This window comes from Nesoenas mayeri (assembly GCF_963082525.1).
Source record: "Nesoenas mayeri genome assembly, chromosome: 21".
Classification (NCBI taxonomy): Eukaryota; Metazoa; Chordata; class Aves; order Columbiformes; family Columbidae; genus Nesoenas; species Nesoenas mayeri.
Genome location: NC_137571.1, coordinates 4,271,369 through 4,340,971, shown reverse-complemented (window position 1 = coordinate 4,340,971; position 69,603 = coordinate 4,271,369). Strand labels below are relative to the sequence as shown.

The following is a 69,603-nucleotide window of genomic DNA, read 5'->3' as shown; positions in this document are numbered from 1 at the left end:
AGTTCTGCACTTCTGAATTCTCCTGCTCGGGGCAACCCGCTCTGCCTCAGGCACCTTCTGCTCCAGCAGAAATGGCCAGGGATTAAGTTATCTTCAAGGCAGGGGATGAATGCTGAGCAGGGACCAAGCTTTGACTCACAACTCCCCTGTAGCAGAACCCCGCACAAAGCAACAGGCATTAACAACACTTGTTCGCTCGACACGAACCAAATGTGGCCAAACTCCCAGAAGAAGCTGCTGGAGCCAAGAAATTAGCAACACTCCAAGAAGAAGCATATGTTTATATGCATAACAGTGAATCATCTTCCAGCAGTTAACTGCACACAGGAAAACAAAGGGAAAAATACCCTCATCACTCCTGCTTTGGATGCATCTTTATCAGGGATGAGGCTGAAACACTAATAGCGGGGTCTGTGTAGTGTAGGGTCACTTCTGCTGGAGTTCTTGGAGTGAATGGTTGGAGACCAGACACACCATGGACAAGTTCTTCCCGTCCTACCACATGGATCTTTCGAAGAGGGAAAAACATCATGGGTTAAAACAACCAAGGACCATGGAGATCTGCATTTTAACCATCACTGAGGGAACCTCTTCCACCTCCAGCGTGGGGACAGGGCAGCTAAAATGAAGTCGAAGGGGCTGCCGGGTGGCCCCTTCCCCATGTCCTCAGTGCAACGGTGCCTTTCCAGCCTCATTCTTTCACTGGCAAAAACAGGTCACCATCTGCTTTCTCTCCTGACTCTGGCTAAATGACAGCGCCTGCCTCTGCAGGAGATAAAACAACAACTCTGCAAAGTGCTTTCCCTGCCGCACGCTGGGGAGCACAAAGATTCGCTCTCCGAAGCAGATGACCAACAAGGACACCGCTGTCACAAGGAGGCCCGCAGGCTATGAAATAATGACCAGGAAACGTCTGCCACATTCATCAACGCGCCCCCAGGAGACAGGAGATCTACAACTTCCACCTGCGAGGCAGATATTCAACCTGCAGCTTTTATTCTCCATCCTGATGTCTGCAGTCACCCGCGCTCTGCTCGGTGACCGACACGAAGCGCTGGAGCGGGCAGGTGACAGGCATAGGTGATACCTCCAGCTCTATGATCTGCGGGAGGAACTGGGAGGTTTTAACGTGCAGAATGTTGCAAAAACAAGGACCAGGGAAAAGCTGCGTCCGCCCCCAGGGACACCAAGGGCTGGCTCAGTCCTGCTGCCCTCCCCGGTCCCTGGCAGGGCAGGCAGGTCCAGGCTGGCATCCTTCCACCTCCAGGGAATACCCGCACAAGAAAGCTGTTCCTAAAGCCTTTCCCCGCTTTACAAGGCAAAGCTCTCCCCCACCTCGTGACTGTTTGTTGTGGGCACAGAGGGTCCCCAGCAGCGGTGCTGCCCTGCCAAGCATGTTTGGGTCTCATTCCCCGCAGGGACTTGGATCCACATCCCAGACAAGTGCTCAGCGTGACTTGGAGTCAAATTGCTCTTGTTCACGGGGATAAGGCTTTAAAGTGCTGGGTTTTACCTCAAAGCACCGCTGCCTGCTCTTACCGAGGGTGGAGAAAAAGGCCAGCAAGCAACAAAACCGAACGTCACACGCGGGTTGCACAAGGTGTGACTGATGAACCAAAGAACCCTTTCTCTCGCTGGACAGAAAAGGAACAGAGATTATAAATAACCTCACCAGTTTGCTCACAGGTGCCTCGTCCTCTGCTCGATCCTGCACGGGTTTCAGCTGTGAACCATAGCAGACAGCAGCCCGCAGCCCTGCAAGTGCTGCACCGGGGCAGTAATTGGCCGAGTTGTGCAGCAAACAAAGGTCTCTCCCTCTCGTGGGGTGGGACACGCACAGCGACAGCCACCACGGAGGGAAACGGCCGCTCTGCCATTGCCAGGCTGCTGCAAATCGAACTCCCCAAACCTTGTCCAGCTGCACTTCGCTGCCTTAAGCCAAAAATCAATATCCCCCAGACCTGCCCCCACCTTCCTCGGGCTGACTCGAAGCTCTGCTGGTGGGAGCAAACTGCGGCTGGAGGGAACCTGGACACACACCCCACTGCTGCCCCACTCCCTCCTCGCCTTAACGAAGGCACCAATTAACGCTGCCACACTGAAGGCATCAGCCCTCCTCACGGTGACACTTTGCATCCATCCCTGCATCCTGGCATGTCACGCTGGTTGCCATGGCGATGGACCGCTTGGAGGAAGGGAAGGTTTATTATCACTTTCTCTATTGAATAAAACCTCAGATGAAATGTTGTTTTCTCCCCGCTGATGCGAAATGTCACGGATTTGTTTCTGACCCCTCTGTATTTATAGATTATCCAAGCCAACTTTCAAAGCGTATTTTCTGCCTCTGCTGGGGGAGTTCAACACACACATCCAGCCCGGGCAGCGTCTGAATCCTCATCAACAACTCGCCCGAGCGCTGGGGTGAACCAGAGAGAGCAGCATCCCAGAACACGGCTCCTCTGGACACAGCCCAAGCGCTCAAACACACTAACTGCTGTTAATTAAACGGCAATCAGCCGTCTCCAAACCAAAAAGAACTTTCCTACAGACCGGGGTCTCTAAGATTAATCCTGTGAGGTGCAGAGCACTCTGTGCTGAGCTCCTCCATGTGCACTGGGACAGCACAGACGGCTACGAGACACCCAGTACTGCATGAATCCGGCCCTTGGGCTCAGCATCAGAAATGCAGAGCAGCAGGTTTATGAGTCAGTTCTAGGAATGTGAGAAAACTGGGTAGGAAACAGCTAAACAAATTGCAGATTTTTTCTTTATATTAAAGGCTCTCTGTGTTTCGGTGCCAAGGACCCTTCCTACGCAGGCCAGTTCCCCTCCTTCCCCTTCACATCAAAAGCTCTTCAGGATTTGCTCCCATCGCACTTGCAGGCTGACGCACTCTCCCGCGTGTTCTCTGAAGTACAATGATGCGACTTGAGAAACGCTTCAGTGCTTTTTAACAGGTTTATATCAAAGTTAGCTGGGAGGAAGGAACGCAGAGGAACCGGAGAGCTGCAGCGTGGCCACGCGGGCGAGCTGGGCTCCTCTCTCCCAGGACAGGAGATTCGGAGAAAAACAGCTGTTATCTGGAAAATGCCATTTCAGCGCAGCGCAGCGAGGCTTGCCTCGGCAAAGACCTTCCTGGAAAAGCGGGGAGTCATAAAACCCGCAAGTTTCATCCCCGAGGGGTTGTGCAAGGTATTTGCACATCAGCAGTCTGCTCGAGCACGTGGAAAAGCAGCTCAGCCTCCCTCGGTTGGGGTTTGGGAAGCGCAACCCGTGCTTTAGGAATCACAGGATGGTTTGGGGTGAAGGGACCTTCCCAGCACCCCCAGTGCCCCCCTGCCATGACAGGGACATCTTCACCAGCTCAGGTTGCTCAGACCCCGTCCAGCCTGGCCTGGGATGTCTCCAGGGATGGCTCATCCACCACCTCTCTGGCCAACCTGGGCCATCACTCATGATCCCCCTCCATCCCTTGGGGACACCACAGTCCCCACATCCCCCAGCACCGTGGCTATAAATCCCAGGGTACCACACTGCAGGAATCTGCTCTTCACTCCTTGGCAAAGGAAACGCAGGTGCTCTATGAGATGGCAACAACTCAGCTGAACATTAAGGATGTATCTAGCATCAAAAACCAAGAAGCGTGGGCACACAAGGCTCTCTGTTTGATATACATCATTTTGGACCGCAACCACGATGGGAAGTTATTTACGGACACGCATCTTTCGGCCAGGAACTCACCCGCGCTGCGCTCTGCCACCCCTGCGTCCACCTCACTTCTCTTATTTAGCAAGGACACTTGGCTAAGGGACATCTAGAGACCTTGGTAGGCTGGACCTGTCATGTTCAGCCAGGTGACAAACACGTCCCGTCTCCTTCTGGGGCTGCATTCAGCTTGCACGAGGCAGATCGCAGATGGGAAAGTCAGGCTGCCGCTGAACCGGGAATAGCATCGGCATCACCAGTAATCACAAAATATAGCTGCAGAGCTCCGGCGGGCTGGGATGGCACCTGGCGTACGGGGGATGGATTATATTTTTAATTACACTCTAAGTCTAAGGGCGGCAGAGGCAGCCAAGTTCAAATACCTTTTGATTTGCAACACGTCTCCCGTGGCTCGTAAGGGAGGTTTGAAAGATGAAGGCATGGAGGAGCCAGCACCCTGCTGAACAGAGAAGGCGGCCCCCAAATCTCTCCTCTAGCAGCAATGACATTGGCTCTGTGGCCACTCTTGCAGCACAGGAAGGAGCTGATGCCATTTTAATGGTGAAAGTTGGGATTTTGCAAGGGGTGGTCTGCAGCACAGGGTCCCGCTGCCTCGACTGCTGGGGATTAGATCGTTTCACCTCTCCCCAGCGCTCGCTGCCATACGAGGTGACCAGAGAGCCCAACGCCGCAGAGCATCCACATTCTCAATACAGCATCACAAGCGATGGGATAGGGAGATGCTCGGCCATGGAGCCCATTGCTGCAGTGCCAGCAGCCAGAGCTCCTCCTGAGCGTAACTTGTGGGGAACCGCACATACCCAAGATGTTACAGCGCACAGTGAGAAGGTCACTGTGCTCAGCACCACCGTTTGCCCTTGAAACATCCTTATCAAGGGAACAAGAATCATCTCCCGCCTGAATTCTGCCATGGCATCCATCTACAAAATCCCTTCTTTGTCTCGCAGCACACGCAAAACACTCATTAAATCAACACCCCTGGTGTTTTATGACCCTTTTCTCACTGAAGAGGCAGCGCTGGATTCCAGGCGAGCACCAAACATTCCCCAGCATTTTGCTCCCAGAGCTGTTCTCACCCGTTTTCTGCCTCAGCTACGCGGCAAACAGGAGGGAGACTCGAGTTTATAATGCAAGTTTTATGAAGCATGGAGATAAAGCAGAGCAATGGGAGCACCGGCAGAGCAATGGGAGCGCCAGCAGAGCAATGGGAGCGTGCGACGGGTGGGATTCGGAAGCCAGCGCTGCAGAGCTCCATCTCCAGCTGGGAAATCACTTTACCAGCCTGCAACTATATTCTTTCCACTTCTCATGGGAGGTCCTGAGAAGGCACAGATTTAACACTGCTCCATTTCTACAACGTATCGATCAGATATTGGCGACCCGGAGCTCTCATCAATTAGGAAGACGCTCCCTGCTGCATTAAGCCCGGCAGACAGCGGTCAGAAGCCCTCAAAGCCTGACTCAAAGAGCAATCGCTTTCTGTGTTATTGCATTTTCAATAGGAGAGTGATCTCTAAGAGGTTACATTTATTCTCATCATCAAAAAATTGCTAACGGGATGAAAGACGGCCCCAGCGGTCAGCCAGCAAGGGCACCGTGGGGAGATCTGCAAATAACCCGGCAAAATGGGGCAGAGCAGCGGGGAGAGCATCATTTTGCTGTCAGGACACGCCGCACGGGAGGGAAGATGCTCCTCTCCAGGGAGCTGCCAGACTATGTTACAAAGCACCTGATAAACACAGCCAGATAATAACTCCTGAAGGGCTGTCAAGAGACGATGGACTGAAGGAAGCTCTTGCATCCTGTGCTGCTGTTAAAGACCAACCTCCAAAGAACCCGCTCCCGTCTTACGCCAAATGTCAGACTTGGGGAGGCTGGTTCCCACCGCAGGACTCAGGTGGTGGAAACACAAGAGATTCATGATCTGAGGCCTCCATCTCACTGGACTGAGGAAGTCCCATCACCTGGGATTTTGCAGGCTTGTTGCAAGAAGTAAAACTGAAAAAGAAAAGGAAATCCAGGGAAGGGTGTGAAGAAGAGCAAGGGGGTGTAACTGGTGCTTGCAGAGAGACACATGTTGGGAACCCCAATGGCATCCTGAGGTGGATTAGAAGAGGGGTGGTCAGTAGGTCAGAAAGGTTCTCCTGCCCCTCTGCTCTGCCCTGGGGAGACCACACCTGGAATCTTGTGTCCAGTTGTGGCCCCTCAGTTCCAGCAGGACAGGGAACTGCTGCAGAGAGTCCAGCGCAGCCACCAAGATGCTGCAGGGAGTGGAGCATCTCCCGTGTGAGGAAAGGCTGAAGGAGCTGGGGCTCTGGAGCTGGACAAGAGGACACTGAGGGGGGACTCATTCATGGGGATCAATATGGAAAGGGGGAGTGTCAGGAGGATGGAGCCAGGCTCTGCTGGTGACAACCAGGGACAGGACAAGGGGCAATGGGTGCAAATTGGAATACAGGAGGTTCCACTTAAATTTGAGAAGAAACGTCTTCTCATAAGGGTGACAGAACAATGGAACAGGCTGCCCAGGGGGGTTGTGGAGTCTCCTTCTCTGCAGACATTCCAACCCACCTGGACACCTTCCTGTGTAACCTCATCTGGGTGTTCCTGCTCCATGGGGGGATTGCACTGGATGAGCTTTCCAGGGCCCTTCAACCCCTGACATGCTGGGATTCTGTGAACCCCAGACTTTGGGTGGTGCTGAAGGCAATAATTCCCTGTGACTGTCCGAACCCTCTCTCTGATCTGAAACACTCCCAATGCTTTGCTTCCAAACAAACACATTTCCAGAGCTCAACAAGCCGAGCTGAAAGGGGCAGGAGGCAGCAGGGGAGGGGGCTCAAAGGGCTGAAAACTGCTGGAGCGCTTCCCGCTGCCTTGATCTGCTGTGGCAAGCAGGGCACCCGCGCACTGTGGAGCCAGTAAAGCAAACCTCCTCCTTGCTCTCTAGCTAAGAGGCATTTCTTTCATGCTACAGCAGCCGCTTCCTGCAATCAATTCACTGCTGAGGCAGTGAAAACACAATGTGTTTTTTCCCCAAAACAAGGAGCTGATTTCAATTGATCTGAAGGTGGAAACAGTTTGTTATCCCAGAGAGAGCAGGAGTTACCGCTCGGAGCCTCTCCTGCTCAGGGCTTTCTCTCCTGGAACAAGGAGGAATCAGCAGCAAGCGCTGCTGCCAGAGGGAAAGTTGGCCCTGGAACTCGCTGAGCTGGGCTGAGGGATGCGCGGGATGAAGATCCATTTGTATTCCAAAGATCCTCTGTCTGGATGTAGCTCAGGACCCGCTCCGCTCAGAAACGCTGTTTCTGTTGGAGCTCGTGGGTGCGCAGGGTGGGTTTTGCTGGTCTGTCAGGCTGCGGTGAGCTGGGCCTTCCCAAAACTCATCACAGGGGAGGTGCAGGAGCATCACTTCACCAGCATCCACTCCGGAGGACGTAGCACCGCTCTGCAAACTGGAAACCCCATGTCACGATACGATATCGCAGCAGAGACAAGCAGTGAGCCGTTCATCATAAAAGCACAAAACTGCTTTTTTAAACTCCTCTGGCTTTGAGCTGATCTGATTATGTTTTAACGCCGCCACAACTCTCTGTTGCGCAGGACTGGTAATTTCTTCAATTTCTCAGCAATCCCTCTAGCACAGAGCGCAGCAGATTTCCCTAATTCACACTATCAGCACCATTTGCCTGATGAGCCACAGAAGGAGCACCTGAGATTAAAAGGAAAGCTGTTCCCCTTTGGGTTTTCCCCTTTCATACGCTACCCCACGTCTCTGCTTTTATCCTCCTGCCTCGAGAGCCGCACGGAGTCTAAATTCACTGCCCAGCAAACGAACAGGGCATACAAAACCTTTCTTAAAGCGCAGAAAGAGCTATTCCTTCCTAGGCTGTTCGACGCCATGGATAATTGATGCAGGGCTCCATGAGATAAAGAAAGAAACCATTCTTCCTTCTGGAGGCCCCTTCTGCCTCCGGCTCGGAGCTGGGCAGCCTCTGACCTTGAGTCCTCGCATTAATGCCGGCAGACGGGGATATCGCACACGCACTCGGCTCATCCCCCGGGGTTTCGCTTTCTTCTGGCCCTGAATAATGGCAGCTTTGTCCTCTCGTAAATGAGGGAGCAGCCAGTTGAAAGCAGGCCCGGCTTGTTCTCAAAGATAAACCCAGTGAAAAATGTCACCTGCTGATCCGATCCGCCCCGTGTGCCACTTGAGCAGCTGCTCTAGCCCAAACACCCATTATCATCAAACAGGTGGAATAATAGAAGTGTATATAGCATGTATACATAAACATGAGAGCGGGAGGAAAGATGGCATTTCGGCTCACAGCCCTGCAAGCCTGGCTTAAGAGAGCCGCTTTGTTTAGGAGCGACAACAGCCTGGATTCACAGCAAAGCTCCATCACTGGCAGCATCCAGGGGCAGAACTCGCAGCAGCCAGACACGGGGACCCCACAGACCTCCCTGGCGCTAGGACTTCACTCCCGGGGGAGTTTAATGCACGTCTGCAACTTCGAGAAGCTGGGGGGGCTCTGGAGCTGTGTCAGTTATCACCCAGCTGCGGAAAAGTGCAAGTGCTGTTTGCAAACCCGGCCATCACCAGCAGCCTCGGCTCCGCCAGCACCAGAATTAATGCAAAGCCACTTCCAAGCAAACGCGAACAGTTTAATTCCTCTGCCCTTTGGCAACCCTGCTTTGATTTCTTACCGAGGCCCTGAAATAAATGTGAGGCTCAGATTCAGCTCGGCAGAACACAAACAGGAAAAGCCGTGTGATAAATTACCTTCGCGGGCACGAAGGATTCACCTGGGACGGTGCTATTACCCAGTAACCAGGAAGCAACCGCCGCTTATCAGCGTCACATTCGGCTTTTCCGAGAGCAGCTTTCGCCGTGATGTGAGTATGTGGGAGACGCCAGCCCTCCCGTCGCTCCCGTGGGGCGATGCTGAAGGAGTCGGAGCAGCAGCAGCATCCTGAGACTTGGCAGCCACCCGCAGCCCTTTGGGTTGGTTAAATTTACTGTCATCATTAAGGACTAAGACGCAAATGTCAAACGCAAGGCATCCCGTAATGGATTTAACACAGCCTGGGAGAGGAGTTAACTGAAATTCAGAGTGTTCTCCTTGCTTTAAGTAATTATCCTTGCAAGATACAGAAAGCAAGTCTGCTGTAATTTCTGTCACCTTCCTCCTGACCTCTTCTCCCGTTTAAAATTTCTGGCTAGCTTTACAGCAAGGAAAGCGCGACCGGCTCATTAACGAAGGTACAAAGAACAGCCGCGGCAGGTTGGGATGGAGTCCACGCGGTAATCAAAACACGGCTTTGTAGTTAGCACTGAATTCCTGCTGTCTCAATTACGTTTGCGGAGCCCACCCCGCACAGCTCCGCTGTGGGGAGACTTCTCTTTGTGCCTCATTGGCTGCACACAGTGGTACCGCCGGAGCAGTTTCCTTGACAACATTTTCTTCTTATTTTTTTAAATGGAATCTCTTTTTCTTGCCCCACTCCATGGCTGCAAACTCAGGCCTGACTGGAATCCCAGATGCAAAGATGCCACAAATAGGAATTAGCGCTACAGAGAAAGGAACACCCCAAAAGCCCCCAGGTCCCAGTCCTGTGCTGCTTGCAGGTGGGGTTGGCGGAAGATAACGATTATCATTAAGTTCTGTATTATACAGCTCTTCCTCTATTAGCCTGACATTTTATTACCCTTCATCGTGTTTAGGGAGGAGAAAAGGGAAGAAATTCGTGGTTTATCCCCACCCCAGCACCAGCTATTGCACACAGTAGGTGCTCGCGATGCGCTCCAGCTGACTCCTCCATCCCCAGGGAGCCCATCCAATCTGCATTTTATCTCCCCCGTGCCTGATGTGACAGCAGGAGACCCGATGACTCGCCTGCTGCCCTCAAGCCACAGAAATCAAAAAGCACGTCTCTCCTTATTATAGGACTAGTCAAAGATCTCGGAGAAGAACAGATGCTCCCCTCCCTGCCAAACACGGAGATGATGGGATTGCAGCGTTCTGCAGGAACGTATCGACCCCATCATTGCTCTCAGAAGAGCAGGAGGCTCTGCCCACACCCTCCAAGCTCGGGGGCCAAGTTGTCAACCAACTGCTGCTATTTTAGTATTTCCCCCCAACCCCACTCAGCGTCGGCCTGATGGCTTCTGCTGCCCTTTTCTCAAGGGAAATCTCATTTCGGTCCTAGAGCTGTTTATATTCCACGTGAGAATGTCCCCTTCCCTTTTAACGCTGGAAACCAAAATTGAAATGGCAATAAATCGCAAAGTAGCACGAGAGTCAGCCTGCGAGCAGGATTATCCGCAGCAAAAGGCAGCCCAAAGCGCTACGTCCAGTCAATTGGAATAACCAGCTCAGCAAACTCGTGCCACCCAGCAAGATAACGACCCGACGGCCCCAGGGACAACAGAGGCAACAAAAAACAAACTAAACAGTAGTGCAGGAAGGTCACAAGCTCCACACGCACGGCCTCGCCAGGGACAGCACAAGGGCTTCCCCAGCGTCGTTCCAGGCAGAGGACCCCGCTGTGCTCTGTCCTTGGCGCGACACCGCGGATATGTCACCCCAGCAGGGCCCTTTTGCATCTCCCTGCCCCTCGGGGTGGTGTCAGAGAGGGAATGGTTCCAGTAAAGCTGCAGCTCAGCTCCGCTTCCCAGCAAAGCGGCTTTGGGAACCGCACAGGACGCCCCACGCCCCGGGACCATTTGCTCACTCTGTTGACTTTGTGCAGCCCCAAATGACTCAGTTATGACTCGACGCTGGACAGAGAAGCGATTCCTTACCTGGTTCTTTGCCCCTCCTTGAGCTCTTCTAATCCACCCGCAGAGCTGGGTCAGGGGTTTTCCTCTGGCGGTGGCTCCCGGTGTCCCTCGTTCGTCTCCATCTACAGAGTTAAGCCCTGTAAGAAAGGGCACAGACACCTCAAATCTGAGCCGTCCTGCCAGGATCGCCGCAGCCACCGCCAAAATAAAGCGGCTCCTCCAGCAGCCTCTAAATCTCACCCACATTCGTTTCTTCAAGCTCCTTGTCACACCACTAACCCCCCAAAGTGCTCAGTGAGCTGGTACCAACCCCAGCCCTGCACCGAGGAGCTCCTGACCATGGGGGGATGTAGGAAACTTTCTACAACTGCACCAACTACCTTCTCAAATGGCAAATATCTCCGTGACAGAACCTGGTTTTCTTTCTGATGTTGTCCCACCAGCAGCAGAAGGATCTAGACTAAGTATACAGCATAAAAAGCAGATTTAAGTTGCAATGAAAGAGCGGTCAGAACAGTTTCTTTCCCCATGCAGAGTCGCTCCACTCAGCTTATCACTCTTAATTGCTCTAAAAGCAACATCTTAAGTGACAGAAATACACGTGAATAAGTGTTATCTCCAGTTCAAGTAGCAGTATCTGAAGCTGTCTCAATGTCAGTGAAAAACCTAACAAGAGAAACAAGTAACTCACACAGGAATATCACACTTCCAGTTAAACGCATCGTATTTTTTATACTGAGTATAAAAAATGCCTCTAATTAGCAAGACATTTTACTTTTCGTGCACAGTAACATAAATGGTAGAAACTTGGAAAAACAAGCAAGAGTTTGGTGTTAAACAATATATATTCTCACAGAAAGAGACTGTGAAGTCCCCAAAGTAGCACCTTAATATTATTTAAATGAATTACACAAAGCAAGGCAGTGGCATTCCATGGACAGGGAAGCAACCGGGATGTGGGACTCCAGATCAAAACTCCCTCATTCTTACCCCAAAACAACAGCCCCATTCAAGCTGTGCCAGGGGACATGGCGTCTCCTCTTGTCCTGGGCCCCACAGAGAGTTTTGCAACAGATCTCGGGAAAGTTTAAGCTGGCACTTAGTTTGGGGGTTTGTTTTGTTGGGTTTTTTTTCTTTAAAAGGTAAGTTTACAAGTTTTAAATAGGTAATTTGAAAGTAAGGAAATGGTTCCTGCCCGCAGTCCCCAGCAAACTCAAGCCACGTAGTGATGAGTAACGCGAGGGGCATGGACTTGGCCAAAGGCCTTTACAAACCAGATTAAAGAGCATGAAACGTTAATGAGCTGCAATAAATCCATCAAGAGCCAGAGGGAAGAGACATTTTACTGCAAGAACTTTATTGCACTGCGTTCAAGTGCTGAACCGAGTGTCGTGCCCACCGGACATGGGTTGCACTGACACTCCCCCAGTCGTGTCTACACCGCATGACAGTCGGCGCTTTTCTCTCTTTTCCCTCAATTAAGGCTGCAGAGTTATAGTATATGAGAATTAGCACATTACAAATCAGAGTAAAACTAGGGGGAAGAACGCAAAGTTATACATAGAGTATGTAATTTTCTAATTGTTCTTCAGAAGGGCTTGGGGTTCGGTTTTTAACCCAGCTCAACACCTTCCCCTCCAATCTGACTTCCACTATTTATCAAATCAGCTTTAACTACCAGCATTTCATTTGACTAAGAACTTTTAATTTGCTTATAGGCTGGCAAGGGGAAGGTAAAGGTCAGAATTAGGCAACTTCAGCATCATCTCCCTTCCACAGGGACCCGGACACCACCAGATCCGCTGTTTCCCTAACGTAGGCATTGACATCGCAAACACTTGTGCGGCTCCTTTATCTATTAAAGAAATCAGAAACGTTACATGTCTTACAGAGAGGAAGGAACTCGTTACAACAATACAGCTCGAGTGAGGACACAGCCCGAGCGCAGTGTTTTCACCTCGACCACATCTGCTGGCACATCTGGGGCTTGACAAGTGCCATTCCTCTTTTGCTTAAATTTATAAATCCCTTCTAGGAATAGAATCCCAAAAAAAAAGCCATTACCTGCGTTCTGAAAGTGTTTGCACAGTTAAGCTGCAGACCCAAAACAGGAAGAAATCCCGTGAAGGCAGTTCAGGTATCGGGAAGAGACTGGTACCAGTTTGCACCTGCAACAAAAGCCTTTGGTGCTGCACCCAGCACCCTAAACCTGTATTCAAAGCCTCTAATGGCTGAATTTTACAGCTATAACATCAAGCTGAAAGAATATGAGGTCCCTGCTGGACAGGGCACTGAGTTCATGTGTGTCTGGTACACAGCAAAATTACTCGTCTTGATTAATTCACTGCCAATAGCAGTGGCCCTACAAATAGAACACAATGCCAGTCCACACACCACAAATCAGTGTATTTATGGTCTGTCCACAGCGAACGCATGACAGGCATGTTGGTGTGTAACTAGAGATTCTCCCTCCTAAAGAGTCTAAGAAGAAATAACAAGGCAATCTGTGGTTAAACGGAATTGGAGACAAGGGCTGGTCTGGGAAAATCCCCATTCCAGGCTGTTATTCACGGACCTGTGTGTCCCATTGTTACCTCACGTGTGATACAAATGAGACCCTCCCAAAAATCCTGATTTACTGAGTTCAGCAAGGCAGAGAAACCGAACAGCAGCAAAAAGCCTTTTCTTCTGCCTTATAAGAAATTAAAGTCCTTATCTGAATTGCCCCAGGACACTTCTGAACATCCATCTTCCACCAGGATTTCTAACTTCCAACAGAAAGACAGTGAACATTTCAGCCAAATTCTTTGGGAAAATAAGCCTGACACACATAAAAATCACACACATGTGCAGACACACACACACACACACTCCCACATGGTTAAAAACACCATCTCCCACCAACCAGGAACATTGACCGCAGATATTAGGCAGCAAGTCTTCCATTAAAACCCACCAGAAGCTTTTTTCCCCCACCTGCAGAGCCTGAACACTGAAAACATCCAGCACAGACACCAGATAATGTCAGGCTGCTTGCCCCCACCAGCACCAGCTGCTATGGCCCCCCAGGGTTACAATAAAGGCAACTCCATTTAAAGGAATCCCACGGGAACGAATGGATCAGGCCCTGACTGGGGGGTACTGTCCTCAAATCAAGAAGATGGTTTCTGCACAAGCCAATGCTCTGCTGGTTTTCCTTAGACATAAAATTTATTTCTTTTCTTAAAAAGTTAAAAATACAGAAGGTTCAGAAACTTATTTTCTCCTTGCAGATGTTCAAACTGCAGCTCAAGGAGAAAACAATCCTTCACTGAAATGTTGCTCTTTATTTTTTGTTTATTTTTTTGTGTGTGTTTTTTCAATCACCACCATTAGGACAGAGGTTGAGGAGCAATGACTCCACCACTCATTTGATGACGTAGTTTGATTCCAGATTCACATTTCCAGGTGCCAAGAGTCCAGCAAACAGCCATGCTAACTTCTGCCTTCGTTTGAGACCTTGTTTTTTATTGAACACAGCAGTGACCGTTGGCATCTTTGAAGCGTAATCGCATCTTAGGTCGGTATTTCTCAAGGTAAAGCAGCTGTTTGGAATTGAAAGCTCCCCTCCTTTTCCTAAAATAAAGAAAACGAAGGCTAATATCAATGGAAAAAGTATTGCTTCCAGCACTATGTACATTCTAAGGCTGATTAGTCCTTGTTTCAAAGCTTTTCTCTGTCCATAAACCAGCATTTCGGTTTGGCTCTGTATCCATCCACACACTGAGGATAAACCAGACCATCACCTACACGCCACTATTAAAAACCAAAATGCACTGAGCAAATTTCAGCATATTTTCTTGGATTGGGAGAGTTTATTTCCATCATCAGCATGAGTCACTGAACAACATCAAGGTCACCCTTTCCTTGCAGATACACGTGCTACTTACTAGCTAAGAAATAAAGACCGTGACATTCAGACAAATACATACGAGGTTCTCAGAAAAGAGCTTCTGAGTATAAAAGTTACTGTACCCAGGAGGAGAAAAAAGGAATTTAAGAAAGGAGAAATTCGGCAGGATCTGTTGACAGCAACCGAGTTTACAAAGATAACTGAAGACCCTGGGAACCCATCAGCGGATGAATTGCTTTCTTGGCAGAGCTCATTCAACATAATCTTACCTGCTGGGCTTCATTTCGAGATCTGATGTTATCACTAAACCAACAGAGCTCTGCAGGCTCATCCTTTACCAGTTTTGTTATTTTCCAGACAGGAGGTTTCTAACATCACCCGGATGGATTCCACACTCACCCCCACCACCTGTGTGCTCACCTACTTGCTGTAGAAACTCTACATGGGGGCCCAACCTCACTCCAATTTGTCTGGTTTTTTAAATTAGGAGCAATTAGTCCATGTCAACACACAATTTTTACAGCCCCAGCCTAGACTTTGTTTTCTCCCCAAAATCTTTGAGTCAACGGCTTAATAGATAAGCTAATATTAATAAAAAAGATCAACTCCTAATCCTCATCTCTAAAGAGAGGAAAGGGCACAAACCTCAGCATTAATGTCAAAGTCATGCCTGTTATTGTCAGGATATATCCACCAGAAAAGCAATCAGAAATCTAATCAACTTTTCTGAAGACGCGTGCTGTTCAAACACAACATAAACGGAGAGATTCTGGAGAAGGGGGAAGTTTAACTTACTGCCTTATAAACTGAACTGCGTCTTCGTACTTCATTCCACATTCAATGAGAGCAAGTGCAACCAGGACAGGAGCCCTACAGGAAAATAACAACAGTATTTAAGGAAGATCTGGAGAAACAATATATCAAATCTCTCAAAACACAGCAAATTAATCTCTAAGCAAATAGCTGAAGTATCTTCTCTTTAAGCATTATCTACAGAAAGACATTTGTCTGCTGAGTAGCTAATGTAAAATTTCTTTTAGTAGACAGCTCTGCTTTCAACACACACACAAAAATAAATATCAACAGCTCCTTAGTGTTTGAGGCATGAAACAATAATTCTACATTTTTACACTTTCTCATTTCACTACAACCTAATTTTCTCCTTTGCTAAAACAGGTAATACCTCTTGCACTCATTTTGCATCTTATCACACTGTAGATGTAGCTACATGAGAGATTTATGAAGCACTGAACAGATGACTGATACAGACAAGCTATACTCGTGGCTACACAAAACCAGCTTTCAGGAGAAACAACCGGCACTGCCATGCTGCACTTGCACAAACACAATTGTTCACTTTCACAGAATCCCAGAATGTCAGGGGTTGAAGGGACCTGGAAAGCTCATCCAGTGCAATCCCCCCATGGAGCAGGAACACCCAGATGAGGTTACACACAGGAAGGTGTCCAGGTGGGTTTCAGTCTCTCCAGAGGAGACTCCACAACCTCCCTGGGCACCCTCACTGGGAAGAAGTTTCTTCTCATATTTAAGTGGAACCTCCTGTGTTCCAGTTTGCACCCATTGCCCCTTCTCCGCACTCCCTCAGTTTAGCTGTGAGGATGCTGTGGGAGACTGTGTCAAATGCCTCACTCAAGTCAAGGTAGATCACGTCCACCACTCTGCCATCATCCATCCACCTTGTTATGTGCTCATACAAGTCAATGAGGTTGGTCAAGCACGACTTCCCCTTGGTGAAGCCATGCTGACTGCCCCAATGACCCTCTTATCCCTGATATGCCTTGAGATGGCACCAAGGAGAAGTCGTTCCATCAGTTTACCAGGGATGGAGGTGAGGCTGACCGGTCTAGAGTTACCCGGCAACAATTTGAAACTTCAAAAGTCACTTAAAAAAAATCCCATCTCTCTTACTATAGTTGGAGTTCAGTTCCCCACTACAGGGAGACAGTTTTGTAGATTAAGGTCGTTCTGTGAGTAACAGAGACATGAGTTTATGTGACATACAGATGCTCCTGGCACCCTTAGGCCTGATACTATGAAACAAACAGTAGAGTTGAAAATTGGGTTACACCTTCCTAAGGATGTTCCTCAGATAAAAATAGAGCAGAAATGGAGAAACAAATGTTAACTGCCTTGAGTTTATGGCTCTTGTGTATGTAAATATTGGCTATTTCTCCCTCTACCTTTTTATTCCCCGTCTCCTCTAGAGGTGGAAATTTAAGAACTTGCTGCACTCAAGCTCCGTGCTCACTTCTTTAATCCACCTTTCTTGCCCACTTATTCATATCCTTAAATATTAACAGTCCCAGGGTTATTGCAATACTAACACTTAAGTTCCATTTCCTCTTAGCCCATAAAATAAACATAACATTCAGAGATTACATTAGGGAATATGAATGTAGCATTAAACTCGCCCAAATCGGTCCTTTTTTTATTTCAGCTCGAAAGGAAGTTCTTCCCAAAGAAGGAAGTTACACTTTTAGTGGTGAGGACAGAAACACCGGTGAGCAAGAAACACAAGCCGAAACCTCCGTACCACTGAAGTGAAGCCACTTTAGAGTTAAGAAACTAATTGAACCAGTTTTTCTAAATGCTTTTGTTTCCATCACCAGTTGAAAACAGGAGGAAATTTAAAACCAAACCAAACAAAACCAAACAAACCTGTACAGCCTAAGGAATCAGCCTGATCAGGCAGGTTGCATTTTTCAAGCACACATTTTAATGTTTTAGCACAAAGGTCTATACTTGAAAATTAACAGCAGCCCTAACTGCTGTTCACGATTGACAGAGGTGTTCCGAATAATCTCCCCAGGTTTTTGCTCTTATCCTTGATTAGAGTTATGAAATGACTGAAGCTTTTTAAGCTGCAATAAGTCTCTCTTCCTTTAATGACACAAACTTGATGCTGCTTTAAAATGTTGTTTGGGAGAAAACAGAGAAATCGGTATTTTCTTAACCCCTTCCATGACCTGCCGCCCAAGCAAATAAATTAAACTACAAGAAAAAGACAGAAGAATACTGACCTTCCCAACCCTGCAACACAGTGAACAGCGACACAGCATCCAGGCTCATCACGAAATTTGGTTTTTACCAGGTTTAGCCAGTCATCAACTATCTGATTGGGGGGTGGTGCTCCATCATCGAACGGCCAGTCCTTGGAAGGAAAACAGACATTAGCAACATGGATTTCAATCCGTGACGAGAACCGGGGCAGGACGACATTGCATTCAGCAACAAGCGCCTATTACACTAACATTGCTCTAGTTATTTTTCTGGTCGCACAGAAGTTTGCAAATCAATATCATAATGCAACACTAAATGTTTAACAACCATTTAATTGTACTTTTCAATAAAATCTCAATAAAACTCAGCACTAACTCCTTTGTAGTATAGAATTTTTTAGAAAAATAGCTGCCCTTGAAATCCCATTTTATGAAAAACACGTAAAAATCAATAGACATTTCAAATAAACACGTGAAAGATGAGAACTCTGTAGACTTTTGCCTGCGGTTGCGTCAACCTCTTTAAAATACTATTTGTACTGCAGACTCTGAACAGAGGAGAAGCTGCTTCCCAACAATTCAGGGGATCAGCAGAGGACAAAGTATTTCACAGCTCCTGCTTATCCAGCTGCCCATGAGCAGGACAGTTAAAATTACCTGGCTGTTTTCAAATATATATTAAAGAAAACCCCATTCACAAGCAAAAAAGCAGAGTGCTTAGACAAAGTCAACAACGAAGCAGCATTTACAATCACATTTCTGCCTATTCAAGGGGTAGCCAACATTTAAACCCCGCAGGCCACATTGAATATCAGCAAGCCGGCCGTCAATCAGAATTCCATGCGAGAAGGTGCCATTTTCTCGAGGTCACAGCTCTCTCCTGGAACCCGAGCTAAGCAGGGTACTACATGTCCTATAATGCAACACCAAGCATAACATCACATGCTGTTCGACCTCCTCAGACACAGGGAGTGCTGCGGAAAGAGCGCTCCTGGATGCGAGGGAAAAAACCCACACGCTGGTTATTTAGCACTTTCCATTAGACGACTGCAATGCATTTTATAAGAGCCGCATAGCCAGAGTTTCATATTATTCAACCTCTCCAAACAGCACAACTGCTTTGAAAGGAACCCTCTGTCTAGAAACGAGTCTTTCATGGAGTACCCTGAGAACAGATTAATGTGAAGTAATATAGTCTGAAGCCTGAAAGCAGCACATGCAAACTCTGTGTAGAACCAAAGGTAGAAGAATGACATTTTAAACGTTGAAATGCGCTTATTGCTACCCCAATACTTCCTGAGTGCAAGTGCAGCTTCACACAGACCTCACACATCAGTGCTTCAAATGGCTGCAACATGGAAAGCTGCATCTCAGACCTTCAAACCCAAAAAGCTTTAGGTTACTGAAATAACTTTATGTGTGTTTAATTAAGAACGATACACAAAGTCTAGAGAATGCAGAGAGCTCTTTTTTCACAGCAAATGTGAAATGAAAAATATCTGGGGCAACGCAGCAAAATAAAAGACCACAGGAACAGGATGCTAAAGTAAAACTTGTTCTTTCTAATAAAAGGCTTTTACGAGATTTTCCACTCAATCACACACTGGGAGCTCTATTATTTTAGGCCCAGTGTCATCCACTGTCCCGGGAAGAGATTATGGGCTGCCAAGAGAAGAGGCATTACCCACTGCAAGATGCTTTCATTTGAAATTGCCTCGCAAAGAACAGGATTTACATGTCAGTTCTGTGGCCTAGTTTTGGATTAAATTAAATCCTTGCCTTTGGACCCAATGCAGGTCATGCACTGCTTTAGCTTACATGGTAACTGCTGTGTCCACACAACTCCTGTGCTGGCCTGAATTAAGGACAATTGTCATTTCCCCACAGATCATCACCTTCCCAGGAATGGCACAGCGCTGCCATTAAATTAGCGCTGATAAAACGCTGCTGCACGGGACGCTGCCCAGAGGGAGGAACAAGAATAATTCTGGGACCAGAGGAGCAATTGCAGCGAAGTTTTGCATTCGGGTGGTGGCCGCTCCAGAGAGCACCAAGTGTAAAGTCTGATCCAGGGACAAATGGTAATGAAGGAACGACAGAAGAACAATGAAACATGTTTTACACCCTGAAGATGAACAAAACCATCACATCCTCCTCAACCGACAGCCAGTGCAAAAATACTTCCAGAAAAACAAAAAACTACCAGTTTTTCCGATGTGGCATTTTTATGTTACAAGACACATGAACACAACCGTAAGAACTGCAGAAGCCCACAGAAACTAAATCCATCCCCGCCTCCTGCCTCCTGGATTTAATCTCTGTTGATAAACACGCGCATGCAATAGTACTACTTCAAACATGGAACGTCTAAACCTCCCCTTTCTCACTGTGCCATCTGCCAAAGCAGCTCTTGAGCTGCCACATTCTACCCGTCTTGCCAGCACATGATTCTCTATTATGGCATGAGAACAGGCTTTGCGAAAATGCTCTCGTTTTCAAGGGTTTCACTAAGCTTTTGACCTCAACCGTTTTAAAATAGACACTAATCTCTCTCAGGCTGTGTTTTTAATCTTAATGTTATTTTTGCAAGCAAATATTAGCTTTAAATAGTGACGTGTTATTTTCCTCAGCCAGATGGCAATTCAATACGTTTCTGAGCAGCACCGGGACTCTGTTCTGACAAAGCGTCCATTCGCAGGAAAGAAACTTCACAGGAGCTGGTCGCATTGGTGACCAGTTAAAACTTATCTCAAATATCAAAACACTATTGCAATATAGTGAATAACTAAGACAACATCATGACTGGGATCATCAGGATCAGGGATGGTATTAGCAGCAAACCTTCCCTGTCACCTCCTGCTTTCTGTTACCCTTCACAGATGCCTGCTGGATTTCTCTCCTGTTTTGCCTCCTGCAGCAGCAGAATACTAAGAACTGGTATGTACCAAACACAAAGAGGCTGGTTAGCGGAGGCAAACATGCACAGACACAAGACCTGTGTGTGTATCACCCAAAACAAAAGGCTCTCCAACAGAACAGAACAGTGCTCAGCAGAGCTGACAGAAACACCATTTCCAGGTTCTCGAAAAGCTTCCTCAAAAAACTGCTTTCAGTTCAAACCTAGCCAACAGCAAGCTTTTACAGTTTCTTGAGAACCAAAACCCCCAAGCTGTTTCAGAAGGACTCCTCGGCTCCTGCAGCTGCCCTGGAGACTGGACCAGAGAAGGGGAGTTTTGCCCACAGCTGCAGGAGCTGCGGTCACTCGGCCTCACAGCCACCCCAGCAGAGCCGGGCACCTGCAAAACTGCCCTGAGTCTTCTAGGAAGAACTCAGATCTCAGCTCTGGCACAGGAACACAGAAATACTCTAAGCCCCAGCTTAAATCAGGGCTCTGAGGGCTTCCACACCAGAAGTTTAATCCTTCCAGTCTCTGGCACCCTCAGAAGTATCACGGCTAGAGGTTTCACAGCAGCATGCCTGAAAATACTGCGATGCTCAAGTCCACAACAGCTCTAGAGTGGGTGAAAATGCCCTGAGAGCACCAAGAGCCCCGTAATGACTGATTTTTCCAACAACACGGAGGCCCACGTGGCTGCCTGGAGCTGCAGTAAATGCTTACCAGGGCCTGGAGCCAAGGAACCTGACTGACCTGTACTCGGAGTTTTCACAGCTATGCCAGGATACAAGTTCTTCTCCTAATGGAAAACTGCAGAAGTTTTCCTCTGACTGAGCCATAAAAATCAAGAGGCAATAGAAGACTGACTACCTGCAACAAGAAGGTAAGATGCAGTTTCTGGCCTTACAACAGAGTATTACTCACTCCAATAAAATAAACTGATGATATCTGACACGCTATCATAATTCAGAAGTATTGCCTGGAAAAATACCGCCTGCAAGCTTTGTATGAGCACACACCTATTAAAAAAACCTCCCCTAAAACACTAAGCAATGCTAGACGATATGGTCAGACAGTTCTTGCTTAATGTTAACTCCAAGTGGCAGTTCAGGAATTCCACCTGCTGACTGGGGAAGCCACCAGCAGCCGGGCTGCGTTTTTGGGTGACCATTGATGAGGTTTCCAATCACCATCCTGCTCCAGCCAGTCCGTGGGAGCCTGTATCAACACACCAGCTATAGGCTCAAGAGGTGGCATTTTTTGAAAGACTGAGAGAAAAGAGTTTTATCTGCATCTTGAGAAGGTCGACAGTGCAGTCAAGAAGTGCTGTTCCTACAGAAAAGGACTGAACAGAGTTGGATGAACCTCAAGGCTGAACATTGGTTTAGTATCGACCCAGTCACTAAAGGCAACCAAAATACCTCAACAAATCCAGAAATTCCAGAACAGACGCCTCTAAGGGCTCAGGCAATAGTAATAAATCAGCAAGTACCTTTCACAGAAGTACAGCGAGTTTCTCAACACCAGCTTTATCTGACACAGGGGATCATATCGCTTTTGGCCAATCTGAACCAGTCGTGAGCTCTTGCCCAAAGCTCCAAGGCCACCCCCACACTTCTAGACAAGCGATTTCTCATTTTTAGACAGTTTTAAAGGCAACTCACTAGAACCTGGATTCCTTCTTTTTCAATGGGAGCTTGATTATAAGTGGCATCGCAAACTCGCACCAAGGTTGTCACTCCATACTTCTTCAGCTCCTTTAAGAAGATGGAAAACATGTGAGCACACTGACAGAGTGAAGAATTAAAGAACTTTCTCATCAGCTACAAAACTCAACATTTTACACAGATGGTGGTACCGTGACTATTGCACAGCTCCAAGGTGACAACACAACAAAGGAGCAAGGAGGGTTTATGGTCAGCATTAGGACAAGGGTTACAAGTGACAGGAATAAATGTAAAATGCCTCTGAATTCTTCTTCTCCAGGGAAATGCCAAGGCGGAAAAAAAAATGCATATATAAAAGTAAAAATAAAATAGCTGCTTATATTCTCCATGCATTTTCTTCTCTTTAAATAGAAGCCTGGAGCTGTTTGCTTCAGCCAGTGTTGACATTTTGAGGCAGGGAGGAACAGAACACACACAACCCACCATACTCCAGCTTCCTTGTAATGCACTATAAGTAGCACATTGTGCTAGATAAATAGACAGAAGATCAAACAAAAGCTGTTCCAGCTCATTCTGACGGCTCATACCGCAAGCAGAATTTCCTCTCATGTTTGGACTGAATAACTATTAACTTCTAACAATTAGCAATAATATCTACTCCACAGTCAAGACTCCTGAAAAAGGAAGACAATTCACAACAATGGGGTGGGAATAAAAAGACCAAAAGAATGTGGCTTTCATACAAAATTAACCACTAATATCTGAGCAGACTCATGGGGAAGAGCACACGGGTAGATGATGGACGTGTGTTCATAGCCACAGTCAGCCATCAGTATCAGATAACAGATCTCTTTGGAATGAAAAAGATCTGCATATGCAAGATAAAAGTCCTCTAGATCTAAGATATAAGGGCACAAAGATACAGCAAGTCCAGAGCAAACTAGAATGCAGCAATACACTGTACTACTGCTTCTCTGAGGATACCATCTGTCACTGTTTCAGAAAACTCAATACAGAAACTATGAGTGTATCAGGAAAGAAGGATGGTGCTTTATCCGTCTGACTTACCTCTACGAACTTGCTGAGGGTTGCGTCAGTTGGGTTGTGAGTGATCAGGAATCGCATACTCTCATAAGTAATTTCCACGGGGGCCGGACGGTTCATAATGGCAAACAAAATGTGTAAGGGGCCAAAAAAAAAAACAAAATTAAAAAGAAAATCGATAGCCTTGGAAACGTTTCACAGCAGAAAACATTAAAAAGACCACTAAAACGCCTGGGATTGATCAGAGCTTGCTTTGATGTGTTTGTTCCTTAAAGAATTCACTTCTAGAAAAGCAGGTTTGCTTCAGAATCCACTTAAACTCAACTTCGGCCTCAATTACTTGTAAGGTGGTATCCTTCAGACTCCAAAAACTCTGACTACATGCAAGACTAGGCAGCCTGTTCTACATTTAGGCACTGGTGAGGCAAAAAAGTAAGGGCGGATTTTCTCTCCACTTTGTTTTCTTGATGCTTAGTTTTGCTAGAGTCAGTAAAAGGAATATGCTTCCAATGTGCAGAAGATATCCCATATATTTGAGTGTGTTCGCTGTGTCTGGAGTCTTCAAGGCAAAGTAATTATGGCACGTAGAACCCCCTGCGCTCAGCTCACTTGTCAGCCAGGGTGCTGTGCTGGGCCTGGCAGAAGTCTGCCCTCACGCTCAGAATCGCCATAAATGTGTGACGTAGATTCCAACAGAACACCTAAAGAGAAGAAAAAAATAGCATTTAAGAGGGATTGTTGCTTCTGCTTCCAAAGACACCAAATATTGACCCTCCTAGAGAAACTCATAGGTAAGACTATGGTTAAAAAAGCAAACAAGAATCAGCCTTTACTGGATTTCCAATAGGAGCAATCCTGAATGTTCTTTCGGCACCGAGAACGCTCTAGCCCAGGGACACGGGACTTGTTGTATGTGCTGTTCCTGGCTGGCACGCACCGGAACGGAGAACAAGGAAAAGCATTCTGTGCTCTCCACAGCCCCTCCCTCCCAAACAGGTGCCCTAGAAGGTGATAAAATAGCCCAACGCTAAGTGCACGCTCCAAAGCGGCTGTTGGTACAGTCATACCTGTTTGGCTTAAGCCCAAATATGTACAAAATATTGTTGGTATGGCTTTATGTTCTGAACAAAATAAGCAGTACAAGCAGAAGTAAGAGTATAACTGTGATCTATTTGAGCTTTTGCTCAATTCCACTAACATTTTGTCACTGAACTCCCAACAGCAGCAGGGAGATACGCTATCACTGGTTGTCACCGAGAAGAGCCTGGCTCCATCCTCCTGACACTCTCCCTTTATATATCTGTAAACATGAATGAGTCCCCCCTCAGTGTCCTCTTGTCCAGCTCCAGAGCCCCAGCTCCCTCAGCCTTTCCTCACACGGGAGATGCTCCACTCCCTGCAGCATCTTGGTGGCTGCGCTGGACTCTCTCCAGCAGTTCCCTGTCCTGCTGGAACTGAGGGGCCACAACTGGACACAAGATTCCAGGTGTGGTCTCCCCAGGGCAGAGCAGAGGGGCAGGAGAACCTCTCTGACCTACTGACCACCCCCTTCTAACCCACCCCCCAGGTCCCATTGGCTTCCTGGCCACAAGGGCCCAGTGCTGGCTCATGGTCACCCTGCTGTCCAGGCTGAAATACTAAAGAAAAAACATGGCTTTTCTCTGCATTTAAAAAGCACGAAGCAAAAGAATCACTACTGCCACTTCTTTTTCAAGGAAAAAGTTTTAAATCAGCTGAATAAAATCCAAACTAGCAGCCAGAAGTCACAAACCTGCAACTCAAGCAGAAAGGTCACCGTGGCACACTGGAGTGAGCACAATTAGGGAAAAAACACACATGCATGGAAGTTCACACCCCAAACTGCTGGCGCGCTCAACACTTTAATGAGATCCTCACTTTAAAACAGGCAAATTAAGCACTACAAAATTATCTTTTTCACTGACATGAAGTCAAGAATCACCCAAAGAACAGCAATTATTTCCTTAAAGAACAGCTTTCAATGCCAAAAGAATACATTAATTAGGTTGCCAGAGGCAAGAACAAAGATGTTTTCAATAACCTCCCCCGACCTCAAGGCAGTTCTTCCTCTGAGTGACTGAAATACAAATTTCAAAAATGAATCCTGGAATATTTTATCAGTGTAATGACTACAGGATTAAGTCTCACTCCAGATGGAAGCCTCCCATCTAAACATATCATATTCAAGTCCCTACGCTTGTCAATTCTTGCATATTTGTCACCATTTTCTCATACATACTACCGAAACTCAAAGGATTTGTTGAAATGTGTTACAGTCTGCTACAGCGACGACGTACCACGAACAGAATGACTAAAGTTACAGCATCCACATGTGTTCAACACTTGTAAAACCTGATGCAAGAAAGTCTTTTTCGGGCAAATACTGGCCTGTTTTCCCCCCAGTTTGAACATCCAACCCGGTCCTGCAGACTCACATCACAGAGCAGTTTCAATACCAACTTTGGAGGACCTAACAAGGTCATTCAAAAACCAAAAGCGGTCAACAGATCTTGGCATAGGAGATTAAAACTTGGATCTGGAGTACCAGAGGCTTACAGCATTACAAAGTACACTGTCACAAAGGGAAGAGCTATCGTGGCATATTTAAACAAATTCTTCAAACATTTTTCTTTTCAGCATCAATAATTGGGTTGGAAGAGCCTCAACCAGTGCTATTTGCACTGTGAGCTGTATCACATCAGGTCATTATCGTTACACTTCTCCTCCCTCAACCAAATTAAAGAGGGAATTTCAACCCAATTATTTTAAAAGTCTTTTGTAAAAACTATTTACCAAGTAATTAGGAAGTATACATGGGGATGACAAGCTCCTGTAAATTAAGTGTGGCAGGAGGAGTCACCAGCTCCAGTCCTGACCTTGGCCAAGCCACTTCCAGCAGCAAAAGTCATCTGCAGAACAGGAACGACACTGTCTTGCCTTCCCCAAAGGAATATTACTGAAGCATTTAATTAGCTAATAGCTAAGGAGTGATTAAAAACGTAAAGCACTGTATTTAAGTCTGAAAAGTGATTTCCAGAAGGATAAGTTTAGGTAGCACACAACCCTAATTTTAAGTTTGGTTACTGACACACACATCTCTTCCTCCCATTACTTTCAACTGCTCGCTGTTAGGCTAAAGTTTAAAAAACAGGCTTCTAATTAAGAAAATTAAAAACAGAAAAGCCCCCTATTGTCTACAATGTCTGATCTCCCCAAGTAAATACTTTAGAATTTCTTTTTCCCTGTGCTAGCGAGCAAATCTGCTCTTCAAAATCCCAAGAGAACTGAGCGCTATCAAACGGACACTAAATAGTAACCAGGCCTATGCACAACATAAAACAAGAAACCATTTTTCAGCCAATTAACTTTTAACTTTTTATACTTAGAAAGTGAGATAGCACATGGAGAGGAACCAAAAAGTTACTACATGTTTTACGTGGCTGGTCTCAGAAAGAGAGCAGAAGCATCCAACGTGTCAACGCTACACATGCGGCGCAACAGATCCAGCAGGAACCTGAAGAGGAGAAAAAGCAGAGAAAGCAGCACAAAAAATCCACAAAAGAGCCACTCACACACCTGCAAAGAACTAGATATGCTTGGGACAGTTCCTGATGCTGTTTCACTTAATTATCAGGGAATAATCATCAATCAAGGTGTCTTATCTATACAATCAAGTTTAGCGAGCTGCAATGGTCTCTGCACCTACAGACAGGACTAATTTCAGTTTAACTAACAGCACTGTGAGCTCCCCATCCCTCATGCTCACACAGCCAAGAGCTTGACAAAGCCTAATGAGGCCAATTTGAGAAGAATGTCTTTCAAAACGCTACGAACATGCAAGAATGTGCTTAAAATGTAAGCAAGGGGCACCCCTATTAACCAGCACAAATACATCAGGGTGATTAACTAATTAAGAGAGAACAGTTAAATGAATTCCTGACTTGACAGAAACTTCGCTGGAGACTGCCTTAAATAAAAATCCAACACACCTACAATATTCAATTCACCTCCAGTGGCTGCCTCGTCTATCATCACATTGACTCCTAAATTAAGTATTTCAATAGAGCAAGTCGCTTGTTCTCCTGCACTGAGCCCGTGTGAGTCCAGGGAGACAGATCTAATGAAAAACAAGTAATAACGTCCAAAGGAATTCCTAGTGCCATCATCTCCTTCAAAACACACGGTGAAAAGCGCTGCCTTAGCTACGCGGAGACAGAGAAACAGCTTGGAACAGCTGCAGCTTCCAGAGATTGCAAAACAGGGACACCTTTGGAAAGGTCACCGGGATCAGCTTTCAAAATAACCCAGCGCACAGGATGCACAGCAGAGCCCGCTAATTTGTCAGTCAGTCTGAAAAGAACACTGCAGTGTTTTGAAAAGCAGGATTCTGAAAACAGCTCAACTCATTTTGCTCCTGTTAAGTGGGAACCCACGTTTGATGTTAACGAAGTTAGGTCACAAGCTGTTGAATTTTTCCTCTTTTATAGAACCTCGTTCTGTTCGCATTTACACGTGTGAAACCGGCACCACAGGACAATGATGATACACAACTCGATCGCATAGAAATTGCTACCCTGGTAGGACATGGCAGACCAGCCAGGCTCTTCCTGCCACTGTGTACGTCACATTTCACCTTCCCTTCCTGCATTGCCCCGCTCAGTGACCCACGTTCTGCTCATTCACTACCAAAACGTCCTGTTTCGTAGGAGCACGAGGTGCTTTTCAAGTGAAAGAATTCACCAAGACCTCCAAAACGAGCCTCGAAGCAGCAAAAACACACGTTAGCAAGAACCGAAGCAACCATCTTTTTCTAAAATACACTCTCCTAGTATACAGAGGAAAAACTCTGGAACTAAGATTCTCGGAAAAACTTCTTGAGCGCTCTCTGAAGGAAGCTTGCTCAGAATGGCACGTGCCTAGGGAGGGGTGAGGTCAGAAATTGTGCTGTTCCACCCTCCCCAGCGCGGCGCTGACAAGTTCTGCGGGTGACTCATTCCTTTCCTTTCGCTCTAACCCAGTCGCTCTGTCCTAGGTCATAAAACCGAGGGCAGGAGGCAGAGATCTGCCTTTGCTAGAAAAAAAAGTCCAGATTTAAGAACTCTCAACTTAAAAGTGACACATCAGGAAACCCAAAGAGTTGGCAAATGTACCGTGTGAGACTACTCAGCGAGAGAACAACCCTGCAGCAAAACTCAACACTGAGTAATACGCAAAAAAATGTAGCTGCCATCCCCTCAATTTGGGTGAGGTCAAACCGTTACACATCCAACACAGGCACCGATGGACAGAGCTCAGCATCCTGGTGCGATTAGATATTGCATTGCCTCTTGCAGAAAAAATTGACAGGCACGCGTGCTTTATGCTACAGACCTTCCTTTCCTTGAGACAGAACCTGCTTCACAGTTAAAAATACCGCTCTGACACTTTGGATTTTTTTGAACGCCTTCCCCACCCACCACTTGGTTTTTAAAATCCCTTCAGAGGACACATTTGAATGTTATTTGCATACCATGCCCAAAAAGTTTAGAGTTACTAAAAGTGTGTGAAGTCAAAAGCAAAAGGCCTTGCTAAGAAAATTTCAGCTATTACCCTGTTCAAGTCTCCAAATTATGTTTAAGTAAAATCCAAAATTACTTTAGAGAACAGGCCACGAGTATATGACACTAATAATGGATTCCTACAAGCCAGAAGGCTGAGTTGTCTGAGCTGTATCAGCTGTTGGTCTTGGAAAACACGGTCCTGCTGGATCATCAGCTTCCCTGACAACTCAGACTGAATATTCTCACACTTTAAGATGAAGTATCAAAAAATACCCCAAAACTCATTAACAAGTCAAGCAGGACTTAAAAGCAATTTAAAAATCACACAGCAACAGGGATATTATTCTATGAAGTTACGGAGCTGAATTACTTGCATCTTACTCATCTCACTTATTTGAATTTGCCATGTCCGTCTGCTGGAAAACTGACTTAGTGGAGAGTTGGCTCCTGTTCCATGCTCCTGCGGCACCTGAATTGAGTCTGACAACTGAAACTGAAGCTCACCGATAAATCTCACTGCACATCCACAAAGTCTCTATTGTTCAAACCCACAGTCCATTATTTTGAGCAGAGCTAGACTTTCAGTGTAAGGCACCAAAAAGAATTTAACTTCTTAGTACAAAACAGAGAGAAACAAGGGGTAACAAAGAGGTACACGTCACAGCGACCTGGATTGAGAGCAACCCAGCATCTCGAGTGTTACGACAGCAAAAAGGATCAACAGATTTAAGACTCCCATTACCCTTTCACAATCAGCAAAATGAGACACAAGATGATACCAAAGTCAACAGCCATTATAAATTATTTTATGATATGCATCAGCTTGGCCTAAAGAGGTGCCAGCCTGATCTAGCACTGCAATTCATACGTGCCAAAAAGAGCAACTTCTAGGCCAGAATCTCAGGCCATTAGGTCTATTTTTCAATGTTTAGACAGAGCTGCTTTAAACCTGCAACTCTTTTAACAGGCAAATAAGCTGTCAAACTAATCCAAATACAACAGACAGCACAGAGCTAGTTCAGTAACAGTACATCACCAAAAACATGTTTCCTCTTATAAAGACATAATCAAAACACACAACCTACACCATTTACCAAAATTATCTGCTTGCACTACACTATCACAAGGGCCACGTCTTCAGCTGTGCATCATCCTCCTGAAAGCAAGGACAGATTGACGCCCGTCCGCTCTCCCTCGCAGCCTCCCAACAGTTAACAGCACACATTCCACCGCCGGGCAAAGTCCAGCAGCAGGAGCGAGGAAACCGGCTGCGATCACAGTTCAGCTCCGCTCTGATAGAGGAAGAACATTGAAATACTGCTGCGTGGAAGAGAATGATGGCTATTTGCAGGTGATTAAACCTTAAGTCAATCTCCTTTGTTTATGGGAGATGTACATAAAAACATCACCATCCCTATGCAGTAAGGCAAACCCTCCTGGCTGTGCATCCATAGGGATCCTTACTCCTACCTTAACTTTGACTGATCTTTTCTTTCCAACAGTTGAGTTCATTAAGTACTTCCACATGTTGAGTCATAACGAGATAGAGTTTTCTGGCTGCTGCTAGTGGTGGGTTTATCTTTTTTCTTCTTTAAATACTAACTGCAGTTCTGAGTCAGACCCTGACGGGTTCATTTTGGGAGTTTTGAAGCAAGTTTCCATTTATACAGTAGCCTTTAGAAGCCAATTTTCTGCCTTGCTCCTCCTCACACAAACCAACCAGCACACAGCCGCCCTGAGAGATAAAGCAGATTGTGACTAATTACACCAAGGAACCACGAGGAACCATCACCGCAGCTGAGCAGAGACCACTTCTAGGATGATCCCCACACTGTAACGCTTCCCAATCTGCAGCCTTGCCTGTGCCCCACATCCCAAACCTCCAGCTCTAAATTACGAGGGTTCCTCACCCAACAAATCACGCCCTAGGCAGCAAACCACAGCCTTTCCCAGTAAGTACACCACTCCCTGTAGGTCACTCCTAACACTCTCCGCACCACCAGCCCTTTCTTTACCGCTGCCCTGGCCAGACTTCACCAGCAACCCCTTCCAGCCCAAGCAGCTCCAAATCCCCCAGGACGGCACTTTATCTACACAAACCCTCAGCATTCGCAACCCTGCCCCCGCTTAAACCCCAGGAAAACCACCACATCCTGGACACCCTTCCTTCCCAGCTCCACGTGCCCCTTCCAGCCGGAGAATGATCCCCCCCAACACCACTCCCGGCTTCCCTCTCTCTGCTTTCCAGCCCATATCCCAGAAAAACTCATTATTCTCTACAGATCGTCTCCAGGCCTAACACAAGGCAGGGCCCCTTTCCCCAAAACAACCCTTCCATCCTTTTGCAAACTCTTCCCCCATCCGTACATACACACACAAATATTTAACAACCCCTCCTCTCAAACAAACCCCTCCAAATGCCCCCCATACCAGGCACAAGCAAGACACACCAACCCCTTATTTTCCTATTGTTGCAACTGTATAAGCAACAAACTCCCCTCTTCAACACCCCCACTAAGCCCAGGTCCAAAGCAGACTCTGTCCCCTAAACTGACCCTTTGGGGTCCACTCCTCCCAGCCCCACAGCTGAGGGAGGACCCTCCAAACCAGCCTCGCAGGTCAAAAGGCCACTAACCATAATATTAACCCCACAAAGCAGCCCGATCCCACAGGCAAGGGTTAAGTTTACAATCCTAAACTTTACAATCCATTGTGGGGGTCCCTCATACCAGCCCAATCCCACAGGCAGAAGGGATCCCCCCCCCAAAAAAAGTAGCCTCAAAGCACAGCAAGGACCCCCCAAAAGCAGCCCCAAAGTGCAGGGGGGACCCCCCAAAAGGAGCCCCAAAGTGCAGGGGGGACCCCCAGGCTGGCAAGTTCCCCCCACGCCTGCTCCTCAGGCTGAAGGGGCCCCCAGGCCTTGAAGGATTCCCCAAACGAACCCCATAGTCCAGGAAATCCCCCAGCCCAGGAAGGACCCCCTGAACCGGCCCCTCGGACTGAAAAGAGCCTTCTAGACCACCCAAACTATACCCACAGCCCACGCGGGACCCCCAGGACACAAAACACCCCTCAAATCAGCGGCGGGGCCTAAAACAGACTCTCCAGGCGAAGGAGGCCCCTCCAGCCAGGGGGATCCCCTCCAAACCTCCCCAGGGAGCGGGGGGGACCCCAGAGGCCGACACAGAGCCACCGTCCCCATTCGCCGCCGGGGCGGGGCTCCCGCTCCCCCTCCTCACCCGCGGCCCCTCACCCTGGGCATTGAGTGCGTCGGCGTCCTTCCGAACGGGCCCGGCGCCTCCCACACAGCGGGCCGGGAAGGAGCGGGAGGAGGCGGGAGGGGGCGCGGCGGGCCCGGCCCGGTGCCGGCGGGGCCCGTGACGGGGCTGGGGCTGCTCGACCCGGTCCGGCCCGGCCGCGCGGAGAGACCCGAGAGCCCGCGCGCCGCCACACGGCTCCTCGCGCACAGGCCGCTCCCTCCCCGCCCGCGCCCCGTGGTACGACCCGCCCGCCGCTGATTGGCACGGCCCTGCTCACACCCACATCCGGCATTGGTACGGTCCGTCCCCCCCACCCCCCCGCGCCCCGGTTCAACGCGCCGGGCGCGTCCACGCGCTGAGCCGCGGGGGTGCCCCGGGAATCCGGCGAGGCACAAGTGGCGCTGAGGAGGCCATGCTCCCCACTACCGCGGCTCGTCGTGCCGCTGCCATGCGGCAAGCCGGGTCCTGCTTCCTGTGCGGCGGGGAACAGCTTCCTACATAGCGCGGTTGTTGGAACAGGCCCCCTCCCCCCCACGGCGAAAGAGGTACAGCCTGCTTCCCCCCCACCTTGGGCATTGGTATGGCCCTTCCCCGTGGGGCTCGGGGGCGGCTCGCCCTGCCCCGCCGGTGGTGTGCACGGTACCAAGCGAAACGCGCCTCCCTGCTGTCCCCAGTCCCCCTTGGTACGCCCCGCTCGCCCCCACCACCCCCCCGCCCTTCCGGCGCATTTGGACTGGCCCTCCGGCCGCACGTGCGCGGGGGCGTCTCCACGCCAGCACCCCCCCCTAGCGCACAGCAGCAGTGGTACAGCCCGCTCTCCATTCCCCCCTCCAGGCGCTCAGTGGTTCGGCCTGTCCGCCTGTTCCCGCGGCTTCCGCTTCGCCCGCACTGGGACCGCTCTCACATTTGTCACATTTGCGACGTTTTCTGCCCCAAAATCTGCTCCGCGATGGGGAGCGGCTGTGAGGGACGGACCTGGGACACGGCACCGGGCTGCTCCAGCCTCCCGGGAGCAGGAAAGATGCATCCACCGCGTGAAAATCACCGAGGCTCCCAAAAACCCCCCAAACCAGCAGGGTTAGCACCTCCGAGTTCAGTTTATTAATCCCCTGTAACAACCACCAACTTCATTTGGAGCCACGGACGAGCGCGCCCTTTCCTGCCAGCTGAGAGGAACACACAGGAGCAAAGGACAGAGGGAAGGATTCGTTCATAGGGGAAAAAATGGTGGGAGGACACAGGGATGGCCCCAAACACACCCACCTCCTATTTTCAGCCCCTGGCGCCGTCTGGAAGGAGCCGCGTCCATTTTAACACCCAGTGACTCTATTTTTGAAGTAGCCGGAGACTCTGGCCGAGCTCAGGGCTGCGCTGAATAATAACAAAGGAATGTCTGAGCCCCTTCACACCGCAAGCAAATCAGACAGTGTGAGGAAAGCAGGTAGAAGGACTCAATTTAGTGAAGTTACCAGCTAAGCAGAATGTTCAGGTTCACTCAGGGAGTGTTGGAAACTGGTCCCCGATTTCCAAATTTCCAGTCCAAGAGCCCCACCATGCAACCTTCCTCTAAAAACTGAAACATGCCCTAAAGGAGCCACATACATTTGGTTTGTTGGCTGGGTTTTTTCTGAAGTTCTTTGAGGAATGGGTCCAAAACATGGACCAAAATGACAGCTGCTCCAGAGCTCCAGGAGAGGAGGTTGTGGCATTTACAAGTGACGCAGCTGTGGGTAAGGATGAGACAGGGACAGCAGGGAGGGAAAGAGAATCTCAATGGAAAATATGCAAGTGACATTGAAGATACACAACAGGGGTAAAGGAAAAAGAGGCAGTATGTGAATGAGGACGGAAGCAACAGAGGAGCAGAGCAGGCACATGTATCAGGGATCCACACAACTATTGACCAAATGACAGACACCTGGGTCAGGTTGGGAATGGCACCTCGGAGGGATGAGGGACAGGACGAGGGTCAGGCTGTGTTACCTGGGGCTGTCGGGGGCCATGTCTGTCCATGAACATCAGCTTGGACTCAGCACAGGAGGGGCTACTGCAGACAAGATATTGAGAGATCAAGTAAGAATCTCACACTTCTTTAATAGGCTGAAGTATACATGTAATTCCACAAATTATAAAAGCTATTTTCCTCCTGTGATCTCATGACAAATTATTAATAGAAGGCCATGTTTGGTACTAACTTATGGAGCTGCAGTGCCCAAAAAGTGTCTGATATGCTAAATAACTGCTGCCTCCACAATAACAAACCCTTCACATATGCAATCATCCTGACTGAAAAAAACATTCAATGCCGCTTTGCTGGGCTTTAAGACTGCGCACACAAGCCTTCACCCCAGCACCTCTACCTGGAGGTTCTGAACTGTTGATAATTGTAATCCACAGGACTCCTTCTGTTCCCTCTTCAACACCACACAACATCACCCACCACACCAGAGTTAATTGTTCTCTCCAAAGTCCCAGCATGGGGCCAACACAGGTACACCAAGGGTTTGAGTCGCCAGCAGGCGCTGCCAGGCAGGGCGGTGAAGGCCGGAGGGGCAGGCTCAGCTCCACACAGGCTGCGCTCCCTTACCGTGCCCGGCGGGGCGGCCGCGCTGCCCCCCGCTCGGTTCCCCCCGGCCCGGTCCCGAACCCGCTTCGCGCCTCCGCCTGGAGGAACCCCTGACTGCGCGTGCGCCAAGCCAGTTTGTTCTGGCGCGGGCAGCTCAGCGCATGCGCCCTGAAGCCCGCTGGGACTAATTTAGCAGCCCGCGACTGTCGCGCTAGTCGATTTGCGCGTGCGCAGCCGCGGCCACGCCCTCACACGTGCGCTGTCTCCCATTCATGGGTCCGGCTTTGCGCATGCGCCCAAGGAGGTTGCAGGTGGGGGCGTGCACGACGCTTTCGACTCCCGCCGGTGGCAGAGCGCGCGTGCGCGCCCGGGGCCGGGCCGCGAGGAGCGAGGCGGGGCGGTGGGCGCGCGGCGACGTGCCGACGCAAGCGGTGTGGGCGCGCGGGAGCCGGCGCGGCGGCGGGGAAAGGCGCCAAGGGGGCGGTACTTCCGGCCCCGCACTTCCGGCCGTGGCGCCGCGGCAGTCGGTGTGGCAGCATCGCTCGGCCCGGCCCGGCCCGGCCCGCTCCGCCCCGCCCGCCCCCCCCATGCAGCGCCGTGACGACCCCGCCGCCCGCATGGGCCGGGGGCCGGGCCCCGGCGGCGCCCGGCAAGGGGGACTTCAGCAGCGGCGACCGCCCCGTGGCGGCGGCGGGGGCCGCGGGGCCTCCAGCGGGGCGCAGCCACCGCCACTCCTCCCGTCCGGCGGCGCGGCCGGCGGCTCGGGCACTCAGGCCTCCGCCCCCGCCCCGCTGCTGTCCGGGGGCGCTGCCAAGATGGAGCCCGAGAACAAGTACCTGCCCGAGCTGATGGCCGAGAAGGACAGCCTGGACCCGTCCTTCACACACGCTATGCAGCTCCTCACCGCAGGTACCGGCGCTGGGGCCCCCCCGGGACTCGGTGGGGCGGGCAGGGCCGGAGGCAGCTCCGCCGAGAGCGGGCGATGGGGACAGGGACCCACGGTAGCGGCGGGGACAGGGCGGCTGTTGTACCGACCCCGTTCTGGTTCCCTTGCCCGGGTGAGATGCCACCCCGGGGCTCTGAAGATGAGGTGTTTGTCTTATTTAATCTTGAGCTATTCCCATTATTTAATCTCTGTTAAGTCCCTTGCTCAATCCATGGGCTGCGCCGGACTAAATGTGGAGCCAGAACTTTATTTTTAAGATAGGATGTGCGGTCATGTTGGCCCTTTTCATCCCTGAGCAGAGAGGGCACTAAAAAGAGCATTAAAACCCGGGGTTTCCCATGTAGCATCATCACGTAGCTTGAGCCCTAGTGAAGTATGGCTTGCGATCTCTAATTTTCCACCCTGGTAATCTGGATTAGAACTTGTTTGGTGCTTCTGGCAAAGCCCAGGAGGGGATGGCCATGGCAGCCTTTGTTCTGTGCCCGGACCAGCCTTCGCCTTCCCCAGCACCGGCCAATCGCCGCCGGCTCTGATTCCTCTATATCTCCCTAGCGCAGCTGCTGCTGCACCCAGTGCCTCAACTGAGTCGGTTCAGCTGCCTCAAGACACTGTAGTCATCTTAAAAACGGGAATAAGTCAAAATATTTGCTGCCACTTACAGCTTTATGTGCGTGTATTGGAGAGGTAGGAGTACCTGGCACGGGGATATATTCAGATTTAATCTAGAGATGAACGCTCTCTGCTATTTATCATTCTGCGTTTAAATGGTTTTGTTTTAAGGTCTTTACAGCGTGTAGTGTTGCCATAATCGGTGCAATGAAATGTTATTAGCTCTTCCTTTAATATAGGAAATAATTCTTAGAAATTGCTGTCTCCCGTTGTGCAAGTAACTGAGGTACATCATCATGGGTAACTTGGCATCGCTGGTGGACATCTTGATCTAAATAAATTAGTTTTATAATCCGATTTGCTGTCAATTTAATGTTTTTCATTAATAAAAGCCTTTAGCCAGCTGATGCTCGACAGCTCTGCGATGGTGCCTGCCAGTGAAATGAAACCCAAGGAGTTTGCTGATTCGTGCCTGAGGAACAGCATTCTCAGCCCACTTCGTAAAGCTGTGTTCACTGAGCAGCGAGGGTTTATGAGTTTTCTTCATTAATTTAAAAATTGCTGATAGTAGGATACAGCTTTGTGAGACTTAACATTGATCACTGGAAGAGCTCCAGGTGTGTTGAATGTTTTGAAAATTGCTGTCCTTTGGGAGCGTTCACTAACGGTCCAAATTCAGGACGACGTGAACGAGAAGCTCATGGGAAAGAATCTGAAGTAAAATGATGGGTTTAGGCAACTAAATCTTTTCGCATAGTTGACCCCAAACTGATGTGGATTGCTCAGAATTTCTCTACTGCTGTGACACCCTTTGGGGATGTCGCGTTGGAGAAGCTGCTCTAAAACAGAGTGTGGTTTGGGCCAAAGATTGTAAAGCATGTGGCCAGCACAACTTAAGCCAAATGACAGATTATCGAATGTCAGCAGGATTTGATTCCAGCCTTTTTTCAGTAGTAGAAGTTGCTTGTTCCACCTGCTTCTGGGAAGGAACCCGACAGGAGTTCTGCATTAAAACTAAGACTTCTTATTTAAAAACAATACGTACAAGTAGTCTAAAATACCTCTTGTGGTTCTGAAGCTGCTTAGCATTCCTAAAGAGAATCAGCATTATTTAGGAGCAAAATGAAGGGAGACACAGTGATGTGATACTGATTCTTAACTAATGTGCTGTGGTATGAAAAGGCAGTGAAGTGGGTGGGTGTGGGGGTTCTGTTACCCTGAAGAGAAACTAGAAACTGGGATTTCTTACCTCTTGGAATACAATCCATGTTTCCTCACTCCTGTGAGCCATGGTCTGTGTGACCTTCCACTTCCACAGGAGCAAGAAAACCCCTTTTCCTCACTTGGATTTTGCCCTCTGTGTGCTGCACGAGATGCTGATGGTTTGAAAGGTTCAGTCCCCGCTGCTTGCGCATTCTGGGAGGAGAGGAGACATCCACCACTGTGTTAGCTACGTATAGGGTTATTTTTTTAGATTCCTGTGGTTAATCATGGCTATTTTTACATCCCAAGAAGCATGGGGTGGTAAGGGGTGGATTTGGAGCAGTGGGTGAGATATTAGAGTCTGTGTGTGTTCTGAGGAAGGAGAAAAGGGCTGTCTGGGGATGGATGTGCCTCGCTGGAGTGGTTTGCTAAGGAACCAAGTACCAGCATTAGAGATGGGGCAATGAGAAACTGCGTGTAACCCAGAGCAGCTCAATGTCCTGAAGCTTGCATAGGCTGTCCTGAAATTGAGATTATCCAAATTTCTGCATTTCCGAGTATGTGCCCTGTGCCAGGAGCTGTAGCTGCCGCCTTAAACTTGTGCCCAGGTGTCACAGAGTGCGATGTGCCGATACCATTTGGCTGTTGCATTTTTAAATGTATATATTGCTAAGCCACACCAGGGTCGTAACATGCTGCTGCTGGGACTCTGCCTCCTCCTGCTTCTCTCCCGGGAGCCTCTACACCCAGCGCCGTCACTCACAGCTCATCTCCCATCTTTCTCCTGCCTCCGTTATGCTCATGCGGTTTCTTTTCTTCCCGCTGTCCCTTCTGTTACTAGTGCCCGTCCTGAGCTGCGTCTGAACCCCAGCATACAGGCTGGAGGGTGTATTTTGGCAGAAAGCGGGAAGGAAACGGGGGTTAGGCCTGCCTAATTCCGAGTCCATCTAGGACCAGCTCCCTGCTTCTTCCCCTGGAAAATCAAACCAGCTGGGGAGCAGCAATGTAGGAGACAGGGAGCTCTGCTTTATTCCAGAGGCTCCACCCCAGACTCTTTTGGCATTTGGGGGGTTTTGCATTGATTTTTTTTCTTGTTTTTTGGGCACAGGGTCAGTATTATCGTACTGTTAAGAGAAATCTCTCAGTTTAATGAATAAACAGCATGTGTCTCCGCTTACAGAGCACAAGCATGCTGCAGGACAACGTTTACAGGATCACAGAATGCTAGGGATCGGAAGGGACCTCAAAAGATCATCGAGGCCAATCCCCCTGCCAGAGCAGGAACACCCAGTTCCTCCTTCTTGCCCTTTTTGAAGACTGGAGTTTAATATGTTTAATACGAGGTTTTTTGTTAAGGAAGAGCTTGGGCTTACATCAGGGTTAGCGCTGTGGCTGCTCAGCCTCCTCCTTGTGAAGCAGCGGCATTCCCAACCCCCTGTACCTGCCCCTAAGGGCAAGAAGATGACCTCCTGCTGTACCTCCAGCTTGGCTTTGACAAACCAGCACTGAAACGGGGCTGCTTAATCCCACCAGGCACCCGTGCACGTCTTCCCATGAGAAACCGCCCATCGGTTCATCCCGTGCTGCTTCATGTCGCATAGCTCATGTGCCACAACGCGCACGGGTGACGCTGGAATCCGGAGCGGTAGGACATGGCACGAGTGATGTGGTTTTAGTCCTTCGTGCTCATTTCCAGACTTGGAGTTTGTTCCAAAGGTGGGAGCTGCTGACCTGAATTGCAAAAGCTGGAGAATTTATTCCTCCAGGGCAGGGTTTTTTCTTCTCCCGTGTGATCTGGTGACTCTCGGTGATGGTGGATCCAACACTTTTTTAGCAAATGGTTAATTATTTGCTGCCCTCCATTCCCAGATGTCGTTACCACCATTGCAGGGTGGGTTTTGCTGTGTGCTTGGTGTGAACTGGGACTCACTGGTTTGCAGAGGCTTCACCTGATTTGGCAAGATAGAAGATGCCTCTGGGTGGCTTCATTTTCATCAAGAAAGTTTTCAGGTGCTTTTATTCTTGATGAGCATGTGGAAAACACTTCTTGTTAATGTGCAGAACGCATTATCAGAAATTTGCTTACTTATTTTGGAGAATCAAAATATTTGAGGAGTAATCGCATATGATAGGGTCTAAAATTATGCCTCAGCAGGGATAAGGCCACCAGTGCAACCTTTAGTTTGCAAGTCTTGGTTCCCTGATCTGTTCTTATAGCTAAAATAAAGAACTATGTAAAACTAGCCAAGGCAGACAGCTCAGGTGCTTATTTTATACATTGGAAAAGTGCTTGGACTTCTGGGTTTTTTACTTTTGCATGGTGTCCTCAGAAAGTCATTTATTTTTAAAGCAAAAAATCAAGCTCTCTTTTTTTCCAAGTGATTAGATCCGGTAATTATTTTAACTAAGGAGTCATGGTAACACTTTTGTAAAGGAGCCAAGGTGCTGTTGCAAGTAGAAATACCAATTTTAGGCTGTTTTTTCATAATTATGCATGTTCTATATTTACATCTCTAAACTAAAAACTGGTCTATGATTCTATATTCTCACCGTCCCTGGAGGTTTTTAAACCGAGATTAGACATGGCACTTAGTGCCATGATCTAGTAAACGGACTGGAGTTGGACCAAGGGTTGGACTTGATGTCTCTAAGGCCTTTTCCAACCCAGTCAATTCTGTGATTACTGTGTCTGTAATGAAAGGATAAAATATTGAGCGTTTCATTGTGTTTTCTTAAGGTTTTGAGGGGTTTTTTTTTGGTTGCACATCTAGAAACTTCCCTGGGATCTGCACGGTTTGGTGCTGCTCAACCCAACCTGTTTTTTCCGTTGCTGTTTGGAGGATACAAGAATATTACTAAGTGGATAATATACCATGTATTTGATAGGCTGATCTTCCAGAACTCTAAACATGAACATTTAGGTTAAAACACATGGTTTCTGGTGTGGACAGAAATCACAGGAAACACAAGATATTACAGCTGCCCTGGTTTAAATTCTGATAATGACTAAGCAGCCTCAGTTTTGTCTTGCAGCTTTTATCCAGTTCTCTGTGTAATCTCGTGAAAGTGTCTCTCTTTCCCCTGAGATGTGAGGAGTTGTATTTAGAGCACTTGAAGCTCAGAAGATATATTTATAGTTCTTGGCTTCACTGAGGAAATGGCACAATTTAACTTTTAAGGAAGGATCGTGCTCCCCCCCCAATAAGCATCTGGAAATAATAATTTGTGATGGCTGGGCATGGTGTGACCAGTTGTTGTTGGACCAAAGAGTGCGTGATGGTTCATCAGTAATTGGGGGGTTTTAATAACGGATATGCTCCAAATTTGGAGGAACTTGTCTAGTTGTTGGCCATTAAATAAAAATTGTATGTGACTGGACATCTCTGGAAAAGAAAAACCCTTGGCCACATTCTTCTGAAAAATGTTGAGTGTTTGTCTTGCACGAGGGAAAGTGCATTAATGACCATAAGAACCTGTGCTAATCATTCCTGCCTTGATGATCTTCAATCTTCTCCACTTGGGTTGGATTTTATGGGGTGACTCTCTTGCCATCTCTCAGCAGAAGCTGAATTCCTCACCAGTTTTGAGGAGGTGTTAGTGCACTGGTTCCCAATTAACCTGCCTTAATGACCTATTTCCCCCTTGGGCTGCAGTCAGGCCACCTCAGTGGTTTTCCAAGACTCTGTAATCCACAATATACACAATATACAATCCACAATATACAATTAAAAATCAGGATCTCATTTGTAGCTTCGTTGCCTGAATCTGACACTTGCATTTCAGGTTATATGCCCGAGGCTTATGATTTATAAACCAAGTTATGAATCTGTCGTGTGATAAAGGTGCGTTCACTTAATGCAATCAAGCTTATAAGAATTTCATAAGCCAAACCGCACTCTAGTGTGTTACTCATTCCGGCTTCTCTTAATTAGGAATGTTTGCAACTTAACTGGAATTGGTAGTGCCAGTAAGTGTTGACACCGCTACTTAAAGTGCAGATTTAAGCCAGCGCGTCAGCTCTGGTGATAAAAACGCGCTGGATTTGCTGATGGCCGCTGTATTGTGATGAACAAACCCGGTCGGTGTGACCGGGGCTGGTTTGGGCTGAGGTCTAGGGCTCGACGTGGGTTTGAGGATGGAGGAAGGCACATAGAAACAATATGTGAAACTGCACTTAGAGTCTCCTACTCTTTATCTGTTGAAGTTATTTGTAGGGAATTTCCTGCTGTTCTTTATTTTTGTTCAATATCCCATTTTTTGCCATGTGGGATCCCTAGGGAGGAGGAGGCAAGCTGGACCACTCTAAAGAGGTGGCCTGTCTATCCAGAGTCCATAAATACAATGATAAACGTTCGTATATCCAGAGAATAAGGGTGGTATGTCCTGTCATAATTCCAGCTCTAAAATGATGCTTGTTTGAGGAATATAAGCAGCCCTATTTTTATCTTGTTTAGAAATTGAAAAAATTCAGAAGGGTGAAACAACAAAGAAGGATGAGGAAGAGAACTACCTGGATTTATTTTCCCACAAGAATATGAAACTGAAAGAACGAGTTCTGATCCCTGTCAAACAGTACCCCAAGGTGAGGGCCAGCAAAGAGCTTATGAATCTCTGTGATTTGCTTATTTTCTGTGGATTTTGTGGCTGATTTTTGGAGATGTAGCTGTCAAAGTGTCAGCAGGAGTTACGCCAGCGTTCCGCTATCGCTACGGAATTTTTCCTATGCGAGCTCGCAGGATCTTATTTCTAATATATTACATTTCTAGAATGTCTCGGGATAAAGCTAAATGGTGGTGCAGAGCTGTCATCTTTTATTACTAGAATAGACACTCTCACATGTAGAGCTTTGTGTTTTGCAGTTAAGAACTCATTTAACTCTTAAGACTTGCTGCCTGTAAAACTACTGGGGAGTAGGTGTTAGAATTAAACACTTGATGCGAGTTAATTTAGCTTGATTTTCTGGTGGAGAATTTTTTCATTAAAAGAATGTCCTGAGACTTAAATTTTCCTGTGCTTTTTAGGTCTGTATTTTTTGGTGAGGTGAAGAGAAAATGGAGTGGCTACATTTTTTTATCAGTCAGCATAACAAGTAAAGGGTTTTTTTAAGGGTACTGAGTTCTGGAGCAAATCTTTCTCTTCTTTTTGCATTTACAGTTCAACTTTGTTGGAAAGATTTTGGGACCTCAAGGCAACACCATCAAGAGACTCCAGGAAGAAACTGGTGCTAAAATATCTGTGCTCGGGAAGGGTTCAATGCGAGATAAAGCAAAGGTAAGGGCATCACCCTTGACAACATACGCTTATGTCAATGCCGTTCGTGTCGCTGGGAGAGGTGGTTCTCAAAGCATTTTATACAAATGGAAACCATTAAAATCCAAAAGCATTAGGAAATCGTGCTTCCTAAATTGTTCTGTGCGTGTTTGACGCAGTCTTGGTTGGGGCAGGAGTGTGATGCGTGTTCTATTTATGAGCGTGACTTAGAGACCAGTCACCTTCTGATACCCAGTGCCCTTGCATGGAGAGGCTTGATATGAAAGGTGAAGTACAAAGTTTATAAAATAAGCACTAATTCCAGCTACTCTATGAAAAGTCATTCGCTAAAGGAATATGTCTCCCCTCCTTTTGCCAGCTGTTCCCCCTGAAATGCTTAAATTCTCATGGTTCACTGGAGATGTTGGAGCAGAGTGTTCTTTACTGAATCACAAAGTGCCAGGAGGTTTTTTTAAGCAGAAATAATTAATTTTATTTTTTTTTTAATTCCTGCTTGCTCCCAAAACTGAACTAACAGTCAACAGAACTGTAACTTCATTCACCTTTTTACTTTAGCAGCATGAAAAGCTTCTAACCTTCTAGCTTATTTGTAGCTTCTTAAACCGAACAACACGGGTGTCTACAAGCAGAGTTAAAGAACAGCTTGTTTGAGGCCTTAGACTTCACTAGGTGGTGCAGAGCAACCCAGGCACCAGGGGTGCGGAAGAAAACAACACCACTTCATGTGCTTCATCTTCTGCAAAAGAAAGGTGGCTGGTGTCAGAGCATTAGCAAATATGCCAGAGTCACCTCAAAAGGCAGCGATAAGAGGCTGGAAGCTGTAGATTGCATATGGCTTTTTCTAAAGCTGTATGCTCAAGTGTATGTTGTTATGGTCTGTGTCCAGGCATGAGAAGAATGCTTTGACAGGCATTTCCTGTTAAGGCGCAGAAAACAGGTAAAAGAATATTAGTTGCTCTGCGTCTTATTTAGTTTTAAAAATCTTTTAATCTGCTTTGTTTCAGGAGGAAGAACTGCGCAAAGGGGGAGATCCTAAATACGCTCATCTAAATATGGATTTGCACGTCTTCATTGAGGTCTTCGGCCCCCCCTGTGAAGCATACGCTCTGATGGCTCATGCCATGGAAGAAGTCAAGAAGTTCCTCGTTCCAGTATGTGTGCTGGGGCTCTTTTCGGATGGAACTGGGTGGATGGGATGTGACTCTGGTTGTAAGGCTGAGTGAGGTTTGCACAGTGTAAGGCTCACGCTACATGAATGGTGTCATTGAGGAAGCCTGCAGTATTAAGTATTCATATAGCAGCTTAAAATGACCCCATTAATCTCACACGAAGGCGTGTATTATTCCCCTAACCATAATTAGCAAGACATACGCTCACAGGGCAGTTGTACGGAACACTTGGAGTAGGTATTTCTCTCCCAGTATGAGCTGTGGACACTGGGCTGGGTGGTTTGTCCAGCTCCTTGTGTCAGTTTTAGCAGGATAATAACTTCAGCCATGGGAGAGATTTCTTGGACCAGTTCTTCTCGCTTTGAACTGCAGCACAGAAATCTGGCTGGAGAACTTCACAGGTCAGATCAGAAAATGAACATGAAGGCGTCTGCTCTGGTGGGGCGGTGTGGAGATGAGAAATGTGGCTGCCCCAACTGCTCCATAGGAGTGTTCAGTATTGCAGCTAGTTGAGACACATCTGTTAAATTGGTATTTCTACTGCTTTCAATGTATGTGATGTGAAGGAACCTCTTTTTGTTAATCGGACATTTATACAGTTACCTCTTGTTTTGTGGGTGTCTTGGACTGGTGAACTCGTCAGACCTTTATGGTCCCCTTCGCATCACTGTTGTGCCAGTGTGTAGGACACAATGCTAGAGCATCACCTCCGAGAACTGCAGAACTCGAGTCTTTTGCATGTTATTAAAACAAATTAGGAAAAAGCAAAATGGGCAAGAAGCCTGCAGTGCCTCTCGTGTCTGGCTCGTTCAGCCTGTAATTCAGAGACCTGGCAGGCAGAGCTGAGAACAGCCCAGCACCGCGTTCCACAGCTGAGCCTGGAGAGCTCAGATGTTCTATCTGAAATACCAGGGGCGGGCGGAACCCGAGAGCGGTGGGAAGTGCGGAAAAGCGGATGGTACTGTGTGATTTCTGTGAGTCTGACACAGCGAGGAGGAGAGATTGTGATATGAAGTGTCTTTGAAGGGAAGAGGTCATCTTCAAGGAGCCCCTGGGATGTTCAAAACCTCTATTTGCTAAAGCAAGCGTGCAGCCTTGCTATTTAAAGTGTCTTACCTATCGCTGCCTTCAAACAATGTGTGAAACTTGTGAAAATTGACAGGGAAGTCACTGTGGAAGGCAGCAGTGCTGTGAAGACACATCTGGCAGGAGACTCCTTGCTTTGTGGTGTTGGTTTGATGTTGTGAAGATGCTCGGTGGGGGCCTCGCCTGCCTGTGTGCCAAGGGGCAGATGGGGTACGATGGTTTCTGTGGGGTCACTGGAGATCTGTGCTAATTCCTGAAGCTCAATCCCCTCAAGCGATCAAAACATGTGGAGCCAGAAAACATCCTGTATTCCTAAGAGTCTGAAAGAGCAGCCTGGATTGCAATTGGGTGTTTGCTCATCATGTGGCAGGGACACAGCAGTATGTTCTTACCTTCTGCGGGCTCATTCCAACCAGTTGCTTTTAAACAGGAACTGTAAAATGCTTGAGGTGAGATATGTCATGCCTGACTTCACCTCTGAACTCTCCAATGCTCACAAATAAATCTTGCTGACGTCCCTGGGATGCTGGACATCAGGTGCCTCCAGAACCCCTACGAGAGGTTGTCTTCCCAGAGACAGCTCTGGTGGTCACTGCTGCCCGCTGAGCAAACGCCTGTAAAACTAACCGGCAGAATTTAATGTAGAACTATCAGGTTGGTTTTATTCCAGTGCTGTGATATCCCGGAGCACAGACTGGCTGGTTAGCTGCTGTTTGGAATTGACTCTTTCCCCTTTTCAGGACATGATGGATGATATCTGTCAGGAGCAATTCTTGGAGCTCTCCTATCTGAACGGTGTGCCAGAGCCAGGTCGTGGCCGAGGAGTCCCCGTGCGGGGAAGGGGAGCTGCTCCGCCTCCGCCCGTTCCAAGGTATTTTTCTCAAAAGCACAGACCTGGAAATGCTGCATCTCGTTCCGAGTTGTGCTGCCGGATGAGGTTAAGCTACTTGTTCTCACACATTGTTGGCCTCGACCTTGGCTTTTGGCCAAGACTTTCTAGCGTTGTGTCGCAAGCTTGCTTTTAGCAAGCTGGCCTCCAATGGTTCGTGTGTTTTAGATGTAATCTAGCGCAGTAGATGTCTTCTGGCTTGTTTTGGATGCCTGAAATCGGTAGCTTCATAAAGGAACCTTTCAAAAATTGGCCTATGGAATCCCGTGCAGGTAGATGTGTCATGTTTGCTTCTGTGACCTTCAGCAGAATCAGCATTTTCAGCTTAAACTGAGCTTCCTTTGGAAGTTATAGGACGGTATCGTTCTGTCGTTGCTGTCTAGGCATTGGGATAAATTGGTGATAAAACTGTGTTACTGTAGTTCTTCCTTCACTACTTGTTTCACAGGGCAAGGTGTGACAGTCATTACAGATTGGTGATAGAGGGATGTTTAAAATAAACTCTGAGAAGCTACTTGGTCCAAGTTCTCTATCAGATTTATTTCTTCATCTGTACGTCTAGTGCAGTTGAGTTCTCATTCCAGAAGAGGTTTTTGTAAATCCTGCAGTACAACAATATTAACAATTCTTGTGCATTCGTTCTTGATAAAGAATTCATTGCTTAGTTAATAGTGACTGTATTTATTTATCAAGCTATTGCGTTTTAAAGCAGGTTTAGGAAGCGCGTGTGCTGCCCTCGCTGTTCCGCACACAAGCGGTGCAGCGGTAGCTGTTCACGATGCATTTTCTCTCCTTTCCAGGGGCCGTGGCGTTGGTCCTCCCCCCCCACCTCCTCCTCCTCCTCCTCCTCGGGGGGCCCTGGTGCGGGGAGCCCCGGTGCGCGGTGCCATCGCCCGCGGAGCCGCCGTAGCCCGCGGGGTCCCTCCTCCCCCCGCCGTTCGGGGAGCTCCTGCGCCCAGAGCACGTGCTGCTGGCATTCAGAGAATACCGCTCCCTCCTCCTCCCGTGCCAGAAACCTATGAGGAATATGTAAGAAACTATTTTATGTTTGTTTTCATTCCAGCTCGCTGTGTATTAGATACTCCACTTTATTGATATAAGCGCTAAAACCAGTAAGGTTGCCCTGGAGAAGTGGCCACCAGTCACCAGTAGGGTGCTGGGTGACCTGCTCTGCCTCTTTAGTCCTCAAAAACAGGAACACTCGTGTCCTAAATACAGGGTAAGAGTGGTTTTTATAAAACTGAAATGTGCCTCCAAGACTTACATTTGGCATAACGATCAGTGCAGGGGAGAAAAGCTACATCACAAACATCAATGTGGTTCACATCGCGTTGTCTTTCTGCAAGAGAATTCTTTGAGCAAGGAACACCAAAGGCTTCTTACCATCCCTAAAATCCTTACAATAAATATGCAAATGAACGTGCTGATGTTTCAAGTCATATAACTGAGCACCGCGCTCCTGCCAAGCAGATTTTAGTACCTGTATCTCATAATTGATCCCCTTCCCTGTGGCAGTTGTGGAGTCACAGGCTCCCCTGAAAGCTGCTGTGTCCTCACTCCAGTTTTGCCTTTACTCTTGATCTGACATTAAGCTTTGGTCCTTCATTAACATGAGTTGTGTCACCATTCATTTCAGGGCTATGATGATATGTATGCAGACCAGAGCTATGAGGGGTATGAAGGCTACTACAGCCAGGGCCAAGGGTAAGTTTGCTCCTCTCCTTTCTGTTACTGAGCAAATGATGCACCATCTCTTTTTCCTTTGTTTTTTCCTTTAAGGGAATGGAAACACTCATTTCTGAGGTTGAGCTGTAGGGCAAGTGCCCTCTCCTACTGGAATCCAGGAGTGCCTGGGAAATAACTTTTGGGAGTTTCCTTGGGAATTCCGTAACCGCGGAGGTCGGACACAGCACAGCCATGAGCAATGTTGCGCATCTTTGCTTTTCGACTATTTGTGCAAGTTGTGTCGGTTTAGGAATACAATTTCAGCGCTGTATGTAACCAACAAAATTACTCTTCCAGGGACACAGAATACTATGATTATGGACACGGGGAGGCACAGGAAACCTATGAAGCTTATGGTATGTCTGGAAATACTGTTCTCTTGACAGGGAAGGGGCTGCACATAGTTGGGAATTGCAAATTCCATTTTTTTAACTGTGGAAATATCTTCTAATTTCCTTGTAGCTTTAGAATATTTTAAGAGCTCTGGATTTCCACCCACAGCACTACTTTTGCTGCAGTCTGATTTTCACGGATTATATTTTGTTGAGCTGGATGAGTGCATGGTTCCATCTGCTTCCTTATCCTCAAAAACCCACTAGCTGGTACTGACTCTGCACAATACATTTGCTTGAGAAATGGATTTAAATGTCATATGAAGGCCACCATTTGACTAGGTGGAACAGTTTTGGTCAATATGACTTGTAAGTAGTCTATGAAGCTTAGCTAATTTGAATTATGTTAAGGTCATGAACTTGGGTTAGATGGGGAGGTGTGGGAGACCAATTTAACCACAACTGTGTAAATCACCAACTGTTGAAAACAAAAGGCCTTATATCTGAGGTGCCAGCAATGAGGGATTAGGTGTCTGCATTTTTCTTTAAAGCTAGTTCAGATATCTGAGCTTATGAATGGCATCTGCATGTGGCAGTGAGTAAGAGTCATTTTCCTCTCTCTCCAAACAAGCTGAGCTATAAACAGTTAGGAAAGCCATACAGCGAGCTGCTTAATGGCTTGGAAATACGGTGTGTTGAGAGCAGCTCCCTTCAGCAGAGCATCGGGTGCCTGAAGGCGAGAATGAATGCAGGTCGTGAGGATAATGACCAGCTGGAGGGGCTTTCTGGGATCCCCAGGAACTGGGAATGAACTGGGAATCCCCTGTGCCATATGGGGAAGTGGAGCTCTTAATATAAGGGCTGTCCCTACGTTGTGTTCCCTACTCTTTGAGTTGTGCAAAGTTCAGATTCAGGTGCCTAAACCAGGGATGCTTTTCCAGTCTGAGCTGCATTGGAACAGACAGCTGCCGTCAGTAATCCTGGCCGCCTTCCCTGCCTTCAATGGCTTGGTTTGTTGCCTGCGTTAGTCACGCAGCACAAAGAAGCTTTTGTGCCGCCTACTTGGTAGGAGAGCGGTGGTGTTGTCTGGGATGGGAAGGCCAAAATGCTCATTGTATACTTGGCATGAAGTTGCCACAGCTAATCTGTTTATTCACAGTAATTTCCTTTGGTCTCTGCTTTCATGAAAACAGTATTAGAGAAATAGATTGTTGAGCCAGGCTGGAGACAGTTTCAAGAAAATGGGAACGTGCTCCGTGGTGGTAGGAACAGGCTTGGCTGTCTCTGGGCTTCAGACACTTGATTTCGTAAACTGGTGACCCTGGAGAGGATGGCAGGAGTGCAGATAGGAATATTACAAGCACAAGCCGTAATGAAGCCTGAGCTGGGGTATCTGGGGCTTGAGCTAGCTCGGGGACAACAGGGATGCAAACTGCATTTGAATCACAGAATAGTTTGGGTTGAGGAGACCTTCCCAGCTCCCCCAGTTCCCCCTGCCATGAGCAGGGACATCTTCACCAGCTCAGGTTACTCAGACCCCGTCCAGCCTGGCCTGGGATGTCTCTAGAGATGGTTCATCCACCACCTCTCTGGCCAACCTGGGCCAGGCTCTCACCACCCTTGGCGTCCAAAAAAAACTGCTTTGGTGGTGGTTGTATGTAGCAGAAAGGTTTGCGCTCCCCTGTCAAGCGCTTTGTCCCATCACAGTTAGTGCTGGTTGAGCACAAGCAGCTGATTTCTGCTCCAACCAGCCGAGCAGATGCTGCGGCTGTAAATTTTCCTGTGTTTATGGAGAGGAAGGAACAAGTGACCAACTGGTGTCTGCAGGACGTGCTGCCATCCTAGAGCAGTGCAGGGACTTAGATATTTTGGCACAGTTATCCAGGAGCTGCCCGGGAAGGAGAGAAGCGTTACCTGTACCGGGGCTGTGGGTGCTGCCCTGTGAATTGGCTGCGGCTTTGCTGATATTAATTAATTAAAAAGCACCAGCTTTGTCCAAGTTGGTGCTTATAGAATCATAGAGTTGGTTTGGTTGGAAAAGACCTTTAGATCGAATCCAACATTAACCTACCGCTGTCAAATCCACCTCTAAACGATGTCCCTGAGAACCTCATCTACATCATCTGTTAATCCCATGTTTGAAAACCATATTCTTCACAGCAGCCAGGAGAAAATACTTGGAAATACAACAAATATAAAAAGATAACTTGGTAACTAGTGAATAATACAAGATTACAGTAGTAACTGAAGTATTTTGCTATGCTATTTCAAGCTGAAATAGTGAAGCCGGGCTGTCAGATCCACAGGCCTCCCGGCGCTCCCACCGTAATGTGGGAAGATGCGCTGCAAACCAGAGATTTTGCTGCCCATTTTACAGGCTGGTTTTGGGGTGAAGATGCCCCGTGCCCCCCAAGGGTGGCCTGTACCCCTTTTCTCGTGGCATTTCTCCATCCCTGACGTCTCCCTCTCTTCTCCGCAGGGCAAGATGACTGGAATGGAACCAGGCCCTCCCTGAAGGCCCCGCCGGCCAGGACAGTGAAGGGGGCCTACAGAGACCACCCATACGGACGTTATTAAAAATCAAACATGAGGGAAAAATATCAGTTATGAGCAAACAGTTGTTACTGATTCTTGTATCTCCCAGGATTCCCGTTGCTTTACCCACACCAGACAAGTAATTGTCTAACTGTTTTTCTTCGTGGCCCTTTTCCTCCCACTCCATCCTCACCCTGCATTCTGGCTTCTGTACGTAGTATTTTAAAATGAGTTAAATAGATTTAGAGGACCGACTTTAATTTCTTCTTTTATTTTTTTTTCAGTGTGTAGATGGCTTTTCTTTCTTTGTTGTTTAGGTAAACACAACTGTACCTTTTTTAATAAAACAAACAAAAAAAAAAAGTTGAGTTAAAAATGTTAGTTTCAAAAGTGACATGCTTTGCTTAGCCGTTATGAAATTAAGGTTTTGTTAACCTTTTAAGTTTGATTTCAAGGAACCCATAAAAGTTGTAGTTGCAGAATCCCAAACTAGGCTACATTTCAAAATTCAGGGCTGTTTTTAAGACTTAAAATCATAATGTAACGGTAGTAGCTGCCACCGTTTAAAAGTCACCTCACGTGTCAACCTTTCCTTAAAAAGCAGATTGCTGGTGAATCTTAAGTTTAAAATTTAATACGAAGGATCCTCAAACAAATTAAATAGCTTTTTTTTTTAAAAGGTAATTGACTTAAAAGAACAAAAAATACAATTAGGTTTGTAAAATTGACTTGACTTATGTGGGTTTTGAAATCTAGCCCCGAACAGGCGGTGTTGAGAGATGCTTGGGAAGCAGATTTTCCAGTGTAAAGGGGTTCTTAGTTTGGTTCTATATGAAGAACTTTTAAGGGAAAAAGAAATTAAAGCATGGCTCTAATTGCCTAGTGTTTGGCATTAGAAAACAGAGTATTAAGCGAGTAGGGCTGAACTCTGTGGGGCAGATAATACAGTGCAAGTTTAAAACGGACAAAATGGTCAATATTAGCAATCCCATGGACTTGTTCAAGTGTATCTCAACACTAGCTTTGCATAAAAAGGGACACTGCAGCTGGAAAAATGAGGAAAACTTTCACTTTGTACATAGGAGAAAGTCCTAATTGGATTTGTACACTGTCCTCCCACTCTGTTCTTGAAGAATAAATGCTACATGTGTAAGTCTGCCTAAATAGGTAGCTAAAACTTGTCAAAATGTCTGCCGCAGTTTGTCAATAAAGTTTAGTCCTTTTTTAATCCAAGTAAATGTGATGAATTGTCATGTTTTTGGGTTTTTTTTTGTTGAGCGCTAAAATAGCTATTTTTTTTTTCAAATAAATTTAAATTAATGCTAAAGCTAATTGTCTTTTTTTAAAAAAAACGGAGACATTCTAAAAATGGTGATTTTTATGTAATACTCACAAAAAGTTTTATCAGGCTCATTGAACGAGCTTAATTTTTTTTTTAACAAAAAGAAAGAAGAATAGTTTTTCACCCCCTGGAAGTTGCTGAAAAACAGTTTGATCCTGATCTATGGCAGAAATGAGACTTGTGGTGGTGTTTGGTTGCTGAATTAACACTGAGTTTAGACTCCAGGCTGCAGACCCCAGGTCGGGGCTGCAATGGCTGGTTTAAACATAGCGAGACTAAAGGAGCGCTGAGAAATCCAGGGCTTAGCTGCCCCGAGGAGGAATCTGGCTCCATGTCGACACCCCCAGCCCTTTGGGCTGAGATGCCCTATTTTATAGCAGCATTTTCTTGGAAAACCACTTAAAATTGTATTTCTGTTTGAGAAAGGTGCTGCAGTTGCTCCTCATCCTTCTGAGAGCATGTGTCATATATATCTATATATATATATATAATAAGATAGTTTAAACTGCTTCTTAAGCATGAAAAATGGTTTGTATTTCCCATCTGCAAAATGAATCTGGCATTTTAGGGGGAGAGAATTAAACTGCTCGGGGGTGAAAAATAGAGCATTAGGAACCAAACTGCTCGTTGCAGTGCATGATTAAGGGGAATACTTTAAAAGAGAACAAATTGTATTTGTAGATTGTTATTAAAGTGTAAATAACTGAATTCTCAACAATGGTTTGGAGTCAGCTTTCAGGGCATAATGTCTTGCTTGATGAAAAGATCACCCTATACCCCCCTTTTAAAGGAAAATTATCGCAGGAGAATCAGGATGTGTAAAGCTAACATGCATCGCAAAACCCAAAAGGTAACCTAAATGTCTGATTTTAATAGCACATTTCTCTTTTACATAAACCGTGACGGCAACTTGCATAATCTTGATTGAAACAGTTCTTCAGATGTTAATTTTAATGTAAAAATTCGCAAAAAAAACAATGTTTAAAATAGACATTTAAAAAACCACACGTGCTGCTGCATAAATTAGCGATAACTTTAATAATGTGCCCTTTGAAAATGCACCATAATGTAATGTGGGCAAAAAGGAATCGGCAAGTTTAAATATCCAAAGATGTAAAATGACAACGAATATAGATAGTCCTGCTACTGCCAAAACCCAAAAGAATTCTGCTCAGTTATTTAAAAATGTAAAATGATGGCCCTTTTTAGCCCCCAGTATTGATATTTACTGCGAAACGTTCAAAGCTCAGCTTAAGTTGCATGTTTCCTTCCTGTGTAATTGCATGCAGGGCTCTTTATTTTCTCTTTGATTTGTGCTGCCATTAAAGAGACTCACAAATACCTTCAATTTGCAGGAGCCAAGACGCCGTCGCGGTGAATCACTCAGGGGAAGATGAGCAGGGGCAACACCAAGTGGGTAAGTTTGTTGAATTTTGCGGTTCTGCTGACACGTTCCCTGTGGGAGGCGGGGGCGGCACCATCTGAGCTGCTAAATTAAAGCCGTGCTTTCTATCCCCACAAATAAATTCCCCTCGCGAAAGGCCGGTTCTGTGGCTGATGCTCTTGCAGAGGTCGCGCTGTGGAGGAGGCTCCGCTGTGTGACCTGCAGCAAGCTTTCCCACCGAAATCCTGGGGAAAAGGAGCTTTTTAAATGGGTTTGAGGAGAGAGGGGAAATCTAAAGGCTGCTCTGGTACCACTGATTTCACAGAATCCACTGGGTTGGAAAAGACCTCATTGATCATCGAGTCCAACCCTTGGTCCAACTCCAGTCCGTTTACTAGATCATGGCACTAAGTGCCATGTCCAAGCTCAGTTTAAAACCCTCCAGGGCCGGTGAGTCCAGCACCTCCCTGGGCAGCCATTCCAATGCCTGACCACTCTCTCTGCACAGAATTGCTTTCTAATCTCCAGCTCAACTTCCCCGGGCAGAGTTGGAGCCCGTGCCCCCTTGTCCTATTGCTGATGCCTGGGAGAAGAGCCCAATCCCCACCTGGCCAGAACTGCCCTTCAGGTAGTTCTAGAGAGTGCTGAGCTCAGCTCTGAGCCTCCTCTTCTCCAGACTGAACAAGCCCAGCTCCCTCAGCCTCTCCCCATAGGGCTTGTGTTCAAGTCTCTTCCCCAGTCTTGTTGCTCTTCTCTGGACCCTCCAGCACTTCAATCTCTTTCCTGAGCTGAGGGCCCAGAACTGAACACAACACTCCAGGTGTGGCCTCCCCAATGCAGAGCACAGGGGAAGGATCACTGCCCTTGTCCTGCTGACCACGCCGGTTTGGATACAGGACAGGACACCATTGGCCTTCTTGGCCACCTGGGCACACTGTTGGCTCATGTTGAGCTTTCTATCAGTTAGTACCCCCAAGTCCCTTTCTGCCTTCTGATTTGCTGCTACTCCAAAAAATACCTTAATAAATGCACACGAGTGCTTGCAAACCGCACAGTCCCTCGGCTGGGGACATTATCACGCTTCAGCGGGGTGACCTGCTTACGCAGCAAGGACACATCTTCCCCCAGGCCCAGGGGAAGCAGCCGTAAGCGTTTCTTTTGGGGACAGCTAATGACTTTCTCTTGAATCTGGAGATCACTGAAAGTCTGAGCTCCATAAATAAAAGAACAAAGAAAGAAACCCTTGAAAGGGTGAAGGAGTCTAATGGCTTCAAAAGCCAAGCGTGAGAAGCCCTGGGCGTAGGACACAGAAGGACATAAGTCTTATTTTGTATAGAATTATAAAGCCACCAAACGAGCTTTTCTTATCTTAGCAGTATTAGGAACAAGAAAGCGATAACGTGTGGAAATGCTGCGACTGAGCGAGATTACCCTCAATTCTTTGACTTTTAAGTTGAAAATTGGATCTGTAGTTTTCTGCTGGGGGAAATCACAACACGTCGGGATTTGTGACCCGTTTATCGAATGCATCTTCATTTACAATGTAATTGGAACATCAATTTGTATGGTGATGTACCAATCTTTCCCATTTCTTTCTTAATAGGCACAGCTTTTATATCAAGTGGAAAAGATTTGATAGAAATCATCTATTATGATGCAGTTTTTTACCAGTAGAAGTGGATCTTGTGACGCTGCCTTTGGAGTCGTACGGCTTGCTTGTGCATTGCATTTGTTGCATGTTTATGTGAAAGATTCTAATGTTATGGAGGAATGTAAACTCAATATATTGAAATAACTGTATATGTTAAAAAATATTTTGAAAACGTGCCCTGCATCAAGTATCTTCCTCCCTCTCATAGCGTTGCTGCATTCAGATTTTAGCCCCGAGTCTGCGGAAGCTAATTTGAGATCCCAAAATAGCCACTGGCATTCGGATGTGTCTCTCAAAGATGCTCTAATTAGCCAGACGTTCCGGGGGTGACACAGGACTGAAATTGGTGAGGGGTAGAGATTCCTTTGAGTGCTGAAGTCAGAGTCACCCGAATAACCTTCCCTTTCCTCCTGCCCTGGCCGCAGAGGTTGGATTCTGCTGGCTCTGAGCTGACAAGCACCACTGATCCTTCACCTCCCGATTTCCCCAAAGGCCTAATCCACATCTTATTATATGTAGGATTTTGGTAAAGACCATAAACAAGATTGTCCCTGGTACTGTACAGTGTGATGTACATCAGCAGCCACGTCTCCTCCATGGAAATGTTTCCCAAAAATCCTGTTTTTTTCAGAAGTTTGTCTCTAGAAACACCCTCTCGGCTGCTCTGGCCCTTGTTTGGAACGGCCGCAGCTCCTTTGGTTTAAATCCTCGGGCTGGATTTGCTTGGAGCTGGTCCAGACCTGGACTTCGCGCTTCCTCGGTGAGGTCTCACCATGCACAGTGGTTCATAGTAGCCTGGACAGCAACAGGAGTGTGAAACGGGCTCCAGCTGCTGCTGCAGGGATGTCCCCAGCACCTGTCCCTGTCCTACCCTGTTCCAGTTGCTGTTCAGACTATTAAATAAAGCAAAGGGCTACAAGCTTTCCTTTATACCTTACCCATGCTGGTTTTATCTTTGACTTAAAAACACTGTGCTTTTAGTAAGACTAAGATATTACCTCAATATAGCCCTCTGTTTCATTCCATTTTTAGCAATCTGGGTTTAAGAGCACAGCTGGATTCCCTGTTCGGCTGTTAAAGCAGACGACTCTTTTTGTACAGGATGAGTTTTTAAATTTGTATGAGAGCATCTGTCAAGGAACAGAGCCAAGGAAAACAACTTAAACATGCACATCTTCCCTTCCTCACCCCGTACCGCTGCTCTCCTCAAGAACTCTTGGGCAAAGGGTGATTGCACAGCCTGTGACAGACCCTCCAAATGTCCCCAGAGGAGCAGAGACCAGCTGTGACCTGTCTGCTGGGAGACGTGATGCCGCTAACACAGCTTTTCCTATGGCTGCGGGGAACAAGTACATATGGTGCTTTTGGGGAGGAAGACGGGGCTTGGGGAAATTCTTTAATTGAAAAACCTCTAGAACATCTCGGATGAGGTGTTGGACACATGCCCCGTTTGGAAGCTTTGAGGGGGAGGAATTTCTGCAGGCTGGTTGGGGCCTGTGGGAGCTCCCATCTCAAATGTAGACATTATTCCTCTTTCTCTACTCAGGAAGCTTGAGCCTTCCATCGCTACCATATGTTTTAATAGAAATGTTTGTTTTCGCGCTTGTTTTGCTGCTTTTGCAAAGCGGGATGAATCTCCAAGGAGCCGATCTCAGGTCTGCTATAGGAACCTGGTTAAGATGCCATTTGCTTTGCCATGGTTGGGAAATAGGAACCTGGCAGCTCGTGGTGAGCGCTGGGAACACCAGAGCATCCTCAGAACCTGGAGAGCAGCAGCTGGGTGGCCATTTAAAGTGTTTTCTAATGGAGTTGTTACTTTTATCGCTGGCTTTAGAACCAAATGTGACCATCGTGCGTGGTGTTACAGAAGCTAAACCTGTTTTCAGCCTGACATTGCTACATCCTACCTGTCACCTTCATAGTTATACCTGGAAGATTTGGTTAAAACCACAGGTGTCTGGATACTCCTGGTGTTTGATGTCTCTGCACAATGAAGGTTTCAAAATGAGCAGAAAGCCAAAGATTTGCCCTGTGGAAGCTCATTAATTTGAGAGGTGACTTTGCCTCCTGTTCTCAGGATTGTATAATGCTCCATCTGTCCCGAAGCACCAAACACCCACCAGTTAAGGAAATCGATGAAAAACACTGCGAGTGGTCGGTAAAGATGGTGAAAACTGATCAAGGTGAATCACAGCACTAAAATAACTCGCATAGGAAGCTGGCGAGCTCCTGCCTGGCTGGTATTTAGCGAGGAGCGTTCAGCAGATGTTGAAAACCATTAGTCATTCCCTGTAATAAAGCTTTAATGTTGAAAATATTGGGTTTTTGGCTTTTTAAGGCGTGAGGTTTTTCTCTCGTTTCTCGCTGCTGTTTATGGGAAGGTGAGAGGGGAGGGGGGTGCCCTAAGGGCGGTGCTGGGGGGCGATGGAGGGTCTGGCGGTGCCTCAAGATGCCCCTAAGGGCTTCGATGCCTGGTCTCGGGGGGGCGTGGCGAGGGGTGGGGATGTGGGCGGGGTTTGGGCGCCGTGGGCGGGGACGGAGGGGCAGCGCGCACGCGTCCCGCAGGAGGTTTGGCCGCTGCCGGCCGCCATCGCGCCGCCGGCCCCGCCCGCCATATTGTGCCCGGCGCGGCGCTGAGCGGCGGCCGGCGATGGGTGAGGGGGAGCGGGCGGCGGGACTGACCCGGGCACCGGTCCCGGGGGAACGAGGTGGCGGGGGGGGTGCCGAGGCGGGAGCTGGGGGAGCGGGCGGGGCGCTGGGGAGCCCGCAGCTGGCCCCGCTCCGCCCCGCCGCTGTGAGGGGGGCGGCTCCCGGGCTGCGGCCTGGCCCGGAGCCCCCGGGGAACCCCGGGGCTGCCCCTGGGCCCCGTTCCTCCGCGCAGCCTCGCTGTGTGCTGCCGGAGCCCCCAACCCCGTGCTCCCCCGTGCCCCGGGGGGTCTCCGCAGCGCCGGGACTCCCCTGCGGCCCGGCCCGCAGCTCCGGGGGCTCCGGCACCGCTCTACCCTGGAGCCCCCCTGCCCTCCTGCAGCCCCGGGCTGCCCCGGAGCCCTGTGGCCCTGCCTGTGCCCCAGACTGCCCGTGTGTCTCCCCTGCAGCCCCTGCCTGTCCCCCTGGAGTGTTTATGGCTCCTCCCTGACCCTCTGCAGACCCCTCACCCCCTGGCCGGTGCCCCCACAGCCCCCCACCTGCTCTCCCGGAGCTCCCACGTGTACCCCCCCCACACCCAACACTTTGATCCTACCACTTTTCCCTCTCAGACTCTCATCATGGTGTCCCACACCTCAAACCCACTGTCTCCACCCGCCCACCGCAAGGTCCTGACCATCAGGTGCCCCCTTGTCCCTGTGTTGTGTCCTGGGGCTTCCTGTGTGCAGCCCTCCCCGGTTCACCAGCAGCTCCTTTGTGTCCCCAGGTCACACGAACCCTGTGCTGTGGCACATACTGGGGCTTGTGCCCTTTGCTCTGTGACACCCCCAGGTCCCCCAGCCCTGCAGCCACCTCTGTGCCCCACTATCCCAGGTGGTAGCACCTGCTTTGGGTTATCTTCGCCTTTTTTTGGGTCTAGCAGCCCCCTGCACCCTGTCCCTTGTTTGTGACTCGTACAGCAGTTTGGAGAACTCTGGAGCTCCGTGTAAGCTTTAAAACTTGTTTGAGACCAGTTGCTAAACCTTCAGCTTGTTTTTTGTTGAATTCTGGGTGCTGGTTGCTAAGTGATGCAAACTGGAAATGAGCAATCAGAAAAAGAAATGTTAGCAACTGATAGGACCTGATCCAAGCTTCTTCACCACTCAGATTTTACTTCTAGCAAATGGTGTATTGTCACCGTGTCCTTTCTCTAAGTTCCAGAGACTCTCCTCCTAAGGTCAAACAGCATCCAGAGAAGGTTTTTAAAACCTTAGTGTTATTATTATGGTTTAAACTCTGTCAAGCAAGCACTAGAAAGGCTAATTTGGGGCTACCATCCTGTTGAGCTCTGTGCCATGCAAACATACAACAAATACCCCAAAAAATTCTACTTATCTTTTTTGCTGTCTTAAAAGAGCAAAGAAGGAAAAAGCCAGTTAGTGTGCTTTTGGAGTGTGTTTTTTAAAAGAGCTGTGCATATTTGAACCCAGCACAAAATTGGGCAAAAGGGGACCCAGGTAATATACTGAATCCTTTGGGCGAATTGTTTAGCATCTCTGTAAGTGTATTGCTCTGCCTATAGAACAAGGGAAACACCACAGCGATGCAGATTAAATTCCCTGTAAACTGCCTTGAGTTGGGAGAGAGGCATGAAAACCTTCTCCCTGCTCCCCTGGCGGCCCGAGTACATTAAGTTTTAAGTCTCAGTGATTTCAGCGCCGTAACAAGCTGCTGCCTGTCCCAGGAGCGTCAGGAGCTATCGGGGGCCACATCTAGAGCCCGTGGCAAACACAGGAGATGTAGAAAAAGGTTGAGCAAAGTTGCGTTTTCCTGCCTCATGCTGCAGGCTGGCGGTGTGAGTGGTCAGCAGGGTGTGGTGAGCAGATGAGCCTTAATTAGAAATCTTCTTCTTCCAGTTTTAAGGACTGAAGATACAATCCCGCAGTGAGCAGCAGAGAAGCCACCTGGAAGGACAACACTCCACACCTTCTGTTGTTATGGCAGGGGGCAGGCGAGGCCCTAACCGGACATCCTACTGCCGAAACCCCCTCTGCGAGCCCGGGGCTGCTGGCGGCTCCGGCCACTCCACGAGTTCCTCTGTCACGGGTGTGCGCTCACGTACCAGGTACATCCAGCCTTCCACATCCTATTGCTCTCTGCAACTGCCTGAAAGGAGCTTGGAGCCAGGGGTGGTTGGGCTCTGCTCCCCAGGAGCAAGCGCCAGGAGCAGAGGAAATGACCTCAAGTTGCGCCAGGGGAGGTTGAGGTTGGATTTAGGAACAATTTCTTCCCCAAAGGGCTGTGGGGCATTGGAACAGGCTGCCCAGGGCAGTGCTGGAGTCACCAGCCCTGGAGGGTTGGACAGACAGACATGAGGTTCTCAGGACATGGGGCGGTGCCAGGGGTGGGTTAATGGTTGGACTCAATGATCTTGGGAGTCTCTTTCAACCAAAATGATTCTCTAATCTGCCTGTAACAGTCACCCCAGACATCCTCGACGCGCTGATGCTTTTGTTTTGTGGCAGACATTGACCATGATAGCTCAGGTTTCTCATTCAGTCAATATTAGACCCACTGATTTCTACCGTCCGTATGGGGGGGGTTGGTGGACAGCGCTGTGTTTATCCTGGGGAAGTGACCGCTGGCTTCTGGTTCCCCTTGGCAGGAGCGGTTCAGGTACAGGCCTTTCCAGCCCACCTTTGGCTACTCAGACCGTCGTCCCCCTCCGGCACTGTAAGATCCCGGAGCTGCCCGTGGAGCGCAGTGTGCTGTTCGAGCTCCAGCTCTTCTTCTGTCATCTCGTTGCTCTGTTCGTCCACTACATCAACATCTACAAAACCGTGTGGTGGTATCCGCCCTCCCACCCGCCTTCGCACACATCACTGGTAAGCACAGACTGTCTCTTGGGTCATTAGATGTAAAGTTTCCAATATATGTTTGAAATAAGCTCCATGTGACTTTACAGCCCTGGTGGGGGTTGCTCCTGTGACTCTTCTTTGGCTCTCTGCTTGGTATTTTCTTTCTGATCCTGGAAAAGTGAGTCTGAAGAGAATAATATAACTCAGGAACTTCTCTGTTGAATGTGTGTTTCTGCTGCCTGATGGAAAGTGGAATCACTTTGGTTTTGTCACTGCAGAACTTTCATCTTATTGACTTCAACGTGCTGACGGTGACAACGATCGTCCTGGCACGCCGGCTCATCGGTGCTATTGTGAAGGAGGTAAAGTCCCCAGGCAGATCTCAGAACTGTCCTCTCAGACGAAATGTAAAGCCGTGTCTCCCTTTTGCAGCTCCAAACTCTTCTGTCCTTTTCTAAAGAACTTTGTGCTATGTCCAAGTCAGAAACCTGGGCATGGCTTCTAGTGGGAAGAACAGAAATGAGCATCTCAAACCCTTGCTTGAGACTCTGTCCTTCTGCGATTGTTTCTGAATTACTGTCTCAACTAGAAGGTTCTGTAGGAAGAGTGAATTTGTTTCCGCTCTTCCCAGCTCTCTCTTCTCTCCCCGCAGGCTTCGCAGAGCGGCAAAGTCTCGCTGCCGCGCTCGGCTTTCCTGGTGATCACTCGGTTTGCTGTTCTCACTGGCACAGGCTGGAGTTTGTGTCGATCGATCATTCACCTTTTCAGAACCTACTCTTTCCTTAATCTCCTGTTCCTGTGTTACCCGTAAGTATTTCTTCTGTCACTTATGTGTGATTTCTAATTTTGCTTCAGTGGGTGTTGCTCAGTTGAATTGAAGCCTGAAAGTAAAGAAACACTCAATTACCTGGGAACAGAACTTTTCCCTGTTGCTGCATGATATTTCTTCTTGGTGGCAGGGCATGTCTTTAACATTTACCTGTATTTCAGCTTTAATATAAGCATTAATTATAGTTCTTAGATTGCTCACATTGTCTGAAAAGGGTTGCGTGCTTTCCTGATGGTGTTCTGAGAACCCGTGTCTGCGGTTTGCCTTAGTCCTTTGGTGCCTCTGCCAGGTGGAGTGAATCAAACAGTTGCTCTGCTTCATGTTAACTAACCAAAGGAAACTCGTTTTATTTCCAGTTAACACTGGAAATAGCTCCCTTCTCTCTAGTAGATGCAGGAGGAAGCGTCTCATAAAATCTGAGATGTGATGCTTGCATTTGAGATAGGTGAAGCACCTTTCTGGAGTTTATATAGGAACTAGGAGGGGGATGTGATTGAAATGCTGATCTCCTGCCAGCGAAGACACTTGCCCAGGGAGCTCACAAGGAAGTAACCACCCCTCTGCGCTTTGCTGCTCCAGGTTCGGCATGTACATTCCCTTCCTTCAGCTGAACTGTGACCTGCGCAAGACCGGCCTCTTCTCCCAGGTGGCCAACATCGGGCCCAGGGACACAGGCGAGGTGACGTCCCGGGGCAGGGACTACCTGAGCGTCCTGAAGGAGACCTGGAAGCAGCACACGCGCCAGATGTACGGCATGGAGGCCATGCCCACGCACGCCTGCTGCCTCTCCCCAGACCTCATCCGCAACGAGGTGGAATACCTGAAAATGGACTTTAACTGGCGGATGAAGGAGGTGCTGGTGAGCTCCATGCTCAGTGCCTACTACGTGGCCTTTGTGCCCGTCTGGTTTGTGAAGGTGAGCAAGGGCCACTGCTCATGCAGATGTGGCTTTTCCAGCTGCAGGACTGGCTGGGGAGGGTTGTGGGGAGGTGGACACTGGGCGATGGGGGAGATCTGGTTCTGGTTCTCGCTTCTCGCTGAGCTGGAAGGTGGGAGAGGTCAAAGCTGGTCTCTGTGCACAGGCAGCTGTGTCAAACCCATTTACAGAGGCCTTGTACAAAGTAAGAAGCAAAACCATGTGGGTTTGGCTTTGCTTAAACTCCAGCTGACAGAGGACTGATTGACTTCAATAAGGGAGGCAATATGCAAGAGGATGGACCTTGTTAGAATTCACAGCTGTTTTATTTAAGCTACTAATACGTTGTAGAATGAGACAAAAGTCTCATAGTGAATGTCAGACCTCAGGGATGAGCCCAAGTCCCCTTCCCCTGCTGGGCTGGTGCTCCCACCATGATCAGCTGAGCCAGGAAGCATCAGGAACTCTCCCTGTTTTGGTGAAAGGTGGTAACAGTATAAATGTTTCTCCATGGTGGGTTCAGGAGTGGTGCAGCAGCCGTCCTATGTAGGCGCTTCTTTTTCAAGCAGGATTAATAACTCCATGAATATCCCTCGTTTTACCTGCTTGAGCGCTTTGTGTTTTGATGGCATCATTAGGTGAGGCTGTCCAAACATGTTGTCACCCTTTCTTCTTGTCCCCCCCGCAGAACACTCAGTACTATGACAAACGCTGGTCGTGTGAGCTTTTCCTTCTGGTTTCCATCAGCACGTCGGTGATCCTGATGCAGTACCTCTTGCCCGCGCGCTACTGTGACCTGCTCCACAAAGCCGCAGCGCACCTGGGCTGCTGGCAGAAGGTCGATCCTGCCCTCTGCTCCAACGTGCTGCAGCATCAGTAAGGAACGCGCTCCCGGGGCTGGAGTTTTGTCTGAGCAGAGGCTGGATGGGGAGCTCGGCTTTCCAGCCACCTCTTGTTGCTAAAACACAAGGAAAATGAAAGCAGAGTTGTTGGTGACACATGTGTGTCGTGGCTTTGATTGCAGGGTGACAATAAAACCGTGGCAGATGTATTGTTAACCCTCTCCCCCCGCTTCCCCCGTCAGCCCATCCCTCTTCCTCCTTCCCACTCAGCACAGGGGATCGGGAGAAAAAGAAGGACAGAGAGAAGAGAGTTGGAAAAGTTAAAAAAGTTTTACTAATGCTACTAATAAGAATAGAGAAAATAATACAAAATATACAAACCCAATCTTGAAAGTCCCAGCAACTGCAGAGCTGGCAACCAAAGTCCTGGACTGGACTCTGCAGCCAACCAGAGCTGGATTCAGTCTGTCAGTGGCCTCAGTTCTCAGGAACGACTCAAGGTCCTCTCCTAATGTCGGCCATAAGGAAAAGGGACAAGATCCTCGTGATCTCCCACTTTTATATGAAATATCACGTGAATGGGATGGTATAATCAGTCGGTCAGTTTTGGTCACCTGTTTCGCGTTGCCCCTCTCATGAGATGTGTATCCATTCTTATCAATGACCTCGCATTCCATTGCTATGTTACCAAAACATGTATCTGGCTTTCCGGAAAGCAGCTAATAAGGCTTTAGCTGACAGGCAAATTCACTAAAAGAGAGCCTGTTTTTGTCAAAAACAATGTGTTTTGTTAAAGACAATGTGACAGACACTATCTGTACTGTCCACTCCCATGCTCAGTAAGCAGAGCTGATTTTTGGCAAGGCGTCTGCTGCTCCTGTCCCCAGGTCACTGCCGTTTGTCACTGCCGTGGTTCCATCCCTCGGCGGGCCAAACTCTGCCCTCGGAAATGATGGCACTTTGCTACCGCGGCGGCGGCTGTGGAGGGAGAAACAAGAGCTCTGTGCTTGTTCCCCACAGGTGGACAGAGGAGTGCATGTGGCCGCAGGGAGTATTGGTGAAACACTCCAAGAACGTGTACAAAGCCGTGGGTCACTACAACGTGGCGGTGCCCTCAGACGTCTCACACTTCCGCTTCCACGTAAGGTCCCCCATCTGCTTTTCTGGGGGTGTAATGTCTCATTAGGATCACAGTCCCCTTGTCCCCAGCCCTTTGTTGTGCCCCAGCTGGCTCTCTGAGCCCAAGAGCTTCCCATGGGGTGCACAGGGTTCGGTACAGCGGCTTGTGTTAGCCCTGCGGCTCGGAAGACTGAGCAGCCCGTGCAAACCGCGTCTCCAGAGGAATCCTCCCCAGCCTCTGCCCCACACATCCCACCACAAACACGTCCCGAAGGGCCTGACCTTGCTCCGTGACTTACTATGTTCTCTCCTACAGTTTTTTTTCAGCAAACCACTGAGAATCCTCAACATCCTGATCCTGCTGGAAGGAGCCGTCATCTTCTACCAGCTTTACTCACTGATCTCTTCAGAGAAGTGGCACCAGACTATCTCGCTGGCTCTGATCCTCTTCAGCAATTACTACGCCTTCTTCAAGCTGCTGCGTGACCGTCTGGTGCTGGGCAAAGCCTACTCGTATTCTGCCAGCAGAGACTCAGAGCAGAAGTTAAATTAAAACAATTGCACTGATGCTCAGCTTATTACAAAACAAACAAAACAAGGAACCCTCAGAGCTTTGTATTTTTGTTACTACTGCTTTTTTTTCTTTGATAACTGATGTAATTAAAAGGAAAAAACATATTTTTTTACTCCCAACGGTTGTTTGCGTGTTTATTTTCTGGTAAAATCCCCAGAGAAGACGGCCTCCTGTTTGTATTTGAGAGGAGTGATTTTTAGCAAGGGTGCTTAGTTTGGGGAGGTGCAAACGCTGCTGCTTCTGCTGGAGCTCCGATGGGAAGATGAGGGTTACAGGGGTGTTGGAGCTCACAAAGGGGACGAGTCCTGGTCCCATCCCTGCTGGGGACCCCAAAGCGCCTCCTGCACCCCCTGTGCTCTGTGCTTGGAGGGGAAAGCCACCTTGTTCCACTAAAATGGGGGGTTTATTATTAATTGCTATGGCAAAACTGCAATCCCACAGCCCGTGTGGATGCTGGTTTGAGGGGACCCGGCGTGGATTTGGGGAGGCCGGGGGGGGCTCCGGCTGCTCCGGCTTTGCGGTTCTATGAGCGGGTTCGTGTGTCCCCCCCCGCTTTGCCGCTTCTCCTGCCCAACCCGCCCGGCAGGTCCGCCCGGGGGGGATGAGCGGGTGACATCACCGGGCGAGGAGGAGGAGGAGGAGGAAGGGCAGGGGCGCAGCGCTGCACCGGCTCACGGGGGGCCGGGAGCAGCGGGACCGGCCCAGAGCCACCGCCGTCCCCGCTGCCGGGGCCACCGGCCGCGCCCGCCGCTGCGCCCGGCTCCGGGCTGGGGTCCCTGTGCGTCGCGGGGCTCCCGCCGCTCCCGCCGCCTCTACCAGATCCGGCCTTTGTTCCGCTCTCCGCGCCCCGCCGCCGCCGCCAGGGGGCGCCCGAGGAGCGCAAAGCCGCTCCCGGTCCCGGTCTCGCCGCGATCCCGGCAGCGCCGCCGGGAGCCCCGGGACGTGATTGCGAATGAAACCGGGCCCGGCTGGAGATCAAACACCGCGCGGGGAGCGGGACCGGCCCCTGCAGCGCATCGTCCCGGTGCACCGGGCGAGGGGGCGGGACGCCGTGCCCGGCCACGCCAGCGAGGGGACCCCGGGCACGGCGCGGGGGTCTCGGTGTCGCTGCCAGCACCCGGCACAGCGGGGCCAAAGGCCACCGGGAGCGGAGCCACCGCCGCCACTCGCCGGGGTGTCAGCAGCGAAGGGCGAGGAAGAGGAAGGACGAACGGGAAGAACGGGGCCCGGGGCTGGCAGGGAGCCCTGCGGGGCTGGGGGTCGCTGAGCCCCGCGGGACTGTGTCCCCTCCGCACCCACGACCGGCACCGGGGTGCGAGGGGACGGGGACAGAGCGAGTGTGCCACCCACGCGTGGGGCAGCCGAGGGGCAGAGGCGCTTGTCCGGCTCATGGCGTGGGAAGCTGCAAGAAGCCCACCCGAGAACCGCCAGCAGGTCCTGGGGGGATGGAGCCCCCCCAGCCTCTCCCCCCGGCTCTCGTGTCACCCAAGCGAGGCCAGATCCGGTCTCCGGACGGGGCTCCTGACCGGGGTGCGGGTGGGGTGGATGTCGGGTCCGCGGGCGGGTGTGCCCGTGCCCCGGCCCCCTCCCCAGCAGGGCAGGAGGAAACGGCCGCATCCAGCCTTTCCCGAGGATGAGGATTTCCTTCCTCCCATTGAGCGGGGACCCTGAGGTTAACACGCAGCTGTGGGGCACTCTCCTTCCCCGCAGCTTCACCCCCTCTCTTTTCCCCAGCCTGAGTGCACTGCAGGTATTTTGGGGGCTAGAAGAAGCCGCGCAGAGTGGGGAACCCCACGGAGTGGGTGGCCAAGCTGCAGCCACCTTGGCCGCGATTTTGAGGCTCCAAATCATGCTGGGAGGGCTTGGAGGTGCCCCCCGGATCCAGCAACGTGACCCCCAGCGCTGGCAGAGTGTCCCAGCCCCATGGGTGCCCCCCTCCTCACAGGGACGTTGCTGGGACAGGGGGATTGCTGGATTCCCAGAAAAGGCTGTTCCTGCAGCTGGGAAGGGCTGTGCTGGGGACCCGGGGACACTTCTCATTTCCCTTGAATCCTCCGATACTGAGAGCACGGGGGCTTTCCCGGGGGCCTCCGAGGGGCGAATGTCCCACGGGAGATCCCGAGTGGGAATTCCCCCTGGGAGCAGCTCCCTGGAGGTGGCTTCACTGGGGACACAGTTGCTTTGGTGACCCCAGGGGTCCCGGACAACCCAAATGGGTCCCATCCCATGGGCAGCGCTGTGCCCCGGGGGTCCCGGCTTGGCCAGGCTCCATCTGCCGCCCTCCCCAGCCTGCTAATCCCGGGATTAACAGCCAGATGCCAGGCACAGGTTTGCTGCAGGTAACGAGTATCCCTCGGGGAGGAGGTTACGGACATCAAAGCGCAGACAATTATGACTAATCCCACACCTGCACCTAACGAGCTCGGCAGCCGTCCCGCCTGCGCCGAGCGGGACGGGGCAGCTGCCGGGGAGAAGCCAGGAGGGCAGCGGGGATAAGGAGCCCACGTGTGCTGGGGACCCGTCCCACTGTGTCCTCACGGACAGGACCCCAGGATAACGGCTGTGTCGGTGGGTCACGGATGTCCCCACGGACAGGACCCCAGGATAACGGCTGTGTTGGTGGGTCATGGATGCTCCCACGGACAGGACCCCAGGATAACGGCTGTGTCGGTGGGTCATGGAGCAAAAAGCCAGGCAGAAACACCCCCAAAGCTTGGCATTGCTGAGCCTTCCCTAGTGCAGAGCCGAAATGGGGCACACATGCAGGGGACAAGCTTCAGCCCCTCGCTGCCTGCCAGGAATTCCCCTGCCGCTTCCCAGCGGACGCGGCTGATGGGAAGTGGCTGTTTTCGCCGAAGAGCCCATCCCGACATTCCTGGGAGGCCACATGTGCCGCCCGCATCCCCGTTCTCGGGACCTCCATCCAGCCGGTCCCCAGCTGGTCCCAGCCCAGCTGGGCACAGATCTGGGATGGACACTGCAGACACCCCCAACTCCTCCTCATCCCCCCAAAAACACCGGCCTGTCCCTGGTTGGGGCACTGGGGAATCCAGCACCCAGCAGCTGCTGCTGGGGTGGGACAGGAGCACCCCATGGAGCCAAAGGTCCCCAGCCTGGGTAGGTAAGCCCAGCTGGGCCCTTTTGTCCTTTATCTGGAGGCTGGTAGCTTCAACTCTTCCTTAATAATCGTTTATGCCATTAATATAGCCAAATCCCTAAAGTGGCTAATTAAGGGTTCGTTTGCCCGCTGCCATCTCACACTGTGGCAGGTTTTGTGTGAGATCAAGGGAGGGAAAGAAAACACAGGGGGAAGGTGGGAGCATCGTCCCAGTGCCCATCCCACCAGCATCCCTGCTCCCCAGGGACCCCTCAGCAGCACCCCAGGACCTGGTGTCCCCCAGACCCAGAGATTTGGGGGCTCCATGGGGTCTTCATGGGGCCTGGGCACCCAAATCCCGGAGGTCCTGAGCCACTGCCCGACCTTGCCCGGGGCTCCCCTGGCCAAAACCGGGGCAGGACATGGCCCACGAGGCCCCGTCCCGAGCCGGCGAGACCTGCCGTAATTGGCAGCCCTGAATTAGCATATGCACATCCTCATTAGCAATTACACACACACACACACGCCCTCATTTTCTCATCTGAACAAGTCCACGGTGGAGACCTGGGAGCTGGGACAGTGGGGCCAGACCCCAACCCACTAAACCTCTCCTGGTCCTCTGCTCATCACCCGAGGCTGCCGAACTCATCGCACCCATGCAGCGGAGCAGAGATGCCGCCTGCGGCACCCACGGCCCCACCGTACCGCTGCGCGGTCCCCGTGGGGGCTGTGGGGAGCAGATGGCGACTCGCAGCACGACAATGCAGGGAGCAGCGCGGGGGCCAGATGGATCGCAGGGGAGCAGAGCCGTCCCGTCATCCCTCCCGCCGCTTCCGCTGCCATTTTACCCAACCGGCTCCAGCAGCGGCTATAAATATTTAACAGCTCCATCCCCTGCTCCGCCGTGACCCGGCAGCTCCCACCACTCCAGCCTGGTTTGCATCACCGGGGGGGTCACTGGGCTGAGACCCTGCCAAGGGGACGTCCCCTCCCTGCAGCATCACTCTGGGTCTGAGATAAATAACCTCAGTGAGCGGGGCTGGAAATGCTTGAGGTGATGAATGGAGACTTCAGAGGGTGCGGCGACATTTCCTGAGAGCTGGGGACGAGAGGGGAGCAGCGACAGCTGGGCAGGTCGCCCACCTCTTGGGTGGGTGTTGGGCTCTGCGGTGGCCCCATCCTGGGCACTGCGCAGTCTGAGCCCTGCTGAGCCGTTTTGGGCATCAAAAGAGCAATAAGTACCCCCAAATCCAACCCTATGTCCCTGGGGGACCCACTTTCTTGGTCAGACCCCAGCCAGGAGCCCCATGGCAGCAGCAGGGGTGTCACGGGGGTCCTGTCCCCGGTACAGACGTGCCGGGTTGAGCATCCCGGCCGGCAGCGGAGCAGAACCAGTTGCAGGATCTCCCACGCTGCAGCACGGGGCTGCGAGTCCCAGCGTGCGGCTGCTGCGGGACACGCCACGACCTGCAGCCCCACGGGCGTTCGCAGCCCAGGGCTCGCCCAGGAACGGCCCTTTCCCAGCACCGGGGGAGTTTCGGTCCCACGGCCGGTGCCCCTTTCCGCAGCACCCATGGGACACCCGTGCACCAGGAGCTTCCTCCGGCCGCCACCGCCACGGCTCCCCGGCCTTTCCACCACTTTTCCGCCGACCCCGGAGCTCTGGCCGCCTTCCTGCCCCGGCCACGCTGCCGCCCCGTTTCCTGCCCCCCGGCACCGGCGCTGCCGCAGCCGTTCTGCCTCCTCCCAGCCCCACATCCACCCCACGCACATCCCCGTCTCCACGCACCCAGTGCTCCCAGCTCTCCCCGCTGTGCCAGGACTGTCTGTCCTCCCTGTGGCGCTTTCCCCAATGGGGTGACCTGGCCCTGCCACAGTGTCCCCAACCCTGTGCCCTCCTGTCCCCAACCTCCCCATGAGATGTGGCCCTGGCGCCGCTGCAGGAGCGACGCGGCTCGGTGGGGTGATTGCATGGGGGGCTTGTGTTTCACCAGCCATTTTCTTCCAGCTCAGCGATAAAGGCATCGAGCGGAGCAAGTCTTCCCCCCGGGGAGCGGCAATTCCCCGATTGCAATCACTTTTGGGGATCTACTGCTGACCCAGTTTTTAATCCACGGCGCACACAGAGCTGCTGGTGGGGATGAGCAGGAGCTTCCCAGGAGCACCCGGAGCCCTCGGTGCTGAGCCC

General features: G+C 49.4%; 3 protein-coding genes across 6 annotated transcripts; 2 read left to right on the top strand and 1 right to left on the bottom strand.

Moving 5' to 3' along the window:
• Window positions 1–13,698: 13,698 nt before the first annotated feature.
• Window positions 13,699–32,108, bottom strand: PTP4A2 (protein tyrosine phosphatase 4A2). The gene is made up of 6 exons (XM_080357713.1): window positions 31,841–32,108; window positions 23,054–23,730; window positions 21,983–22,075; window positions 17,444–17,574; window positions 15,198–15,272; window positions 13,699–14,125 (listed from the first exon to the last, which is right to left on the bottom strand). The coding sequence occupies exons 2-6, from the start codon at window positions 23,147–23,149 to the stop codon at window positions 14,017–14,019; spliced, it is 504 nt and encodes a 167-aa protein (XP_080213839.1). The 5' UTR covers window positions 23,150–23,730; window positions 31,841–32,108; the 3' UTR covers window positions 13,699–14,016.
• Window positions 32,109–34,936: 2,828 nt separating this feature from the next.
• KHDRBS1 (KH RNA binding domain containing, signal transduction associated 1) lies at window positions 34,937–52,334 on the top strand. 3 transcript variants are annotated; one of them, XR_013923141.1, is made up of 10 exons: window positions 34,937–35,322; window positions 41,626–41,753; window positions 42,326–42,442; window positions 43,447–43,593; window positions 45,438–45,568; window positions 46,387–46,615; window positions 47,223–47,290; window positions 47,609–47,667; window positions 50,123–50,317; window positions 52,311–52,334. XR_013923141.1 is itself a non-coding variant. In XM_080357653.1 (9 exons), exons 1-9 carry the CDS (start codon window positions 35,001–35,003, stop codon window positions 50,218–50,220), a joined length of 1,299 nt encoding a protein of 432 aa, XP_080213779.1. In that variant the 5' UTR covers window positions 34,937–35,000; the 3' UTR covers window positions 50,221–51,913. The 3 variants fall into 3 exon arrangements, 1 of the variants encoding a protein (XP_080213779.1); XR_013923142.1 differs by lacking the exon at window positions 52,311–52,334 and adding an exon at window positions 47,774–48,012 and having other exon boundaries at window positions 50,123–51,913; XM_080357653.1 differs by lacking the exon at window positions 52,311–52,334 and having other exon boundaries at window positions 50,123–51,913.
• Window positions 52,335–57,196: 4,862 nt separating this feature from the next.
• Window positions 57,197–64,429, top strand: TMEM39B (transmembrane protein 39B). Of its 2 annotated transcripts, none has more exons than XM_080357473.1 (9): window positions 57,197–57,209; window positions 59,097–59,305; window positions 59,846–60,065; window positions 60,317–60,400; window positions 60,691–60,845; window positions 61,447–61,783; window positions 62,472–62,659; window positions 63,646–63,766; window positions 64,061–64,429. In XM_080357473.1, exons 2-9 carry the CDS (start codon window positions 59,178–59,180, stop codon window positions 64,295–64,297), a joined length of 1,470 nt encoding a protein of 489 aa, XP_080213599.1. In that variant the 5' UTR covers window positions 57,197–57,209; window positions 59,097–59,177; the 3' UTR covers window positions 64,298–64,429. The 2 variants fall into 2 exon arrangements, with proteins under 2 accessions (XP_080213599.1, XP_080213600.1); XM_080357474.1 differs by lacking the exon at window positions 57,197–57,209 and adding an exon at window positions 58,866–58,989.
• Window positions 64,430–69,603: the final 5,174 nt, after the last annotated feature.

Coding starts and splice junctions, on each gene's coding strand:
- PTP4A2 (XM_080357713.1), bottom strand. CDS start 23,149: ATGAACCGTCCGGCCCCCGTGGAAATTACTTATGAGAGTATGCGATTC. Junction 17,575..21,982: donor AAGAAGGAATCCAGGTTCTA/GTGAGTTGCCTT, acceptor TTTCCTTCCAAG/GACTGGCCGTTCGATGATGG. Junction 14,126..15,197: donor GCAGTTCAGTTTATAAGGCA/GTAAGTTAAACT, acceptor TCTTTATTTTAG/GAAAAGGAGGGGAGCTTTCA.
- KHDRBS1 (XM_080357653.1), top strand. CDS start 35,001: ATGCAGCGCCGTGACGACCCCGCCGCCCGCATGGGCCGGGGGCCGGGC. Junction 35,323..41,625: donor TATGCAGCTCCTCACCGCAG/GTACCGGCGCTG, acceptor TATCTTGTTTAG/AAATTGAAAAAATTCAGAAG. Junction 45,569..46,386: donor CCGCCTCCGCCCGTTCCAAG/GTATTTTTCTCA, acceptor TCTCCTTTCCAG/GGGCCGTGGCGTTGGTCCTC.
- TMEM39B (XM_080357473.1), top strand. CDS start 59,178: ATGGCAGGGGGCAGGCGAGGCCCTAACCGGACATCCTACTGCCGAAAC. Junction 60,401..60,690: donor TCGGTGCTATTGTGAAGGAG/GTAAAGTCCCCA, acceptor CTCTCCCCGCAG/GCTTCGCAGAGCGGCAAAGT. Junction 61,784..62,471: donor TGCCCGTCTGGTTTGTGAAG/GTGAGCAAGGGC, acceptor TCCCCCCCGCAG/AACACTCAGTACTATGACAA.